The 60,948-nt window shown below is 49.1% G+C and overlaps 1 protein-coding gene across 1 annotated transcript; it reads right to left on the bottom strand.

Annotated features, from left to right (window-relative positions):
* Positions 1-678: 678 nt before the first annotated feature.
* Positions 679-46,913, bottom strand: APCDD1L (APC down-regulated 1 like). The gene is made up of 4 exons (XM_033095004.1): positions 46,639-46,913; positions 11,025-11,163; positions 7,492-8,044; positions 679-2,858 (listed from the first exon to the last, which is right to left on the bottom strand). The coding sequence occupies exons 1-4, from the start codon at positions 46,685-46,687 to the stop codon at positions 2,088-2,090; spliced, it is 1,512 nt and encodes a 503-aa protein (XP_032950895.1). The 5' UTR covers positions 46,688-46,913; the 3' UTR covers positions 679-2,087.
* Between the last annotated feature and the right edge of the window lie 14,035 nt (positions 46,914-60,948).

Below are 60,948 nucleotides of genomic sequence, written 5' to 3'. Positions count from 1 at the left end.
ATAAAACACACAAAATGGAGTGGTGGGATGGATAGAAGGACAAGGGAAAAAGAAACTGCTTTTTTGGTATGCTTGATGGATGGTGGGTGTCACCTGAGGAGGTGACATGTGGTCTGAGACTTGAATGAAAAGAGCCAAGCTTCTCCGGCTCTGGGGGAAGAGATGTTAGGCAGAGGGGATGGCAGTGCAAAGGCCCTGAGGCCGGAAACAGCTTGCTGTGATTGAGAAACAGAATGCGGGACATGGGGAGGTCTGGCTGGACTTTACAGACAAAGGTGGACAAGGAGCTGGGATTTTATTCTGAGGCCCCTGTAGAGTTCTGAGTAGGGCAGGACCGTAGCATGAACTGAAGGTGCAGAACAGAGAGACATTTGTTTACCTCCACGGGTTTTATTCTTTCACACATTCTCTGGAAGACACTTCACTTCCTTTCTTTAGAACCATAATCCCCTCAGATGACTTGAATAACCAGCAAGAACATTTTTCAGGCTGTTTAATTTTATTCAAAGATTCAAATTTGATGGTAAATGATGGCATGGTTGCCTCAAGCCTCTGACATGAGACTTGCTCAGTCCTGGACACATTATGGCCACCCCCTGTCATCCCCACCAGGAGCCCCACCCCCACCCCCACCCCCATGCAATCTGAGACCATAAATAATTATTTCTTGTACTTTGGTAAATATGCCAGGAACACTCGTAGCTTCTCTGAGACCTATAGACAATATTAACTTGGTGGATTGGTGGGTATTTTTTTTTGTTTTTTTTGAGAAGAATGGGTAGATAAGTTAGAGCAATTTCAGCGGGCTGATTGAACCCCACACAATCTGACGGAGAACAAGGGCTTCCTTCTGAAAGCGTCATTAGCCTCACAGACAATTGTTGTTCAAGATCTGTGATGAGAGCCAGAGATAGGACTCAGGCGGGGATGGAGGGGCTCTGTCCACACACAGTCCCAGAAACCCTTGAGCCCACCAGGATGCCGGCTAATTTTGCAATGTGCAGATGAGGCCCTGGGAACACAGGCAGGGACCCTGGAGAGGCACAGCCTGTCCCCACCTTGGTGACCGCGTCTTCTGAGCCTAGGCGGACATCAGCACATCAGCATCGTGGCGAGAAGGCTGCCTCCTCCTCCAGATGTCGCCAGGTAGCCCAGTGACCCCGACCTCTCTCCCTCAGGTGGTCCCAAACACACTCTCGAAGGTTTTTCTCCCTCCTTGTCAGTCAAACACAGGGAATCTTGAAAACAGAGGACGCCTGTACAGGGCGAATTACAGAGCACGTTGGTGTTACTGCTATCATTAGTATTAATTACTTTCCAAAGGCTGGAAATACCGCTTTCCTCTGAAGATCTGCCCCCAGCAGCCAGCCCAGCGCGTAGTGTTTGGTGGGGGCAAGGGAAGCCACGCTTCTCGGCTCAGGTGGAGCCGCTGGGTGAGCGCGGGCCAGGAGGGCTCGATTCATGCACGCAGTGTGGACAGCTTGAGGCCTGACTCACGGAAGCACAGGCAGATGCCAGCAGTCAGAGCTCAAGAAAGCCGACTCGCCCCTGAGGAGACAAGCCCTCTGCCAGAGAGCTGAGAACTGAAAGCCCCGAGCGACATCTTTAATTCATGGCTCCGCTTTGAGTGTACAAGTTCCCCAATTCGAATTAATGATCTTTGAACACAACCCGCAGGCGGGCAGACCGGTGGCAGCGTCCCCAGGCAGACCCTCATCCCCGTCGCACAAAACCCCAAAGGTACAGAGAGGGAAGGGGTGCCGGCGAGCAGGGCGACCAGGTGTTGTCTACACCCCAGTGCCGGTCCCCAAACTGCCCACGAAAATTGGGAGCGAGCGTGTGAAACTCAAAGCAGTTGACATTGCCACGGCGCCCAGGCCGTGCTCAGGACTCGGTTGCCGGCCGCGGTGTAGACCGTTGAGGCACCAGGACTCAGGCTGAGCTGACAGTGGCAGGGCAGCCGTCTGTGACAGAGGAGAGGGAAAGGGCTGGCCTTCCTCACGGACAAGTGGGGGAGTCTGTGCTGGGAGGGAGTCCCTGGGGTCAGACGGTGTCCCGAGGAGCTGTCTGGAAGTGGAAGAGCAATTTCATAGCCACTCAAGGAAGGCCAGCCTGAGAACTAGGAGCAGAAGGGGGAGAAGGGCCCCTCGAGGACACCGTGCCCCACCACCGAGGGGCTCCTGCAGCAGAGGCCGGTGCTGTGGCGGCCTGGAGAAGTCCCGGGCCACCCTGTCACAAAGCACCAGGGGGGCTTGGTAGGATGTAGGACGCTTCTCTGGGGTGTCTGGACTTGACCCGTCGGTGGGCCTTTGTCCGATGAAAAGCAGGCTTTGCCCGAGGGGGTCTTGCTCCATCTTGAAAAGCTCGTACTCTATGTGGGGGAGCCTGATACCCAGTGGCAGGCAGCCATTGGTGGCTGTGACATCCCGCTCGGTTCCCAGGGACCAGGGCCCCGGGCCCCCGCAGCTGTTTGGCTCGGAAAAGTTGAGCATGGCCGTGGTGACCTGGTCCATGGGAGTCACGCGGGCCCTTGTGACCTGGAACACCAGCTCGGTGCCGCCGAGGACCTTGGTGGACGGCATGCCCCTGGTGTAGTGGCCGGCTGCGTAGACGGTGAAGGTAGGCTGCCGGCAGGCAGGGTCCGAGAAGTGGTGGTAGTACCCTTCCCAGGAGCGGTTATGCCCATGGAAGGTGAAGAGCCTGGTGAGGAAAAGCACGGCGGGGCGCAGCTCGCACCCGGGACTGACCCACCGGCCGCCCAGGCGCAGGGGCAGGGCTGCCTGACCGGGCAGCACAGGCGGGTGATGCTCGTCCGAGCGGGCAATGAGGCTGCAGGCTGGGCAGGGGTGTGCGTGGTGCTGGCAAAACACAAACAGAAGAGTGGTAACTGTCCCAGGCGGAGAAGTAGGGGTGCAGCCTGGAATGGGGTGTCGTGCGGCTCTGCCCATCTGGCATTCCCTTCACTCCCCGCTTCCGGACCCCATGGCTGCTCTGCTCTTCCTGGACCTCAGCAATCTCCTCCCTCCTCTGGGCCTTTGCACCTGCTGTCCTTCTCCTTGGAACGTCGCCCGATTGGTGACGTTTCCTGACCACCCCACACACATCAGTCCTCAGGCTCTAGCACTCAGAGACATGTCATTGCCTTCTTCCCACCCGTCCCCTGCATTAGACTGTAAGCCCCAGAAAGCCAGGACTGTGGCTGCTGCATCCCCAGGGCCTGGAACGGGGCCCTCTTCACGGCGGGAACAAATCGGCTGAATGATGAAGGAATGAATGGATGAATCAGAAATGAATGGAGGTGCCTTATGTTCTGGGCTTTGAAAGAGTTGTCCTTTCCCACACCCAGCCTGCTTGGTCCTGAAAGTCGGCAACTAAGTTTTATTACATTTCCTTGCCTGTTGTTACACCCTCTGCCCCCTCGTTCTTTTGGGTGCTTCCGAAAGGAAGCAGGAACTGTGCTAAGCTTTTCTCGTGCAGCTGTTACACGTTAGAGCTGAAGGAGCTGAAATTCAGTGGGCCAGGCGGCCTGCCAGGGTTCTCCAGCCTGGGAGTGGTAGAGCCCAGCGGGACCCCTGCCTGTGTGACCCCCTCCCCCATTCTCTGAAGAAAGCCTCGCTCCGCTCAGAGCGGTCTGCAGTCTCCACTAAGGGGCAGAGGGAGGCATTTTATCTTCAGAAATTTCACCGTGGAAGGTGAGCATCATTCCTTCCACTCCCTTTGGTGAGTGAATGTGGCAACAAGGGAGAAGAGACACGAAAGTATCTCGCCCTCGGACCCCCACTGCGTAGTCTGTGCTTAGGAGATGGCTGACATGTTGCTAAGAGATACGGCACAAAGATGTCCCTTCCGGTGTTACTTATAAGAGGGAGAACTGGCCACCCCAGGTGGTCATGTGCAGCCACAGCCCTCAGTGGCCCAGGCTGGGAATTTGTTTCCTCTCTCTTTGGTCTTATTTGTGGTTGTCCTTGCCTTATAAAAGTCACATGAGCTGGGTTGACAGTAAAACATGTCAAAAGGAAACAGATGCTAAACCAAATTGTGTGGGAGTAGTCAGTCTGCATTTTGGAGGGAACAAGCTCAGTAGAGGCCAAAAAGGAACCAGATACAGACATCTTCCTGGTTTTTTGTTTTTTTTTTTTTTTTTTAAGGGAGCTGCTCCCAGAATTTAGTCTACAGCGTCATTCTGAACGGTGAAGGTCTTTGGAGCAGACACTTGTCAGAGCAAGGCTGATGTGGGCACTAGCAACTGACCCCTGCTTTTGCCATTCCAGAAGGAAGTTTAGGGCCGGGGCACATGCAGAACAAGACAGGCCAGGGGGAGGGACATCTTGAGGACCTACCTGGGAAATCAGCTCCTATACTTTTTCTTACAAACAGCAAAAGATTTACAGATTGCTCCTGGATGACTCCCATGCCAAAAAGTGGCGTTTGGGAGTCCTACTTTAGCCACATTGGATGATTGAGAAAAAAATTTTTTTTTCTTTTTCAGATTGCCACATTATAAGCATTTATTATTTATTTCTATGATGAACCTGAACTTGCCTTGATTTCCATAATAGAGAAAAGTATATTATTTTTGGTTTGCGGGATTTTGACCCAGAGGACTCGAAGGCACTTTGAAATACTAGTACATGGCAGCAGAAATATTTGTGATGAGAAGACGCGAGCAGGCTGGGTAGTTAGCTGGCGCGCCCGTAATGGGGATACTGGCTGGTAAGAGACTACTCTAACTTAGCCATTTTAACCCACATCCCGACTGTTGTCACAGTAACGTGTATTGAAGGACATAATGCATGACATCAAAATAATCCCAGGGCTGCCCTTCCCCCCAAAACAGAGATATCTTCTGCAGACAGGATACAGGGAATGTTAGTTGGTGATTTGGGGCAAGTGTTTTTATGCATAGCAGAAACAAAGTGACAACTAGCAAGCTTTTAAGGTGAGAGAAAGGGGGAGAAAACGCATTTCCTTCTCTGATGTTTTTGAAAGGGGTGAAAGAAGGGACCCGTCTCTTATCAAAAATCTTCCAGGCGTCGTTCTGCTCAGGTCCAGAGTTGCGCGTGTTAATAAACAAGGCTTCCAGCTAGCAGAACTCACGCTTGTGTGGCAGCCAAATTCTTACTGGTTTAAGCCTGTTATATAAAGTTATTTCTCAAACATCACAAAACAGTTTCTAATTAACCCCCAGAGGTGACACCAGGCTTAGATGATTTTGGTCGAGTGCTGGCTGGCTGATTGATTAGGATTCTCTATCCACGCAATGAATTTGGGGATCCAATTCGTTTTAAATTAACTTCCAAAAATGTTCATGTTTACCATCTGGTTTGGGTCGTGGGCAAGGCTTGGGCCCCGAGAGCATAAAGTAATGACTAATTCGTTACTTGGGGGTTTAGCTGCAGCGTTTCCTTCTTTGAAATTCTCTTCCTTTTTTTTCCGGGGAGGGGACTTCTAATGTAATGTCGGTACATCTGGCACCGCTCATCTGTGCACACACTCCAGTGTGTTCTGCTTCTCAATCACACTGCACGTGACATTGGCCCCACTGGCTGGTCAGGCAGCAGGAGTCCAAGGCTCAGAGCCTGGGGGAGACATGAACACGTCATCCTCGGTGCCTCGGGGTCCGTCCTCTCTGCGTTCAGAATCATGTTCCCTTCTAATGAGGTGGTGGGCTCTGGTAATCACCCCTCTGGCAACCTGGTAATGCTTCTCCTCTCGAAGGAGGAGCAGCGTCAGCCCAATCCAGAACATTGACTGCCCAAAAAAGAATACTTTTGAGGTCGCGGCAAGAGCTCAGGTTGGTTTGCTAATTATGAGAGTTCCTTGTTGTGTGGCTTCTCTGCTCCCCAGATCCCGTGTTGCGAGGAGGGTGGGCGCCTCCCCAGTCCCCCGCCTTAGGGTGATTTGACGAGCGGCTGCTCCCACGGGTGGCAAGTTGCCCCATCTGGTTTAGTTAGTTCCTTGAGTGTCTAGTACACAGTAGGCACTTCAAACATGCTGATGCTCAAAGAGCACTTGATAGGGACTCCTGAACTCATCATCCTTCCGTTCGTCCAATCATCTCACTTTCGAAGAATATTCCTTGGGTGCCAAGTACAGACATTCTTTACCTGAAGTGCCAACCTTGACTCCTTTTTACCAACCCCCTAACGTTTCTTCTCATTGTGAATGTAGACAACGAATCCCTGTAGCTCTCGGAACTCTGACTTTGTTGCCTCTCTCATATGAACAGGGTGGCAGATACTGGAAACTTTCTTTATGCTCATCACTACTTTGAAATTAAGGGAGAAAAACGAAGTCAAATCATAGTATTCCTATGGCACAAATTCATGCTTTCAGACTTAAGTAACTAATAGCATTGGTTTCTGTTGAAATCCGATGTATTTTATTTTACGCTTTTACAAACATGTTTCTGAAGGGGGGTTCCTTTGCCATCACCAGCCACACAGGAGAGGTCGCAAGGCTCCGCCCGTGCTGGTCAGGCTCTGTGCTGGGTGCCCAGAGCACGTCCTGGTACAAAGGATGTTCAGTTTCTTTCTGCCCGTGTGCTCGTCGGGCAAGGAGGGGCTACTGGATCTGCCCCACAGACAGACAGTTGTGATGGCTTCATTTAAAATCTACGTTAATTGGGTGGAGTGAAATTCCCTTTGGAGTCCAGGGGGCGCATCCCAAAAAAAGGACAGCTCCCTTTAGACTGCAGTTTCCTCCACAGACCACCTGGGAGCCTATCAGAAATGCACAATTCCAGGCCCCACCACAGACCCGTGGAACCCGACTCTACATTCTAACCAGATGCCCAGGTGATGGCATCTTGAGAACAGTCAGAATCTGAGCAGCACTACTCTACCTGCTATGAATACGAAGGGGCACGCCCAGTGCTTCGGGCTCCAGGCCAACAATGAGGAGTGTGCCTCATGTGGAACTTTGAAGGGGGCCTTCCAAGGGCTGTGTGGCCTCCCAGCAGGGCCCTGGAGGAAGACTGCCCTCTCCCTGGTTCACTCACCAACATTTATCGGCCCCGACCAAGTGCCAGCCCCTGCGTTAGGTGTGGGTACACAGAGGGGCAGGGCACTGTTCTGGTAGAGGGCCTAGTTCTAGAGGCAGAAGAAAGCAATAAACAAGTGAAGAAACAAGATAGCTCAGGGTGTGCTGAGTGTGGATTGGGGAGGACATTGGAGCTGAGGACTGAGGGAGGGGCAAACTGCCCAGGTCCACGTGCCCAGAAGGGACAGAAAGGGACCTCGAACAGGATGTCAGGAGGATCAGACCTGGGTAGGCTGAACAATGGCTCCTTCTGGAAAAAGCCAGCCTTTTAAAGACCCAAGAAAAGATGGCTCAAGCAGAAGGAACAGCATGTGCAAATGTCCTGTGGCCAGCAGACCAGAGTGGGGGAGCAGAGAGGGCCCTAGGCGGGGAGCAGATCACGTAGGGCCTGCTGGGCCAGGGCTCAGAGTTCATCCCCCTCCCACACCTCCCCCAGGGCCCCACACTCACCAGGGCGCTCTGCAGCGGGCGCTGGTAGCCAGTGGGCCGGTAGTGCCGCCTCTCTGCCCGGTCGGTGTGGATGTCTCCCAGGTACAGCTCCTCCACCAGCCAGGGCCCGGTGGGGGGCTGCGGCTGCAGGTGGCTCTGCACACGGACGAGGCTGAGCTCGTGCATGGTGAAACCCAGGGCCGCCGTGCAATCCCGCTCAGCCCGGGTGCTCAGCAGCTCATACAGCGCCCCGGGCAGCCAGGCCCGGGCTGGGGGCAGTCGCTGGGCGCAGTCCCGGCCGGTCTGGGTCCGACTGAGGCGCCCGGCAACATCGAGCAGGGCTCGGCGACTGTGGAAGACGATGCCAACCTTGTGCAGGTGGTAGTCGGCCTCGGTGGCACCCCGGGTGACCCAGGAAGCCCGGCGCAGGCGGACCTTGCCCTTGATGAGCAGGGAGTGGGCGGGCTCCCGGCAGAGGGGGTCCCTGTAGTAGAACTGGTAGGCTCGGAACAGGCGGTTGGGGAAGAAGGTGTAGGAGCGGATGAGGAACTCTGGGCCTGGGCGCACCTCGCAGCTGTCGGTGGGAGACACAGTGCACGGAGCAGTGACAACCTGCACGTGAGCCCCTCTCCTCTGGGCTGGGCTCCCGTTCCCACAGCCCCCACGGCAGGCCTCAGCTAAGGGCTGGGCCCCCGCAGCCTGTTCCCCAACTGATTGCAGTTAGCTCCACTTTGGGGGCTAGGGGCCTCCAAGCAGAGCCATGGGGCCTCCGCAAGAGCCTTCTCGTTCCCTTCCTTTCAATCCTAGTTGCCTTCTTCAGCCGACACCCTCCCCTGTGGTCCCTGTGGAACTTTTGGGTCCCTGTGGGTCCATGGAATTGCACAGGCTTTGCAGCCAGAGGACCTGGGTTCCATCCCCTTTGTGTCCCTCACTAGGAATATGAGCCTGGATTGAGTGCCCAGCTCTTTCCTCTGTGACATGGAGATGGCAGACCCGCAGTTGGGTTTCCAGGATGCGTCCAGCACAGAGGTGGTGCCTGGAAGGTGCTTAGGAAACAGGCTCCCCTCCACCACTTGGGGACCCCTATGCCGTGAGCTCCAGAGGCAGGGTCCTGCCCATTCTCTCCCTGTTGGAGTGCCTGCACCTGGCCCAGAGCCCAGGACACTGGACCCTCCCTGGGTCCTGGCTGAGTGAACCGTGGGTGACCATAGATGATGGGCGCTCAGATTCTGTGTCCCCTGTGCGAGGCTGACTTCCCTGACCAAGTTCACTCACATCTGTGACAGGCTTGCAGCTCTAAACTAGGGGTCAGCAGACTCTATCTGGAAAGCGTCAGATCATAAATATTTTTGCTTTTGTGGGCCGGGTGGTCTCTGTTGCAACAACTCAAGGGTGGTTGTAGAGCTAAAGCACCCAGAGGCCATATGCAAATAAGTGGACACGGTTGTGTGCCAATAAAACTTTATTTACAAAAACAGGCATGTGCTGGCCCTGGCCCCCAGGCCCTATTCTGCTGGTGATGAAAAAGAGCACAGAGTGGGCTTGGGCTCTAAGAGAAGCTGAATGACTCCTAGAGCCACTGTCACACCTGGGCTGAGGCAGGTGAGCTTCCGGGACTCTCCCACAGAGGGCTCAGATGGGGTGCACGATGGGTGAATTCCGGGGGAAAGACCAGGCAGATACCCCCTATGCAGTGTCACTGGCCAGATGCCACCTGTACTGTTATTTTCTCCAGATTTTTCATACCAGGGCTGCTGGAGCAGGGGAAGCTCACTCTTACCCAGCACGAAAACAGCCTCCTTTCTTTTCTTGCAATCTTTCCGGTTATGTTAAGGAGAAAGTGTCCATTGGAGCGGATGCATCTTTAATACCAACTTCCCTTTGTTCCCAGACAGAACAGACTCCGAGCCTTAGGCAGGCAACGAATCTAGTGAGAATTTAATTACGTTTTGTTTTCATTGACTTTCTTTTTACGGTTACCTCCCATTTATGGCAAGTGGCTCTGCTTTCCATATCCAGGGAGACATTACGCTTCTTTTAAAAATAATTATAGTATACTGTAAATGTGAGCAGTTTACTGTATAGCAAGTAGACCTCAACAAAGCTGTAGGAATAAATGAGTATGTTCAAGTCAACAAAAGCAAGTTGGTTTAAAGAAAAATCATAAGGAAATACCAGTACAGGGGGTGGTTAAAAGCGGAGTGGGGAGAGTCACACGCCGAGCAGGGCCTCAGCCCTCTCTCTCCTCATGCCAGTCTCTGACAAGGCTGGGGAGGGGGACCTTTACCTAAGGGGCCACAGCAAGTTGCACTGGACATTCCTAGACTCTGGATCCTTCTCTGCACTACTCTCAGGAAGCAGAAAAGCCTGTCTGGAAAGTACAGAGGGGAACTTTCTAGGAAGAAGGTTCTAGAAGCATCTAGAAGCAACTATTCCAGATGCAGTTGTCTTGGAGCAGGAGCAGCCTGCAGCCAGTTCCCACCCTTCCCGAGCCCCAGTTCTGTCTGTCTCAAAGTGACCCTGGCCAGTGGTGCCTGGATCCCACCTGGACCGTGGGGTCGGGTCAGGGGAGAGCCTGGGGATGCTTCCAAAGGGGTTTGCAGAGCTCAAGTCCCCTCCCTCCACCCAGAGCGCTAGCAGATGTTTGGCATCTGGTTTCTCCCTGACCTCAGAAGGTGCATGGAGGACATGGAGAGTCCAGCCAGTCCCTGACCCCAGATGGGACTAGCCTGAAGGGAGTGGCGGGGGAGCAAGTTATGTACCCGCTGTGGAGGAGCTACTGCCTCTTTCCTCCCACTTCTGCCCCCGGAGGGAGGACACAGCTGGCTGCTGTAGAGTTTGTGCCCCACGAATGAGGGCAGAGCACAAAGCGCATTGCCCCAGAGCAGCAACAGGGCCTGAAGTGTCCGATGAGACTGTGAGGTTAGAAAAAGATTTAGATGGGCAAGCAGGACATCTGGGCACTCTCTGGCCCCCCCACTTCCTGTGTTAGGACCTTTGCACCAGCTGGTTCTTCTGTCTGACCCTTCCCCTGGCTCTCTGGATAGCTAACTCCTCTTCTTTCAGCTCTCAACTGAATGCCACCACCTCCGAGAGGCCTTCCCTGACCACTCTCAAAAAAACCCTCCCGGGCCACTCACTATCACATCTTCGGTTTTATTTCCTTCATTGCAAAGCTTAGCAGCATCTCAAGTTTGTGTTACTTATTTCTGTGTTCACGTGTTTAGAGCTTGTCCCCACTGCAACACCCTGTACTAATTCGTAGTAGGTACTCAATAAGTATTTGAAGAGAAGGTGATCAATGTGTTGAACAAATGAGTTTCATCTAGTTGCTGCTTATGGCTGGGGCATGATGCCCAATATAGGGCTGGCCTCCCAGGCTGGCTCTGTAGTGGGAGGGGGAGAGGCAAGCAAAGCCACGTGTGTGGCAGGTTGCAGGCCTCCGGGACAATTGGATGAATTGTGCCCATTTCACAGATATGGACATTGAGGCTCAGAGAGGGTGAAGTCTCCCAGCTCAGAGGCCTGAGGTCAAGGTCACCCTGGGGTCTTACCCAGTGGAGATCCAGGGTCCCTCGAGGCGTGGAGGCAGCAGTGCAGTGACAGGCACTCTGTTGGGCAGGGGCTGCTGGCAGTGAGGTTCCCAGCGCAGGCGGCCACCCCCTGCTGTCCCAAGTACCTCTGCAGTGCGGGCTGCAAAGCAGACAGACCCAGATGAGCGATCCCAGCACAGCCCAGGGACTCCACCTGCCCCTCCAGCCTCCCACCGCAACTTCCACCTTGGCCCCTCCCCCTCAGGCCGCTCCAGCCCCTGACACAGCGGTGGGGCACCACATTGGGGTGCCTAGACTCAGCCTCCTGATTCATCTGCATGTGCCCATGTAGCGGCCATGGAATCCAAGCCTCCCATAGGGAGACCGTCCCAATTCTGAAAGTAATGGGGCCAAGCCCGACTCCGGCACCCAGACTCTCCTCAGACTTGCCTGTGGTAGCTGAGGGGCCTGCACGCCTGGCAAGGGGCACTCTAGACTCAGAGTGAGGAGCTGGGGGTAGTGGGACTGCCACCCCCTCCACCGAGGAACCCAGGTTCCGCTTGACCCAGTCTGCCACATAGAGCAGACCTGCCCGTGCCCCTCAAGGCCACTTGCTTCATGGTCCCTCTTTGGTGCCAGGCCCGTGTGTTGTCCATCTCCACTTTCGTGGGACCCAGGCCAGTGCCATGCACATAGTGGGTGCTCAATAAGTGTGTGGTGGGTCCTAGGGCTGAGGCACGAGGCCCACAGTAGGGCCGCGGAGGAATCCCAGGTCTCAGGAAGGACGGCTGCGAGCAGCAGGGGCGGGGCCCCAAGTGACCCCCACATCTGCTCATCTCGTGGAGACAAGCCAGGCCCGGCCATGGGACTGTTCACAGTCTCTTCTAGGAGCTGCTCAGAGGTGAGAGCACCAGGGCCTTGAGCCGCTAAAGAGCAGCAGTTCCGCCAGAAACCGTCATCTCCACTCTGAGGCCAGGACCTGACACAACACAGATGGCGGGGTGTTGTGGAAAGCTTGGTGGTGAGCAGCGTCCAAATATTACAGCACCGGGCTGTGCTCATGGGCGGCCGGCCCCGACGGCTGGCCCAGCTCCTGCCACGAGGCTTTCCAACAGCACTTCATCCCACCGAGCCTGTGGCCAAAGTGGGTCAGGGGCGCCGGCCTGGCTGGGGTGTCGGCCAGCCAGGGGGTGGGGGGGTGGGGAGAGGGGGAAAGGGGGAGGGAGGCGGGGCAGGCCCTGCTGGTCCAGGAGGCCCTGCTGGTCCAGGAGGCCCCGGAGGCTGGTGGGCCGAGTGGAGAACGTAATGTATGACATGTCCTGCACGTTCACATCTCCCCGGCGGGTTCTGGAAAGGCCGCAGGGCCAAGGTCCGGGGAGACCTGGGCTCCCCACACTGCCCCTTTGCAGGGCACGTGGCCCTCCTGGCGGGCTCTCAGGAAAATGAAGTAGAGTGCATTCCTCACTTCCCTGGAGGTCTGGGGGTCCCTGTTGTTTTCCTGGTTTCCCTTATCCTGATTTATTGGTTTTAATAAGCCAAATAGAAATGAAAACAAAGAGCCAACGAGCCAGGGCTTGGTGTCCCCACACGGCTCCCGGAGGGCTCAGGGCCACTGTGCAGAGGAAAGACATACCAAGGGGAGTCTTGAAAGAGAGAAGCCAGTCGTGGTTCCATATTAGCTCGGGCACCTCGAATTTCATGGGGACCAGAGCCAGGACGTGGTGGGTGGGCGGGCATCAAAGTTGGGCCAAATGCCCATCATAGCCTGGTCAGGAATCCTGAGCCAGACGCACACACATCAGCGTCCCCAGCTCACACCTTCCTGTGCTCCTGCAGTCAGTTCCCACTGGAGCACTGGGGCCCCTGGATTCAACTCTGCACCTTAATGTGACCGTGTCAGCGAAGCCTGTCCGAGAGTCTTGATTTGGAGAATGATGGAAGCAAAGGGACAAAAGGATCCGGAAGGGTCAGCATTGTTTGCCTGGGAGGAAAATGAGGCTTGTGTCTCAGAGCAGAATAGTGAATGGGCCCTGAAAATTACATTGGCATTGTTTCCACAAAGCTGGGTTTCTTGAGGAAATGTTTTTTGTTCACAAGAAAACAAGCCTTTTCCCCCTTGTAATCTCTCTGACAGCACCGGGAAGAGATGGCCGCGACGTTATATTTTGTCATGAATCCTCAGACAGTATGTTTCCCCTGAGTGTGTTTTAGTTTGTCTTGTTTTTCCGTGAGAGATTAGGATTTAATTAAGTCAGGAGACTACGAGATATGGTGAAATCTCACTGTATTCAGAACATGCACACACAGAATAAAAAATGCAACTGGAGACCTTCTTTGTGAAAATGCTGGAGCGAGCCTCACGTCGCCTCTCAACGGTTCACGAATCGTCAGCCTCAAGGTTGCAGAAATTAAATCAACCAACTATAAAGGAATACATGAAATTTCCTCAGCTGCAGCTTTTTGCAGGGAGTCTTTAGATTTTCTTGTCTTCTCTTTTTCTCCTTTTTATTTTCGCTCCCCTAGAAAAAGTCTTAACTAAAGAAGCAGCAGCTGAAAGCAGATGGTGCTGGGGCCGGGATGCACAACTTTTCACGGGGACCTGATAGACTGAGTGAAGCGCATGGGCCAAATTGATTTTTATCAACCATGGAGTTTTAATTAACAGTGATGTCCACTTACCGCCATCCATTATTTACTGTTTACCCACTAATTAAAAATTATGCTGCTTTTGCACTCATAAGAGCAGGGACATTTGAAATTAGATAGCATCGTTCAAATTACCTGCAGAATTAAATCCCGAGTGCCCAATTGCTCAGACCAGGCGCCTGGGGTTTAAAATGTGAAACTCTGCAGCCTGATGTGTTACTGTGCCAGGATGCCAGGAACGGGCTATGTGGTGTGGAACCTGCCTGGGGCGGTAAGGGGAAGGGGCACTTGCTAAGCCTCTACTGAGTGAAGGCACTTGGCTGAGATTGTCTCTGATCACCTGCTCTGTCTGCATCATCATGGCGGGGGAGGGGGTCCTCCCAGCAACCCCGGGGAGGTGGCTGGTCAGCACAGCGACGTGTGCTTCCACATACCCGCCATTCCCACGGAACGACAGGTGTAATCCGCACAACCACCCCCGACGGAGGTTCTGCCAATGCCCCCATTTTGCAGATGAGGAAACTGAGGTTCAGAGAGGGTAGAGGGCCTTGGCCGGTGCTGTGCATCCAATTAAAAAAATAAATTTTGGTGAAATACACCTAACATAAAATTCACCCATTTTACCATTTTAAAGTATACAAGTAACACTCAGTGGCATTTAGGACACTCACCAGGTGGTGTATTCACCACCACCGTCTTGTTCCAGAAAATTTCCATCACCCCAAAAAGAAACGCCACAGTCAGCAGTTGCTCACCTTCCCTCTCTCTCTCAGACCCTAGCAACAACTAATCTGCTTTCTGTCTGTATGGATTTACCTCTTCTGGACACTTCCTAGAAATGGAAGCTGTGTGCCTTTTCTGATCTGCTCTTCACAACACTTCTGTCAGGTGGATGTGGTTCTTCTCATTTCACAGATGAAAGATGGAGGCTTAGAGAGGTTTCACACCCAGGTCCACAGTCCGTGTTTTCTTCAAAGATCATGAGAAGAAGCGCAGGTAGGTGTGACTCTGATGGCAGGAAGACACAGAAGGCGTGGGTTGCAGAGCAGAGGAGAGACATGGCAGGTCTTTGGATACTTTTCTTTTGGGGGCAAAAAGCAAAAGGAAAGCACTTTTTCCCCCTCTCCTAATTGGCTTATTCTGAGGTTCCGGGAGGCATGCCAGGTGATTTTAGGTGCAGCAGTGAGTGTTTCTGATCCCAATGGTGACTCACTGATTTTAGAGGGTGTTAAAACGCAGCCACAGCTACAGAAGTGGCAAACTTGTACTCTCGCAGCCCATTTGTTGAGGACAGACTGAGTTTTCAGAGGGAGTCGGTCTGAACTTGATTTTGAAATATGAAGTTACACTTTAAGTAAATAATATTTAGCAAGTAACCGTGTGAGTGGCTCGTGGGTGTGGTCAGTGGCCGGAGGGCACACTCACAGCGAAGAGAGACTGGCAGGACGGGCATTCATCACCCACCTCAAGGCTGCATGGCCGGGGCTGTGATGTCACCACACGCCGGGGGACTGAAAACAACAGAAGTTTCTTCTCTCACAGTCTGGAGAGACCAGAAGTCTGAAATCACAGGGTGGGCCGGACCGGGCTCTGTCCGGAGGCTCTGGGGGAGGCTCCTTCCTGCCTCTCGCAGCTTCTGGGGGCCCCGGCCGTCCCTTGGCTTGTGGCTGCGTCATCCCAATCTCTGCCTGTTCCTCTTCTCTTGGAGAGGCTGGCATTAATCAAATATGTCCGCCACAGATTATAATTTCAAAGCATCCTAAATGTCTCAGAGGAAACACACACACACACACACACACACACACACACACACACACACACACACACACGATGGTCAAAAACTTCCTGTGGTTTCCCAAGGTGCTGGGAGTAGCAGCCATGCTTTTCCTTATGGTCTACGAGGCCCTTCCAGATCGGTGGTCTGCCTGTCTTTCCAGCATCATCCATCAGATCCCGCCATCCTTCTTTCTCTACGCTGTGTTCCCAGCGATGGACAGGCCAGGTCTTTCCTGCCTCGAGGCTGGTGCACATGCTGTTCTTCCCTCCACTTTGTGCTCGGCTGTCCCTCTGTGTCCCGGTCTTAGCAGACATGGCATTTCCTGACAGACTGGTATGGCATGCTGCCCTCTGCTCACCTCCATCCCTTCTCTCCTGTGTGTCACACATCACACCTGGCAGTCACTCACCTGCTTTCGGTTTTTGATTTACTTTCACTTTTTGACTTTTCAATGTGAAATACTTTCAGAGTTACAAACGTGCTGCAGAAGCAGTGGGATGGGTTCTCCTATAGCTTTCATCCAGTTTCCCCAAAGGCTACCATCTTGCATAGACGTGGTTCAATGATCAAAGCCAGGAAATGAACATGGACACGGTGCTATTAACCAATCCACACACTTCGGGCAAGTTTCACCAGTTGCCCCAGTGGTGTCTCCTTTCTGGTCTAGGATCCATCGCCCATTGGTCTCCTATACTCCGACATACTCCTTTGGTCTTTGTCTTTCGTGACCTTGACACTTTGAAGAGTACTGCCCCATTGTTTTGGAGTGCGTGCCTGAATTTGGCATTCTCTGAGGGTTCTTCGCGATTAAAGTCACTTTGTGAAGTTTGGGAAGAATGCCGTAGACGCGATGTGCCCCTCAGCGTGTCAGCTCAGGAGGCACGTGATGTCAATGTGTCCCAGTACTGGTGACATTCTCACTGGCTTAAGGGAGGTTCTGCTCTGTGTCTCCACTGTAAACGAACACTTTTCTCTTTATGACTAATAATTATCTTATGGGGAGACGCTTAGAGACAATGCAGGCAGCTTGTTTTTCATTATACACCCCGCCCCCAACACTAATTTTAGCATCTGTTGATGAGCATTGATGATTCTTGCCTACAAAAATTGTTACTGTCACGTTTTCCAAATGTCCATTCTTTAGCTCCATCATTCTTTCTGAATTTATCAGTTGGAATCGTGCTGTAAGGAAGCTCTGTCCCTTCTTCCCATTCATCTCTATTCAATCATTATTTGCATTAGTATAAACTCATAAGTGTTTATTTTACTTTATAGGTTACAATCCATTGATACCATTATTTATTTTGTTGCTCAAAGTGGACCTTGGGGACTCCTTCAGCTTGTGTCCTTCTCTGTACATGTGCTTGTCTTTTTTTTTTTTTTTTTTTTTTTTTTGAGCACTTTCTCATGTTCTGGTGCCAGAAGATCTTCCAGGCTCATTTTATACTTTCTCTGCCCCAGCCCTGGAATCAGCCATTTCTCCAAGGAGTCCTGGTTCCTTTCATTGGAGAACGGTGGTTAGAAGCCAAGATCTGAATGCTAGGTGTGCTCATTGCTGCTGACGTGTCACTCTGGGCTCTTCAACTTTCTCCTCTTCTTTTCTTTCTTTCTTTCTTTCTTTCTTTCTTTCTTTCTTTCTCTCTCTCTCTCTCTCTCTCTCTCTCTCTCTCTCTCTCTCTCTCTCTCTTCTTTGTCCCTCTCTCTTCCTTCCTTCCTTCCTTCCAACATGTGTCCTTCCTTCCTTCTCTTTCCTTCTCTTCCTTCCCTCCCTTATCCTTCTCCTTCTTCCCTTCCTTTCATCCCTCCTCTCCCCTCCCTTCCTCTCTCCTTCTTCCCTTCTTTCCCCCCACTTTCCCCATTAGTCTGAGAGCTCCACGAGGACAGGTTCCGATCTCTCTTGCTCACTGCCAGTTCCATAGCAGCTGGCACAGTGCCTGATGGAAGCTCAATGAATGTGTTGTGTTAAGACACGGACAACTTAGAACAATGCCTTCACGTAGTGAGTGCTCAGTAAATGCTTGTTGTAATTCCCTCTTTCAGTTGAATGAATGAGTGAATGAATGACTTGTGCTTTACAAGACCAAGCACAGGAATTCCTTGCGGACATTCCTCCCACCCCTCGGGATTTCCCCTCCTGAAAATCGGCTGGTGGTTTCCACTGTGTGTGTGGTTTGAAATGGAAGGGGAGAAAGAGAAGGTTTGCAGCTGTTGGGATCACCAAGAATCTGGCTGACGGTGAAAGGGTGGTCAGTAAGGGAGTTCCTAGCAGGCTGAGGCCCAAGCTGATCCAAGCAGGTAGAGAGGAAAGAGATGTAGCTGAAGGGAGATTGAAGTGTGAGCCTCAAATCCTGCTGAGAGTTTCGGGCATGAAAGAGTTTAGGTCCAGAATAAGAGACTGATGCCCGCTGCTTTGATTTAAAGCCTCTGCTCCCTTGGAACCTGCCCCAGCCAAACCAGAATGCTGGTGTGGTCTTATGCCCCCAGGAAGGCTCCACGCAGCTCCGCGGCACTGTTCGGTGGGGACAACATGTGTCACAAACATAAGCCATGTATGTGAGTTTGCACTTTCTAGTAGCCACATTCGAAAAGCTAAAAAGTAACAGGTGAAATGAATTTTAATGATATTTTATCCAGCCCCCAATATTATATTTCAACATGTAATAAATAAGAAAAGCATGAATGAGATACTTTATATATTTTTTTCCATACAAGCCTTTGAAACCCGGTGTGTATTTACACCTAGAGCCCAAGTCAATTTAGGGCGGCCACATGTCAGGGGCCCAGGGACCACATGGGGCTGGTGGCCGCCATCCTGGGCAGCACAGCTGTGGCTCAAGGATGGAGTGTGTGTGTCACATTTTGCAGTATCAGAGCTTTTCAAGCTGGTTTCTGAAGACCACCGGCAGGTTTTTTTCTGGGAGAGAAGGGGCGACCCAGGGAGTGGCATTCTAGTCTCCCACCCCCAGCTTCAGCCTAGGCAGCCCCCACCCTTTACTCTGGTTTCTTTACTGGGAATCTAATTAAGATCGGCTTTGGGAAAAGTGTTCTCTTGCTTAAAAAAAAAAAAAGTCTGAAACCCTCTGGTTTATTTCAAAATCCTACGTTGAGGTAATTTACCTAGAATATTTGGACTTGGATGCCTACACACATTTTAAATAAAAATCCCCACCCCAAAAATAACCTCTGGTGATTAGAGGCAGCCGCCTTGTACAAACTGAGCTGTGTGGACACACTGGCTCCTTCGCCAACAAGCTTCAGAAACCGGCTGTAGAAATGGCAGCCATCACCACGCGGCTTCCGCTGAAGGTGGGCTTCTCAGTAAGTCACTGCACACGAGGCACTGAGGGTTCCCATCTCCACTCTCCTGAGAAGGTTACAGTGTGGCGTGCGCTGAAGTTACACACATCACGGAACGACGAGGACTGACTTTGAATGTCAGGGAGCCTGACCTTCCCCTCCGGTGTGGATGGCGACTCTTCACCGTCCACGTGTCCTTCATGTGGCCACCATTGCATCTCAGCGTCCAGCTGATCCCAGGGTCTTCTTCGCATTCAAGGCCCGGGGTGGGGGTGGGGTGGGGGAACGGGTCTTGCATTCTCGGGAAACTCGGAAATGGTGTGCTCCAGATAAAGGACACTCCAATCCCGGTCTCCAAAGCATCTCAGGACTTTGAAACGTGCCCTCCTTTGCGTGGTGAACTCGTAGAGTTGAAAGCTGCACTCTAGAGGGGCTGCCTGCCTGGAAGAACCGTGATTCTGAGCCGTGAGAAGCAGCAGGACAACAGATACAGACGTTGGCGGCTCGAAAGGCGAGTGAAGCGACATGGTTTGGTGTGTCACGGCTCCCCCGGTTCTCCAGGACAAGTCCCAGGCCGGGCTGGACTAAGGGGTTGCTTGTTGCCACTTGGAGAAGGTGATTGTTTTACATTTGTATTTCCAAAATGGGAAACATGCAGACGTCTCCCATGGGGAGCCGTGCTGAGCATTTCCTGCTAAAGGAAGAGAAAACATCCAGCTCACGGAATGGGGGGCTTGGGACACAATCTGGCCCACCAGGCCTGGCTCATCAGCCAGTTCTTTTTGTTTGTTTGTTTAGGAATGTTCCAGCACAAGAACTGTTCAATCACAACTCTCCCTTGGCCCCATGGTAATGCTAACAGTGCCTTGCTTTGGCTGGGGCTTCCCCCCAGATGAGAGCCGGGAAATTCCAGCCAAAGCCCAGCTGTGTTCCCATAGCCAAGACATCAGGGTGATCGATGGGAGACTTTCCCTTTTCACCCAGATGTTCTGAAGTCCTGGAGACAAGGCCTCATTAGCTCGACTTTAGCGCCTGTGTTCCCACATCTGCACATTGGCTCTTCCATATTAAAAATTTCTACCAAATTTGGTCAATGCTCTCCCCTGATACCACATCCTGTCCACATGCTTTGAGGAGTGGGGCGCGGGGAGTCAGGGCCTGGATGGACAGAGCGTGGGCGCTCCCGCTCCTTCTTAACACGCCTGGGTCTCCCGGAGGTGCAGTTACAAGGCAGTGTTTGCTGAGCAGGACATGTGTCTTGAAGTCTCCCATTGGATTGAATCCTATCCGCTCTCTTGGCAGAAGACTGAAGCTTTCATTGTTCTATAGAACAGGAATTTGGCAAGATAATCACAAGGTTTTGACACCCTCAATAAGAAAGAAGACGTTTGTGTAATCGCGGTCATGACTCCCGGAAAAGGTTTCAGGAGAAGGGATCCCCAGAGTAACTCCTCGCGGGCCCTTGGGAGCTGACTCTTCACCAGGTCTTGCCCGGAAGGGCCAAGAACCTTCTCGTCTCAAAGAAATATTTAGGTTCCGAGGAGAGAAGGATGGAGGCTGGTGGTCACCGTTGAGCGTCTTTGGATCCGAGAATTGCCCAGAGATGTGGGGGCTCACGGAGAACAGCGTTGGGGGACGTGACCACTTACGGGGCTGTTCTTGGGAGTTTCCACAAGGGGGCCCTCTTGAGCTTTGGTTGGGGCGGTTGGGCACCCGGGTGAAACCCGGCACCGCCTCCTCCAGCCCCAGCCTCTAGCCCAGGGCCTCCAGGCTCCCTCAGTCCACTCTGACTTTGGTGAAGAGAGAGCGCATGGAAGGCCGGTTCCGGAGCCCACGATCTCTTCCACGTGGGAGAGTTTCCTTTCCACTAGCACAGAGAACGTGTTTGGGGACTGACGGGCGAGGGTAATGGGGTCACCTAGCCCGGGCTTCTTTTAACGAAGTTTGCAACACACAACAAAAACTCCAATTGGAGCCACAAGAAGGGGCATCTGGGCAGCTTCAGAAACAACGAGACAAAACGTCTTGGCTCCTCGGACCTGTCCCCAAAGACGCATATAGGGGGGCCTTTGGGTCAGCCACTACAGGAAACATGGAGATTTTAAATGCAAGAAAATTATTGTCATTTAACAAATCAATTTTTCTTACATTGTGTTGAGATTAAGTTCGTGGTCTCTCTCATACATTCAAAATAAGGAATTTCCCTAGAGTGCAATTTTGTGGGGAAACCTACATCATGTTTCGAAAAAACCCATTTTGTTAGGAGTTACCAGATTTTATTTTAAGAGAAATGGTAATATTTAATTATGGCATTATGCTGCCGTCTAGAAAATTAATGTGCTTTCAGAGTTTCAGGAGAGAGGCCGCCGTAAGTCCGAACCCTATTTTTGAATTACCATACAAATAGAATCCCAAAGACGCAAATATTGGCTTAAGTGTTGCAGGCAAGGTACAGGAAAATGCGTTGGCTTCCTAAATGTGAAACCAACAGGCCTGTGATTCTAGGCGTCCCTGGCCACCCTGGACCCTGCAGTCTGGTCCCAGGGACACGGCCGGGGGGGCAGCCGCAAGGCAGACTGGACAACCACAGCATCCCGGTTGACATCCCAATAATAAGCCGCCAAGTCCGGAAAGCTGTAGAGACTGCAAAGCCCCTGTTGCCTTGCCTGCTGGGTCCTCCTAACAAGCCTGTGGAGAAGGTGTTGGTATCGTCCCCATATTACAGACGAGGAAACAGCCTCAGCGAAGGGGAATCTGAGCGTGTCCAGCTCCAGTCACACACATCCGTAGGTGGAAAGGCCCCAACCCCAAACCCGATCTGTGACCTGTAAACTTCAGACTCCTTCCACTTGCGCACACAACCCTGGGCTTTGCTGGACATTCACAGAGCACCTACTGTGTGCCTGGCCTTGGGGTGGTGGCGACTCCTCTACCAGGGTTCGGGGGCAGACGTTCCAAGCCAGGGCAATAGAACCTTGGAGAAGTTCTGCCTGGTGCCAGTCCAGTTTGCTGGAGGGACAGGCAAGGTGGGGGCCTCGCCGCCTGTGTGTTTCTTGAGTGTCTTGCCGGACGAGGAGCTGCTTGACAGGTGGAGAGTGTAATGGGTACTCAGCAGCAGGGAGGTGTGAAACAGCGACAGGGCTAAGGGAGGCATAATGAGGCCCTGGCTGAGGGCTTGTCATGGAAGAGCTGGAGAGGCAGGGAACAGCGGCAGCCACACAGGTCTGGAGTGTTCTTCAAGCACAGGGAGCCATGCGGGGGCGGGGGTGAGAGCAGGTGGGCATGTTGGAAGGCAGTGCTTTCCAAAGGGCACTGCAATGGGTGGCACTGCCGTGATCCCAGGGCCACATGAAGACAGTTGAGTTTACATTTAGTTAGTTACATATCTATTCTGACTCCATTCAATAATGGACGCGTCAAGCCTGGGACTCTGTTAGCTAGCCCGAGGCTAATGCATACAGGGATTGCTTAGTTTTACATAAGTGACAATGAGTTCGTTGATTTGGACAGAAACATTGACCCAAGGACAGTGGCAATCAGATGTAGCCAAATGGTCGTGGTGGCATGTGGTGACAGGTAGTTGGGGACCCCAAGGCTCTAAGGCTCTGTTGGCTTGTGTTTAGGATGGTCTAGTGGGGGTGGGGAGGCGGCTGGGGGAAAAAGGGGCTCGGGCCACCTGTGGGAGACCACCCCAAAGCCCAGGCTGGAGTGAGCCCGGGGCAGAGATGGGAAAATCAGCCTGTCAGTGCTGAGATGGGGGTGAAGGCAGAGAGGAGGGTGGTGTGGATGTGGAGTGCGTGTTCTCAGCCCGGACGCGGAGGGCATGGTGGGACCGCTCCTGAGATGAGGAACTGGGAGCAGTTCCATTTTGGGGCGAGCTGTTTGAGGAGCTAATGTGGCAACCAGGAGGAGCCAGCGTGAGGACTGGCTGGGCCCACACATCTGTTTAGGATGCACAGATGGGGTGAGGACAGAGGGTGGAAGTCAGCTAGGGAGAACCCCACGGAAACCAGCCTCGGGGAAAGGCCAGGGCAGAGGCCGGGGGGCGGGGGGCGGGGCACTCAGAAGGGAGCAGAGTGCTGGGAGCAGGTCGGTCAGAAGTAAGTTTGCAGATAAAATATAGATGCCCACTTAAGTTTGATGTCCAGATACACAGTGAAAAACTTTTTAGCAGCAGTGTGTCACAATATTGCATGGATAAGTGTAGGGGTTTGGAGAAGGGAGACAAAACCAGAGGAAGAGAGAGACTGTGTTTTATGGCTTAATTATTATTTTTTTGTATAAGTTCTTTTATGCCATACACAGAGGGGAAAGAAAATGAATCAGTAAATACAGAAAAGCATGAAGGTAGATATAAAAGCTTACCCACAATTGCGTCCCCCAGAGTGAATTGCCACTAACGTGCATGTACACGTTACGCTTTAGATCCTAGAGTCTGGGATGCCGAGGGGAAGGAGCATCCATTCCCCTGTGAATGTCAATCCACAACACCGCCTGGCCCAGGGCGGGCACACACTACATTTTTTGTTGAATTAATGTATAGATTCTTCTGGACTGTTTTTTCTTTTTACATACACATACATGCATTTACCACCACCACCCCCCCTTTTTTTTTTTTTTTACAAACCTGGGGTCATCCTAAGCATATTATTTGAAATCTATGTTTTTAACTTAACAATACCTTTTGGAAATCTTTGAGGAAGGTTGGCTTTCAGGAACTGGAGGGACTAACGTATATTCCCAGTTTCCAAGGGAGGGACAAGAGGAAATAATCAAGTGGCACACGAAGGACATGCGGTAACCAGGGGGGCAGGTGCCCGAATCAAGAAAAGACCAATAAAAACAGGCTAAACTCTTCAAACAAAAGCAATACGTGGCTTGCGGTGGAATTTTCAAGATGCATTAGAAAGGTATAAAATGAAAAGCGAAAGTTGCTTTCTACCCTGAAACCCTGGTTGCTCCCTCCAAAGTGAATCATTTTACCAGTTTCCTGTGCATCCTCCCAGAAAATAGTTTCATGCAGATCTCTGCATATAAATGCATATGTTTTTTATTTGGCTATTAAAATTTTTTTATGAATGCAATCTTTCTCTACACATCGTTCTGCATTTTGCTTTTTACACTTAAATTATCAGAGATAGCTTTCCATCTTAGACTTATCTCTCCGTGCAAAAGACAAAATAGTATTCCACATAGATGAATATAGATGAATCTTCTGGTTTCATCTATAGATGAATCTTGATTTAGTTAAAATCCTCTGTAGATGGTCATTTTTCCCCCCTGTTATATCAAACAACAATATGTTGGGCATCCTTTTAATGTATCTTGGTGTAAATTTTGTGTGTGTCCTTTGAAGAAATTCTTAACAAAGACATATATACATTTGACATGTTGACAGATTTGACCAAATTGTCCTCCAAAACTGCTGTTTCAATTTATCCTCCATCAGTGGTGTATGAGAGTACCAGTGTCCTTACACCTTTGGCCACACTGGATATCATCAAATTTTTCACTTTTTGCAAATCTAACATATGAACAATGGAAGAGAAATAACAAGTTAATGAAAGTTAGTGGCTAGTCACATATTTCTGTGCCTATAAATAAACCAGGGGCACAGTTAATAAGCAGATTCTCCACTGACTTGGATTCATACCCTTCTGATTATTTTCACTGCCACCACTCTGGCTCATTTCTCACCTGAAAGAATGACAGTGGCCCCTCACTGCCTCCCCAGCATCCACTCTGCCCCCTGTATTAATTCTCTATGGAACAGTAAGCGTGATCTTTGAAAAATGTAAATCAACATCCTGGTTCTGCAGTATGGCTCTCTGAATATTCTGAGGGACACCCTCACTGCACACAATTAGATTTGATGTAAAGTATATTTTTTTTTCAGGAAGTAGGGAAGCTTCTGAGTTCCCTGCCCCAAAAGTGAGAGGAAGTGGGACCTGTAGATACCCTCCTGAGGGCAAATGTCAATGTCAGCATTGCCTGTGGTAAGAAGCTGATGGAGAACCAAGGGATAGGATGGTCCCAGGTTGCTGGTCAACCTTGAATCCTGGTAGAAGCAAATATGAATGCTCTCTTTACAAAAGCATGATCATTTTATGGTTCCAAGATTTTCCAAACATGAGTTCCCAATTAAAGATCACCAAATACACAAGTAAACAACCCACTATAGAGTAAGAGTTAGCAGAAAGAAAAAATTTACATTCCAAGAGCATCAGATATTGCAATTACTATCACAGAATAAATAAAAGTATGTATGAAATGTTTAATGAAATAAAATATGGAATTTTAAAACATGAAACAACAAACATGAGCCTATAAAAATGACTAAGCATATTTGAAAAAGAATCAAATAGGACTTAAAGTTATTGATATAAAAATTGTTGATATTAAAACTTACTGGCTGGATCACAGGGCAGATTAGATACAGTTGAAAAGGGGATTAATGAACTGGAAAATAGGTGTAAAGAAATCACCCAGAATTCAGAACAGAAAGAGAGGGGGCTGAAAACTAAAAACAAGAGGTTAAGAGACATAGGAACCATAATGATAAAGTCTCCCAGAAGAAGAGAAAAGAAAGAGTAGAGGAGAAGCAATAGGTGAAGAAAAAATGTCTGATAATTTTCTAGAAGTGATAAAAGACACCAAATCACTGGTGCCAGGAAGGGCAGTGAGTCCAAGCAGGGTTAATAAAAATCAATCAACACTTGAACTTGCATAACACCAAAGATAAAAATAAGAGAAAAGAGCTGTCACCTAGATTTTTGTGCCGAGTCAAATAACCTTCAAGAACAAAGATAAAACAAAGACATTTTCAGATAAACAATACTGAGAGTGTTTAACACTAGATTAAGTGACTTTCTACACAAAGGACTTTATGAAGAAGGAAGGTCTGATTTTTAAGAAGTTATAATGAGCAAAGAATTTGAAAATGGTGTAAATCAAAAAAAGAATAAAATGATAATCTCTAACTTTGTGGGGTAAACAAAAAGAAAGAATTAAAGTACTGGAAAACAGTAGCATGTAATTTGGGAGAGGAATAATTAGATTAGTATTCTAAACTCTTCATTATCAGGAAAAGCATTAAGATATGAAGATGTTATAATTTCAGATCTAGCCACTAAAATAATAGAGGTATTGTATAACTTCTAAACCAGAAGAGAGGGGATAAAAGTAATAGGAATAAACACAACCCAACTAATCCCTTAAATATATATATATATACATATAAAAAAAAGAAAAGGAGGAAAAAGCATAAAAAGCACAATTGTAGAAAATGAAGGATGATTAAAACAAATGTGATTTACTTGCCAGTTATAACAGACATTGTCAAATTGAATTTTTAAAACTCCTGCTATATGTTATTTACATATTTGAAGCATAAGGACACAGAAAATTTGAAAGTAAAGGGATTGAAAAACATTTAACAAATAATAAAGAAAAGGAAACTAATATCAGATAAAACAGGATACACTGTTTAAAGCATTATTAAGGATAGAGGTCACTCTATAAAAGATCTAATCTGTCAGGAATAAGTGACCATAAAATAGCATCAAAATATACAAAGCAAAAATTGTTATAGATATAGGGAGATAATTGACAAATCCATTATCATAATGAGAGATTTTAGCACAACTCTTTCAATTACTTACAGGTCAAGCAGACAAAATATCAGTAATGATGCAGAAGATTTTAAAACACAATAAGCCAATGTAATTCATTTCATATATGTGTGTGCACACATGCATGTATGTGCACATGTGCATACGCGGTCTGACAATTAAGTTCGCGAACTTGTTGCAACGGTGTTGCTAATCTTTTTTTGATATCAGAGGGATTATCCATGATGAATTTGTGCCAACTGGACAAACAGTTAACCAAATTTACTATTTGGAAGTGCTGCAAAGGCTGCGTGAAAAAGTTAGACGACCTGAACTTTTCGCCAACAATTCATGGCTCTTGCATCACGACAATGCACCAGCTCACACGGCACTGTGTGTGAGGGAGTTTTTAGCCAGTAAACAAATAACTGTATTTGAACACCCTCCCTATTCACCTGATCTGGCCCCCAATGACTTCTTTCTTTACCGGAAGATAAAGGAAATATTGAAAGGAAGACATTTTGATGACATTCAGGATACCAAGGGTAGTACGATGACAGCTCTGATGGCCATTCTAACAAAAGAGTTCCAAAATTGCTTTGAAGGGTGGACTGGGCACTGGCGTCAGTGTATAGCTTCCCAAGGGGGGTACTTGGAAGGTGACCGTAGTGATATTCAGCATTGAGGTGTGTAGCATTTTTTCTAGGATGACTTCGGGAATTTAATTGTCTAGCCTTGGAAGTATGTGTGTTATGTAAATATATCTACACAGACAAATATATACATTACATGTATTATATATTGCATATATTATATATTACATATATGTTGCATATATTATGTGTGTATATGTGTATATATAATAGATATATAATATAATATATATGTGTGTGTGTGTATATATACATATATATACACACACATATATATATAATACTGTGCCCAGTAATTAGAGAATTCACATTCTTTCCAAGCACACACGCAGCGTATACAAAAGCCAACCCTATACTTGGCCATCATATAAGTATCAACAAATTCAAAGAATTGGTATCATCCAGGCCACATTTTTTTACCACAATGAAACTAAATTACAAGTCATAAATAAAAACATTAAAAAAAATTCTATGCATTTGGAAATTGAAAAAACTTCTAAAACACTCAAGCATCAATGAAGAAATCAAAGTTTAAAAACTATAGAACTTAGAGCTAAGCAAAAAGTGAAAATACATTTATTAATCGATGTGCTTGAATCTTCTACAACAGATTCTTCTTGCATTTTTTGTGTTGTGTAGTTTCTTTGCCTCTTCATTGGACAAAGACTTTGTATTTTCATTTTCTAAGGCAGAAGTACAAAGCCCATTTATTCTTTCTTTTGCCTTTGTTGACTGAAGATAATTTCAGTGACTGACAATTAGAGAAGGTTTTTTCTCCGGCTCCACAACTTATTGTTATACTGTCACATATTCTGGAGGTTGTTATCAAATTTTGGAAAACCTCTGTCACCTTTCTCTCACATATGAGTTGTGAGATGTCAGGTATCGTCCCAGGGACTCGCTCTGCCTCTGTATATTTGATGCCCTGTCTCTCCTCTACCCACACGGTTTTGGTGACTGGTGCCAGAGGACAAATTCAAATGTACTTTCATGTCATGACAGTGGGTAGGTAGGTAGTTCCGTGAGAGGCGAGAGCGTTCCTGGGAGCCAGTCCCACAACAGCTCAGGGAGCGGTAACATAACTACACATGGAAGTGGCTGCAAAACACACAAACATATCTTCCGACTTAAGCTGGATACCTCAAATGCCTGTGGTCACTTCACCACTGACAGCAAGAAGCAATGTGATGGACGGAAGTCAGAGTGGAAAGAGCCAGAGAAAGAGTGGAGGAGACTGTCCTCTGACTGACTAATGGTAGAATATGTTACCATTACGAATATTTTCGATGTCTACAAAAATTGATGTCCATATGAGCACATTGTTAGGGACCCTGCCCGCCTCCAGCTTTTGAGAGGACCCTCATGAAAGAGAGACCCAAAAGCTTTTCTTTCTTTTTTTTTTTTTTTTAAAGTTTATTGGGGTGACAATTGTTAGTAAAATTACACAGATGTCAGGTGTACAATTCTGTATCACATCATCTATAAATCCCATTGTGTGTTCATCACCCAGAGTCAATTCTCCTTTCATCACCATATATTTGATCCCCTTTACCCTCATCCCAAAAGCTTTTCGAGGACAGTGTAAGGGAGGAAAATTAAAGACGGCATGAGAAAGGAAAAGTTACAGGACAATCTCACGTATGGACATGGTTGCAAAGGCCCTAAATAAAATATTAGTGAGTGGAGTACAGTAGTTTATAAACAAGATCATGCAGTGTGTCCATGTTGGGTCTATCCCAATAATGCAAGAGTGTTTAATATTAAAAAAATCTATAAACGTCATCCATTCACAGATTAAAACAGAAAAACATACAATCAACTCATAGATGCAGGAAAAGCAGTTGATAAAATTCCGTACACATTCACCATTTTAAATAATTTGTATCAAAAGAGAAATAGTTTGAAATATCGTTATGCTGAATAAGGGCATTACCGAAACCCCTACATTAAATAATAATGCTTCCTGGTGAAAAACCGAACTTTTGAGATCAAGAACAAGGTGGCATCCACCATCACAAAATGAACGCCGATTATTTCCAACATTTACTGAAGGTCCTAACAGTAAGATAAGAAAAAGAAATAAAAGGAATAAGAATTAGAAAAGACATAAAGTTGTAACTATTTGTAGATGATATGATTATCGATGTACGAAACTCCAAATCTACAGAACATTTATTAGAAACAATGAGTGTTTAGCAAGATGGCTGGATAAAAGAAATCACTGGACAAAAATGAATTACATTCTGGAACAGCAACAGATGGAGGGGGGAGATACCATTTACGATAGTGGTAAAAAGTATAAGGTACCTGGGAAGAAATCTAATAAAAGTAAGCAAGACATATTTGGAGAAAATTATCAAAATGTATTGAAAGCCATTAAAGAAGGTATACGTAAATGAAGTGATATACCGTGGACAGGAAGGATCAAGAGATGGCAGTTCTCTAAAAACTGATCCACAGGCAATGTATTCCAGTCAAAATCCCAGCAGGTTATTTCATTTTATTTTTTTTAGGATCTTGACAAGATGGTTATACAATTTATATGTAAGAGCAAAGATGTCAGAATTGAAGAAAAAATAAGGTGTGGGGGGTGGGCTGTATCAGAGATCAAGATTTATTGAGAACTAGAGTGATTGTAAGATTGTGTATTCTGTGAAGAGCTAAATAATTGACCAAAGGAATGAATAGGAGCTCAGATACTGACTCCTCGAATGTATAAGCTTGATGTGCGTCAGACCTGATGATCAGTTGGGAAGAGATGGCTGTTTAATAAATAGGGCCAGGACCGTTGGCTATCCATGTAGAAAAGGAAAAGAAATTGGACCCCTTCCTCACACCATACCCCCAAATCAATTTTCAATTGATAAAAGACTTCAATGTAAACGGCAAAATGCTAAAGCGTTTAGAAGAAAATGTAGAATATCTTTATGATCTCAAGATAGCGGGAAAAAAAAAAAGGGAAACAAAATGCAAAAAGTGTTAGCATGGGAAGACAGGCTGATAAATATGGCTACATTAAAACGAGGAACTTCCGTGACTCAAAAGACACCATAAGGAGAATGAAAAGGAAAGCCACAAACCAGAAGACACCCACAGCCCGTGTAGCCAGTAAGGATTAATACACAGAGTGTGTAAAGTCCTACAAATCTTAAGGAAAAGACCAACAAAGCAGTAGAAAACTGGGCACAGGACGCAAGCCAGAATTTCCGAGAAGACAGACAGAATGGTAAACGACGCTATGTAGAGATATTCAAACCCATGAGTAGTCACGGCCATGCAAATTAAAGCCCAATGAGGTAACATTTTTATACTCATTAGATTATCAAAAACTATGAATTCCCAAAATAGCAAATATAGGGGAAGGTTAGTGGGAACCCTGTTGGTGGGAGCATAAATTGGGGTAACCACTTCGTAGAACATTTCTTGTAAATTAACTTTATGAAAGTTTACAACATGAGACCAGTGGCTTACGAACATTTTCTGTGACTCACAGAAATGCACTTTGACATCAACATCTGATATGCACACCTGCATGTGAATGCCCACACTCCTGCATACACATGCGTATAATGGAAACAGAAGTTTCTGGAAGTAATCTTGGCTCTCACTATGAGATATACACTCTGCAGCAGTCTCTTCTTGTTCACTGTCTGGGCTTCACAAACATGATCTCCTGACCCACGAATAGATCACGGCTCTGATTTTGTAACTCTCACACACGTGTACCCGGTGACAGTTACAAGGATGTTGGTAACAGCCTTGCTTATAATAGCAGAGCTGGAAACAGATGGAATGATCACAGACTGAAGAACAGAAAAAGAACCTGCCGCATCTTCACGTATTGGAATATTACACAGCAGTGAAAATTGACGAACTGCAGCCACACCCAACAGCCTGCACACACCTTAGAAACACAGCACGGAGCGACCCGAGTCAGTTCAGGAGAAAAGCTAAGAGTATGCAACAACTTGTATATAGTTCAAGAGTAAGCACAGCTAAAACATACACCCAGGGCACACATACTCTGGAACAAAGCAAGGACAGGATCAACACAACAATATGGGTGGGTGGATGAAGACGCTGCCAGTGTTCTAGTTCTTATGTGTGAGGGATGGGTTCACAGGTGTCCATTTTACATTATGTTTCAAAGTACACATAGTTTTGTAGTTATCAAATGTGATGTAACAAAAGTGTACATTTGACCAAATCACTCCTGTTTAGAACCCTTCCCGCTTCAAAGTCCGACAAAATCCAGTCTTTGCCTGTGAGTCCTCTCTTACCATTTTCTCCAGCACTCTGCATACCACACACACTGACGTGCTGTCAGTTCTTGTATCATACCCGGTACTGTGGACCGAATGGGTGTCTCCCCCAAATCCACAGGTCCAAGCCCTACTCCCCAGTGTGATGGCATTTGGAGGGGGTGTCTTTAGGCGATATTAGGGTTAGATGAGGTCATGCGGGTGGGGCCCCCTGATGGGATTAGTGTCCTTATAAGAGGAAGAGACTTGAGCCCTCTCTCTCGGCAATGTGAGGACCCAGCAGGAAGGAAAACCAAGAAGCAGGCCCTCACCAGACCTAGAATTTGGTTGCACCTTGATCTCGGGCCTCCCAAGCTCCAAAACTGTTTCTTGTTGAAGCCGCCCAGTCTGTGATATTTTGTTATGGCTGAAATGACTGACACCCAGGTTGTACTCACCCCAGGGCCTTTGCACTTGCAGTTCCCTGTTCTAGGGCCTTCTGGCTCATTCTCCTTCTTCTGCTCAAGTGTCACCTCTTCAGTGAGAACTTCCCCATGACCCTGTCTCAAGCTGGGCCTCCAGTGCCCCCTAGAGCCTGCTGTCCCCCTCCACTGCCTCCCTAGGGAGCAATGGGGCTTCTGGTCCTACTCCTCCCCCTTCCCCCACCCCCAGCACTGACTACAGTTAGTATAGATCAGGGCACTCATTCATCACGTGCTTCTTCCCCTGACTGTGAGCGTGGGGAGGGCTGGGACAGCTCTGTCTCACTCAGCTTGTCTCTGCCAAGCTGGATGCCGTACCTGCCAGGATCACACAAGAATCCTTGGCCACCAGGACCAGCTACATGATTTGCAGGGCCCAGTACAAATTGAAAAAGCAGAGCCCTTGTTTGGAAACTATTTAGAATTTCAAGATGGTGGCAGCAGAGCACTAAACTTAGGGCAGGGTTCTTCTGAGGGTGGCCCCGTGTGATTGCCTAGGCCACGCACCCACAAAGCCTGCTCCCCTGTAGATACATCTGTGAAAGAACTGAGATCTTATCAGGACATCACCGGGCCGGGGAGGGACATTGTGTCACCTAACCATGAACATGCGCTAACTTCCTTGCTGGGGGCTTGCTTCTCCCCTGTACACACTAGGTCTCACCCTCCCTTGTACCCGAGGCCCCTAGAAGGCAGGGACCACGACCATGGTGCCCTGTGGCTGGAGCCCAGGCTGGACCAGACGAATCTGGGTTGGATTCCAGGTGTGCGACGTGGAGTGAGATGCTGGTGCTGTTCCCCATGAGCCTCAGTTTCTTCATCTGTACAATGGGGGAAGGGGTAGCACAAGTGAAGTGCTTCTCGTGTGGTGCCTGCCATGTAGGAGAAGCCCAATCTGCGTTTGTGTGTGATTTCTGTCGCAACACGGAACAAGGACTGTGTGGGCTCCTAGCCAGAGGTCCCAACCCACTCCTACATCCTCAGCTGCTGACGGGACCCTCAGCAGCGCAGGAGTGTCACCTCCCTGCACTGGGCCGGGACCCCCAGCAATGAGGTTACTCACTGCCTGTGTCACCAGGGGTCCCTGGCGCCCCACCCCAACCTCTGTTTCTTCACCCTCAGCCTGGAGCTGACATGGCCACATCACGTTCCCAGTGCTGGCAGTGAGGCCAAGTGACAGAGGGTGGCACGAGGCCTGGCACGCTGTGGACGGCAGCGATGCCTGCTCTTGCTGACTGCCTTTATGAGCAGATGTGGCAAGGGGCATTTCTATTCAGTCCCGCGTCCCCCAAGGTTAATGAGTGCAGGTTGGTTTTCTGAATCCTGAAAAGAAAAGTGTTTGCAGTCATCGCTTTATTTAGCACTGAACTGTGCCCAGCCCTGGGTCAGACATGGGGAGACACGGAGTGGAACAGGACACGTCACGGTGCCAGAGGGGTTCCCAGCCCTGCCCGGGAGCTGGACCCCAGATAACTCGTCACTGGGTGGTGTCTAGAGAGGCGTGTGCCCCAGGGTGGGGCATGCCCCAGTTTACCACCCACAGAGCAGGCCCCTCAGCACCAGGCGGGAACAGGACAAAGAAACATTTCCGCTGAGACAGGCTGGCCATAGGGGGAGGGGGGCGTCCGCGGGGCTGCCCAGCTGGGCCCAGAGGGATCCCTTTGAACAGGTTGTAGGCTCTTAGGGGGGTACAGGAGGCCTGCCACGCAGTGCCAAGGTCTCAGCAGTGCCTTTTCGAGGGCGGAACATGGGAAATGCGCCAGGCAGTCTGGAAGGGGCCAGTGGCAGTGAGATGGCATGCTAATAATCCCTCTGAAATCGCTTTGTCCCTCCCCTGCCACCCCGTGCAACCGGCTGATCCAGGGCTGGTGGTGGGGGGCAGGTGGGAGCTCGGCTTGAGTGGAGGCTGGAGGGGGCAGGAGAGGAGCAAGAGGGCCGCACCCGTGGATGGTCACATCCACCGCTCGGTGCCCCACTTGGGTCCACCAGACAGCCTACTTCACAGAGGTGGAAACTGAGCCACTCGTATCTTACTCTGGGAGATTCCTGGGGTGGCCACAACAAGGCCCCGCAGGCTGGGGAGACTTAAGCAACAGAAATGGATTGTCTCACATGGGCGCCTGGGAGCCCCAGATCCAGGGGCTGGCAGGGCTGCTTCCTTCTGGGGCTTCTCTCCTTGGCTTGTGCACATGGCCGTCTTCTTCCTATCTTCACATCAGCTTCCCTCTGAGGAGTCTGAGTCCATGTTTCCCCTTTTGATGAGGACACCAGTCCTCCTGGATGAGGACCCACCTAAACGACCTCATTTTAACTCCATCCCTTAAGTAAGGACGCGAGTTGCAAATAAGGTAACCTTTCGAAGTACCGGGGGTTACGACTTCAACCTACAGACTTTTGGGGGGACGGCACAATGCAACACCTAACACCCCAGCTGACCCTGCTGGTGGGACGCAGGATCCTCTGCAGCTTCTAATAACATATTCTATTATGAAAGGATGCAGTGCAGAGAAGCAAATCCCCTGTAGCGCCCTCCCCAACCCCCCTCTCCCCTTCTCAGCAGCAACGGTTATTATTAGTTTGTGTATCTTTCCAGACCTCTTTCTACGAAGGAATATACATAAATATGTGTTGTGGGTGGAGGGAGGCTGTTTTTAAAATAAAATTTAAAATCCTGTTACGGTGAAAAACCTGGCTAATGAAAATTATGTTTCAAAATAGACTGAGGCGTTCTTTGTGCTAAATATGGTGTTCTTTGTCTCATTTGCAGTGGAAAAGTCCCTTGTTTCCAAAAAAAAAAAAAATTATTAAGAGGCCTTACAATACAAACCACATTTTCCAATTCAATAGCGTACAAGGTCAGCCAAGCAAAGACAATGTCGACTAGCTTCAGAAGTGTCTTGCTCAATAATGAAATTTGTTCAGAGGGGCGGCATTGTAATCAGAGCCTGGTATAAGCCCGTTGTGGTGCTGCTGAAATTTTAGCTCCGAAATGAACCCCTTCAGTAATTGGGAACCTATTAAAGGATGCTTAAGTGCAATTTCAGATGTCACATTTCCTGATTAACAAGGATATCATTTCTCGAAGGGAAAAATTTTAAAAAAAAAGAGGATTCTGTGTATATCCTTGGATTTCCTGCATTGGCCCTTGTGCCAGAGGAAAAGGCCACGTACCACTGGTCTAGGTGAAAGCTGATAAGGACTCATTGGACCAGGAAGAGGGTCTTCCGGGGCCAACAGGGCTGGAGAAGGAGTTTTAGGAGAATCGATCTTTGCTGGCCACCCACGTTCCAGCTGGACCCAGAGACCAGCCGGACCCATGCATCCCGTCCCTCATACTCTGGTCTCCACCTGAATGTCAGCCTCCCTGATGGCAGGTCCTAAGCTAGAGCTGTTTGCAGAACATGCCTCTTCCTCCTTTGGGCCAAAGCCCCTGTGTGGGGACAGAGTCCCCCAGAGCAGTTTCCAGGCTCTCGGCCTCACGTGGAAAGGTGCTGGCTCGGGTAGTAGATGGCCGTCAGCTGTGACTAGTTGGCCAGCAGCTGTTACTGGTTAGCCATTAGCCCCTGATATAACTGCCGTGGCTATGCGGGGGTGAGTTGGTTGGCAGAGAAGTGAACGGCAGGTTGCAGATCGTGTGGCTCCTGCTTCCTGTGTCTCCAACCCAGCCGCCAGCGAGACTATAGTGGTATGACTCCCCTATCTATGGCTCCGTGGGTGTTCCTTTTTGGCCTCACGGTGTCCTGTGTTCGTGTGCGAGGAGCGGGACCAGAATCCCTGCATGACACCCTGCTTTGGAGGCTGCCCCCCCGCAGGCTGCGGTCACCCCCGCTGGAGGCCATCCGCAGCCACCGGCCACTGCTCTTGCCCCTGGGCACCACTCTCACGTCTCTAACCCCTTCCTGGGAGTCTCGTCTCCAACACGTGTCCATCTGGGTGGCTGGTCCCCCACTTGGGCTTCAGAGCCCTCAAAGTCCTCATTTCCTCTACCTGCTCGACTAATTAGGACACAATGTGGGGAGTGGCCCACCCTCCTGGAGTGTCCACCACCTGCATTAGGATTTTGTGGCTGCTGTTCACACAGCTGTGCAGCCACCTCTGAGGTCTGTGCAGGAGGGGCCGTGACTTTAGTTGCAGACAGTAGCCTTCTATGAGTAATAACATAACTACAAACATCTCTGCTCTCAGATATCTTAAGCCCAACCCAGCCATGCACAATTCTTGATTTCCTCTACCTCCAACCCAGTCCCTTCATATGGGTTACAGCTAGCCCGTAAGGCCAGGTAGAAAGTTAGAAAGCAAGTTAGAAAAAGGCAACTCTGTGGGTGGGCACAGCCCCCACGGGGGCCCTTGGCTGGAGTTGTGGCGCAGACAGCACCTCCTGTCACGGCAGTTCAGCCGTCACAGTGCTCGTCCCCCTCCCCAAGTCCCATCATCCCCCTAATACCAGGTATCTGGGAGTCATCTCTTTACCCCCTGTTGTGGGCTGAATTGTGTCCCCCCAAAAGGTACATTCAAGTCCTAAACTTCCTGGTACCTGTGAAGCTGATCTTGGACGTAGGACGAGCTGGCTTGCTCACCCCTCTGACCTGTGCCAGCCATTCTGATGCGCCTTCAATTTCTTCAACCAGCCCAAGTGACTTCTGTGTTAGGGCCGCACTCCCATGTCACCGCCTTGGAGAGGAGCCCCTTCCAAGGGCACCTCACCTGGCAGCCCCCCCCAGCCCCTTCTTTTCTTCATTTCATAGTGTTTTCGTCATCGGTCATTTTCTCATTTGTTTGTTTTCCTGCTTAGTCTTGGTGCTCCCACTTCTCCTCACCCCGCTAGAGGGCAAGCCCCACCAGGCCCACTGTATTCACGGTTGTGTCCTCAGGGTATAGAAGACTGCCTGGCACACGGCAGGCGCCCACTGAATGCCCGCCGAAGCACGGAATACGCGAATGAAGAAACATTCCTGCCTGAGTGGAAGTTACCTAAAAACATCGTAAGTACGCGCTTATTCACTTAAGCTTTTCCTAAACTAGAATTGGGAGTAGAGAGAGAAAGAAGTTTGTCTTTGTACTTAAATTAAGCAGGATAAAAAAAGAAAAGAACTTCCTGAGCAAATTATGTAAACAGGGACTATGTTTCACCCTCTTAATAATGGCCCCCAGAGGCTCTGGCCTCAAACACCCCGAGAAGCTCTCTGGCAATGAATATGCAAATTCCAAGTGATTCTCTGTCCTCATTGAAGCGCTTATAGGATTCTGGAGAACCAGGGTCCTAACCTCTCTTCCCCAGCACCTGTCAGCAGCAATAATGAATGCCCTGGCTGGAAATGGACTTAGCTCTTCACATGTAACCTGGAACTCTGACTTCCCAGAAGTCGGGCTGCCCCTAGCCACCGTCACTGACAGAAACACATATGTCTCTGAATTGCCCCATGCAGGCATGTACAGTCCCTGAAAGATTGGGGGGGGGCTTTACCAGGAAAAGGCAGCTAGTCGCTCAATCACGAGGCTCTTACCTCCTCTAAGATTTCAGTGGTAGCTGTAAATGGAATCTCTGCAAAAGGCCAGTGAAAATGCAAAAGCATTGTAAGGCCATAGAAGAAAAAATAAGTCCAAACATCGACCGTTATGAAAGCCCAGGTGCTCTCGCTCACTGGCAAGTTGGTTTTCATTTCAGTAACTGTGGGTTGCTGTTAAGGAAATTGTAGCCCATCAGAATTTGGTTAAAGCTTATGGGCCAAACGGTAGACTTAAGTTTCAAACTATCTAGAAACCACACCCAACCACCAAAAACACATGTTAAAACAACTCTAATTGTATATTTCAAAGAACAAGTAATTTTGTTTTGCTGTGGTCAGTGGTAATTCCAAGCTCAATACATTCATGTCTTGCTCCCTGTTTTTACGCATATTTTTGGGAAAGAGTGGGGTTGGGTGTGAGCTATTGCTTTTCTTCCTTTTTTCTGCATAATTTAATATTGAGGCTTGTGGAGGGCAGCTCAGATTTTGTAATACACATTGAGCTTTGGGGTTAGCTAACAGTGGGGACCAAAGCTTGTACGCTATTCAGCTAACTACTCAGAAAGCAGGGTCTCAAAAACGGACGTTGCAGGCATGTTGGTTAGGTGCTTTGGTTGCAAGCAACAGAAACCACGTCGGACTCATGGAAGCTAAAAAGGGATTCCGTGAAAGGGCAAGGGTGCTCACTGAACTAAGGGATGCTCTGAGAATCCAGTTTGTGGGAACTACTCTGCAGTTTTTCCAGGCCACCCCGCCCCCCCTCCGTGGGCATGATGCATTTTAGCTTTTGGTGATTGCACGAGATTCCAGATCCTGGAGCAAGCATCCTATTTGCTCAGCTTGAGACTTAAGCCCCAAGGTGGAGGAGAGGACCCTTGATTGACAAGTCCTCCAGGAGTAGTCAGGGGGGGGGAATTTTGCTGCTAGCCGGGGAAGGAGACATGGAACCTAGGCAGGCAAACCGGCACTTGTCTACTGCAGCTTTGCTTCAAGCAGAAGAGGGGGCCAGGGAATCTTCAGGGCACAGGCTCCACTGCTAATGGGACCAACAAGTAGCACAATAGATGTCGCTGGCATTGGTAAAGGACCCCACCTTCCCTGGATCCTCTCTCTGGTGGGCAGTGAGTCCCCTGGCCCTTGGGCTGACCATGCAGAGAGACAGTTAGTGCCTCAGGGCCACCAGGGAAGCATGAGTTCTGGGCTTACTGGTTTCAGTATCTCGCATGTTCCGGATGACTCCTGAGCAGCCGGGAGCCCATCAGGCTGCGGTCTTGCCAGTGCTCTGCCCCTTTCCAAGCATCCTAGCCCCGTGGCCTCCATTTCCTCAGGTGTCAAACGGTGATAACAGCAGTACCCCAACACAAGGCAGTTGTGAAGAAATAATGTAATGCCCCTATGTGCCTAACAAGAGCAGGTTCTCAGTGGACATAAGCTGTTGATGATACGGATCCACTCATAGCTGTGGTCTGGCCTCAGTCACCCTATCCGGACTCCAGTTCCCCATTCTGAAGCCCCGTCCACTTGACTGGAGACAGGGCACCTTTGGCATCTCCCTCTTCTTGCAGCAGGGAGGGCACAGGATGCTGTCTAAATGTCTGGATGGTATGGTGGGGACCCTGCTGTCCCCCAGGTCAATACCCAGGAACACTAGCCTGCCTAAGAGCTTCTCTGCTGCCCAGGACCTCTGGTGTCATCTGGGGTGATCCCTCTTCTGACACCAGGACCGAAACCCGTAGCCAGGTCAGGTTTCACAAGCCCCAGCCTCATTCACTTCTGTAACCAGCCTCTCCTGCTGAGGCTCTAGCAAACCTTGGGGGTTGCAAGTCTGGGAGACTGCAAACCCAATCCCTTCCCTTGGGACCCCCAGCCCCAGATGGAAGTGATCCAATAGGAAATACAGAAGAAAACATATAAAGATAAAGAGAGAAATCACCGATAATCCCACCTCCCAGAGATAACCACTCATTTCTTATGTTTTCTTCTAGTTTTTTCATTTTAAATAAGAATGCCCCCCAATGAAAACATAATTGAGATCAAAGACACATATACTGTGTTTCTAACATTATGTCAAAAATATCATCTCATATCATTCAACATTTTTTTTGATACATAATTTTTTGTGGGTGTAATTCCTTCAAAATTTATTTAAATCATTGCCTAATGTTGGGTATTTAAGTTTTGGCCTCCTGGCCTCCCTGCCTCCACGGGTCCCCGGATATGGCTTGGCCCTGTCCCGTCACCTCCCAACTGTAGGCTGATCAAATGACTTCTTGAATCTCCACTTCCCAGAAACACCCACCAAAGCGGGCCCTTTCGGTATGTCACCAGGCGGAGGCAACCCAAACCCCCTCATGCCTTTGGAAGCAGAAACTTGGGCTTCCAACTCCTTTCTCTTCCTCTGTGCCCCCATTCTCCTGTCTAGCCACCATTTCTGACCCTTCCTCCTCAGCTGTGCTCCCAATGTCCCAGAATGCTTTGCAGCCTCCCTTAAGAAGCAGCGTAGCTTGGTCCTGAGTTGAAACCCGCAGGGCAGTGTCCTGTCACCTTAATAACGACGTGAGTGACATCTACAAAGCACCTGCTCTGTGTTTGGCACTGAGCTAAGCTTTTCACATGGGCAATCTCACCTAGTCCTCACAGCAAGCCTGCGGAATAGACATTATTTGGCAAAGGAGGAAACTGAGGCACAGAGGAATTCAGTAATTAGAAGTCAGTGGAGCAGCTGGAATTTGAATGTGGGAAATTGAATTCCAGAGCCCAGCCCACGCTGCAGCCTTTGCAGATGGACACTTCCTTCTTCAGCAGCTCTCAGATTCGCATTTAATTGGGGATTTAAAATGCTGTTCTCATTAGCATGCTTGTGGTCTCTGCTCTGTGATCTTCTGCTCTAGGTCTCCTTCCGTAAACTGTCAGCCCACATGCCTCAGCGTGTGCGTATGTCCTGGTGCCCAGACTTTGCTCTAAACCCTGGTCCTTTCAAACAGGCAGCAGGCCAAGGGGCCCTTGCCTGAACTTTGAGCTGAAGTTTCGCACGGCCAGTTGAGGCAGGAAGCTCTGTGGCCCACAAATCGCAGCCCCTGGGCTACATGGTCTTGAGTGCAGGCTGCTGCTTCTGTCTTCTGTGAAATGAGGCTGTTCTTAGGGAGCTTAGAAGAATCTAGTGAGGTCACGTGTGTAACACGCTTAGCAAGTGCTTGAGCTGTGTCTCTGTCTCCAAGGAAAGTCTCTCTCTCTCTCACCCCCTCCTACACGGGGTCACTTATGGTGAGACGACCTAGCCATCTAGTCTCCCCTCTGGGGAAAAAGGCCCCTGGCTTGTGTCTCACTGCACATGCTTCTATGGAGGAAAGGTGAGCGGCAAAGAACAGTACATCATCTTTCAGGAAGGCTGGGTGAACAAGCAGCAAACTAGGAAAAACTGCCACATAGACGGGAGACAGCTACTTTTCTCTATATGAAGAGCACTGACAAATCAATAGGAGAAAAGATGTGTTTAAAAACAAGTCCAATAGAACAATGTGCAAAGGGAAAGACCAGACAGCTCATAGGAAAACCAATACAAGGGGTCCCCCAAAACACCAATAGACATTCCTCTTTGCTCACAATTAAAGGAATGCTAGTCTCAACAACCAAGCATCACGACTGGCAAGATTTTTAAAGCAGGATCATGGTAAGGATGGGGCGAGGATGAAGGAAGCCAGTGCTCTCGTAGGCTATCTGTGGGGAGTCGACTGGTGTGCCCCCACTGGAAGAAAGGCTAGTGAAAGAATTTAACACTCACATTTTGCCACAGCAATTCCACTATGAGGAATTTACACCCTAATTTACAGGTGAAGGGGAGCCTGGGGGCAGGGAACAGTGTTCTAAGCCAAAGGAACAGCATGTGTGTGTCTGGAGGCTGTGGTGGAAAGGAGGGAGGCTTGATGAGCAGGCCGAGAGATTTCAGTGTGACTGGGTCATGGTGCTGGTGGCTGGTGGCCACTGTCTTCTCTGAGGAGGAACAGCGTGTGTCTGTGGGGATGAGGGTCTGGCTGGGACAAGTCCCATAGGTCGTGAGTGACTCTCGATGGTGGATTTTCTTCCAGTCTACATCTTGACAGATGCATTTTAAATCTCAAAAATGCCCCCTGAAAGTGGTTGATAGCCCTGCTTTGATTCGGGTGTTGATGGTGGGGAGACAAAATCAGGAAAAAGGAGCCTGAGCTGTGGTGACCTCGCGAAGGGGGCTGGGGAGGGGCCGTGCATCCGCCCTGCTCCTCCCCCCAGGGTGCGGGAAGATGGGGATCATAGCAGGACCTGCTCAAGTGCTGTGCAGGTGCCATGCTGAGCCCAGCCTGTTGGACATCATGGATGCCACTAGGCACTGAATTTGGGGGGCGGCTAAAATGATAGTTGAAAGGACGTGTCTTGGCACTCGGAGTTGGTGCAGCTCCTACTGAGAATCAGAGATATTCAGGCAACTCCCTAGCAGTGCTACCCATCACATCATCCAGTTGATTCTTGGATGCCTCCAGTGATGGGGGATTCACTACTTGTGCCCTGCTGAATACCCTTCAGGGGGCCCTCCATTCCCTTGACACAAAGTCACACTCCTTCCTCAGGCCACTGTGACCTTCCTGATTGTGCTCCTGCCACCCTCTGACCTTGTCCCCCTTTGTGCTCCCCTTTCTCTCGCCGCCCCACTGGCTTTCTCTCTGGCCTCTGAACACATCACTGTTTTCTTTCGCATGCAGGCCTTGGCACATGCTACTCCCTCTCCCCGGATATTCCTCCTCTTTTTCCTTTTCCAAGTGACAGCTTGCATGTCGCCTTTTTAGGGAGGCCTTCCTTAACCTCCCAGCCCATGCTCATGCCTCTGGACCTACTCCATGTCACACTCGTTACGCTTGTCCTTCGTCGCTCATTTAATTGTCCTATTTGACCTTGACGTCCATGAGGGCAGGGAGCTGTCTTATTCATTCCTCTGTCTTCAAGATCTTATTGTGGTAAGTGGCACATACATCACAAGGCACCCAATACACGTTCGGTGAGTTGAAACTCAGTTGAGTCCCCCTCTCTGCTAGACAATTCTTCCTTTTCCCAAGCTCCTTTGGCCCCTGTCGTGAGTGCCGTCATCATTCTCATTTCATAGATAAGGAAACCGATGATGCCAGCAGCCACAGCAGGGCCCAGGGAGGATGACAGGAGACTGTGTACGAGACGTAGCTTGGCTCACGACATAGGAACAACGATTAATTTAGTCACTGCTGTTGTATCATGACAATAGTCATAGTGCTCTTGAGGGCACACAGAACACCAGAGGGAGAAGGAAAGGCAGCACCCGCCCGAAGGAGACACACGTCACATGGCTTGCCCAAACTCAAGCTGAGTGGGGGGCTGGCTGAGAGCAGGGCACTGCCTCTTTCTTCTCCAGGCCTGGAGAGTTTAGTTCAAGGTCTGGGACTTTGCAGTAACAGCACGGAGGGTTCACTGAGCTCTTGATGTCACATACTGACTACGCGGCATCTCATTTAACCCGTTAGCACCCCTTGAGGCCAGAGCTATCACCATTCCCAGTTCATTGATGGGGACATAGGCTGAACGGGTCCAGGGCACAGAATGGGAAGGTGACAAAGCTAGGGTGGGACCCAGGTCTGTCCAGTTCCTAAGATGTTGCTCTCCAGCTCTCTGTAGTCCAGAAAACATGTGTTAGATACAGCCACGCCCAGCCGACCTCGGGGCGCACAGAGGGCGCTCCCGGCTGTCTCAGCGCGCACTGGACCGCTGGTGCCCCTTCAGCTGGAAGGTCTGACATTCCCCGGGACATAGTGTTTCCTCCCACTTCTGTTGTGCACTTCGCTTCTGAGGTCTCAGACAGTTTCCAGCATCAAGGTCTTTTGGAAACTCTCTGAATATCCAAGGAAGACTGGAAGCTGGCTTTGCACAAAGCTTCCTGAAACCAATGCTGGTTTAAGGAGCGACCACACCAACCTCCTGGCCACAACTCATGGCCTCCCCCTGCACCGACCTCAAAATTTAGTTTCTTCCCTAGCGTCCCCCTAGCTAAGCTTAGTTGCCCTCAAGTTCAAATTGATTTCAGTGGCCTCCCTTCCTTTGCATTAGGCCATCGATCTTCATTTTCCAGACTGATTTTGGTGGTGAAGCACCATATCTTGGAAGTTTTATCAGAGGCTCATTCTGGCTTAAAAGCTTTCGTTAACATAGTTAACTTCCCATACGTCGCACAAATATTTCTTCATGAGTAGCTTCTAACTGGTTCGCCATCCAGATGGTTTTGAAATCAAGAAAGCTGCTGTATTTGCCTTGAGCTGGTAATTTCAAATTTGGAGATTACAGCCTCAGTCAGAAGATAAGTGAAACAGCTGGCCACGATGAGCCCTCTGCGAGGAGTGTCCGTGAAGCAGCCGAGATTTCTGTTGGTAATTTCCTTTGTTTTAAATAACTAATGCAATTACCGATTTCTATTCACATTTGATTTTCGGACCAGTGTACTTAATTTTCTCCCCAGTTTTTAGTCTCAGTTTCGAAGCGGAGCCCCACATCAACAACTCATTTATTATGAAGTAGCCTGTGATTTCGTTCTGGTTAATCTCAATGATAACTTGCCATCGCAAAGTATATGGTTAGAGATAAAAGCAGGACTGAAATAAGACCCCCAAAAATGAGGGGGAAAAAGGAGCTGTGGTTTCTCATTTCCCCCCTCAAGCATAACTTGTTGAGTAAGGAGATTTTTAAAAGCCAGAAATTGCTGTGGAGCGAACCAGAGCTGGGAGCTGGAGAACCGGCCCAGGACACATCTGGCATTCCAGGGATCTGAGGACGGTTGGCTGCTGTGGTGACTAACCACGCTCAGCCACAGCCCAGCTCTGTCATCCAACAAGAGGACGTACGCAGAGACACGAGGGAGGGAGAGCAAGTAGGGAAAATCAACGTCCAAATTAGAAACTACCTAAGCTGCTTTGTTTTTGTTGAGGCCCCACTGTGCCTTTGCTTTCCTGATTGCTCAGAGCAAGAATAACAAAATCCATCCGACCCTGTGACTTTGACAGATTCATCAGAAAAGCTACCACTTGAGTTTGATGTATCCACACCAGTGGTTCTGAACCAGGGGCAGTGTTGCTCCCAGGGCACATTTGGCACATTTGTCCAGAGACCTTTCTGGTTGTCATAACCGAGGAGGTGTTGACCTTGACATGTAGTAGATAGAAGGCCAGGGATGCTGTAAACATTATACAGTGCACAGACACCCGCACAACAGAGAAAGATCGGGAAAACAAAGTCAGTGGTGCTGAGGTTGAGAAAGCCTGGTGTGTGTGTGTACGCACACGTGTATTCAGTGTGAATTCACGTGGTGGGGCCATTAGTGTGCCCTTCACAAAGTTTCTGGAAACTAGAGACATGAAGTTCAGGCAGGCCTCAGCTCAGGTACCTAAATTATGTAAGTTTCTGAGGATTAACTGGGACCTGTTTCCTTTCACTAAAAGCTAAAGGATCTTGTTGCCTAGTGGTGCAGCCAGTGGTGAAAAGGACTTTCGAAAAAAGTGTCCAGTGGAAAATGGTCCCTGGCCTAGGACAGCGAATGGCAAAGGCAGCGGGAACAGGTCACCATCCTCTCTAGCATCTATGTCTGACTCGGGGGCCAGCTGGTGGGCTCCCCCACGTGCCTCAGGCCCATGTCATGCTCCTGGCTTCTCTCCTGTGAAATCGGTCTGACTTGCCGTGGCGAAAGGTCGCCAAGGAGCAAAGCAGCAGGAGCAATCTGCGATGTAAACGTCCAGTGATTTTATTGGCATGACGAGAAGCCCAGGGTCTGCCAAGGACAATAGTCCTGCACTGTGACCAAGACTGCAGGTCTCTGGGGTAATCTGTCCTACTGCTCTGGACTGCTCCATTGCCATGGGATGAAACAGCTTGGGGAGGACGTGGAGGAGAGCAGAAAGATGCACCACTCCTCCCTCTCCCCTTCCCACCTCAGGTCCTAAAGGGCGGCTGGACGTTCTCCTCTCAGCCATCCCCTTAGCGCCCCCTTCCACTCCTACTTTCCATGCCCTTCCCACCCAACCAACAGGGCTGTGTTGGCCCATGTTTGCATTGATGGAGGACTCCTCTGCCATGGGTAGCCATGTGACCTCTCACCGCCAGTCCTGTGGTGAATGTACCCTTTTGATGGACGTATCTGCAACTCTTCAAACTGCTAACCCCTCCCTTGACCTTCCCTCAGACCCCTTTCTTCTCTTCTCCAAATACCGCGTTTACCAATTTGGGGTTCGGAAGAAGACTGTGATTGAGGTGCTCCGGGAGGCAGCCCTGACTCTGCTCTTTGCCTGTAAATGGGGTAGAGAATGCCCGGTGAGAGCTGCACAGCACGTCTTACTGTAGACCTGATGGCCCTGGCACTTGGCTGCCGTTGGCCGTATACTTCTTTGGTGCCAGGCAGCATGCTAAGCGCTCCCTCTGAACACCTTCTTGTGCTCCTCACAATAATTCTAGACAGACGTGAGGGGTTTGTGAGCCCATTTGACAGATGAGAAAGTAGAGGCTAAGAGCTGATGGCTGTGTCTGCCTAAGGCCACACAGGTTGATACGAAGCTAACCTGGGCTTCTGAGCAAGGTGGTCTGACACTAGGGCAAGAATTCTTAACCTTCCACAATGTGAGGGCGCTTGGGGTGAGTCTGGGGCTGGGCACACCTCCACGATGGTGGTGGTTATTGTCATTTTTGCCAGTGGTGGCACACTGTGATCAGTTGGCATTTGTAGAGTTTTGCGCATTCCCACCCCCTAAGAAGAGCCAATGGGACAGCAGTTAGTCCTGGAAAAGGCACTGTCTCCTCTACCAGAGGGTCCTGGCGTCCCTGGGCCAGCCCCCAACCCCCCTAACCCTCATCCCCCACCCTCCTGTCAGGCTTGCTGGGCAGCAGCCTGGGCTCAGCGTCACTGCATCCTCCCCTAAATTCTGCCTCAGCTCTGCTGCAGGACCCAAGGCCGGAGCACCCACAGGTGCAGGATTCGGTGGGTAAGGCCAGACCCTGCAGCCCTGGTCTGAGTGACCTGGGGCTTGTACCTTGCCATGGAGGTCTCAGTGGGCCTGGGATCCTCCTGATGTTGGAGGTCCCTGTCCTCCTGGAGCCCCTCTCCAGGGGCTACTCTCAGTGCCTGGAGGTCAGGCCCCAGGCACACGCAGAGCAGAGGGGTGCGCACTTGGCGCGGTGACGCGGGTCCCTCGCGCAAGGCCCAGGAAGGGCCTGGAGGTGCGGCAGGTGCCGGCCAGGTGAGGCTGGAGAAGGGCGCTCAGGACGCAGCATCACCGACCCGGTGCACAGGCCCGTGCAGCAGTGCCCAAGGACCCTCGGGGGACGTCAGATGGCGAGCTCCCTCCTTCCGACCTCAGGCATAGAGCCGGTGGGGGAACGGTGTCACCTACCTCCCAAAAGTACCAGGACGCAAGCGTAGGGGAGCATGGCTGCGGGCATCCCGTCGGGGCTAGCAGGACGGCCCTGGGACGCCTCCACGGTGCGTGGAGGGGAGGAGCAGGCGCCGGGCTCTCAGGCAGCCCCAGACTCTGGCGGCCGGCTGGGGTCCTGCGTAGAAGTTGCCAGGGTCCTGCGCCCCCCTTGGCGGTCACACGCGCTCACCCTCCCGGCTGTTGATAGTTGTAAGTTGAGCTGCGCACTCATAGGTTCAACTTGCCAGAAGAGGTGGAGACGCCCCCGGCGTTGCGCGCGCGCTAGCGCAGTGCGCCCAGCCCTCTGGCGCAGCTCCTTCTGCCATTCAGACCCCCCAGCTGACCCCCCTCCGTACCCTGCCCCTCGCCTCCCCCAAAGTCTTCGCAGCGAGCGATGAGGCCTCGCTCAATTCTTGTCCTGGTCAAGCCAGAGCGGTGCGCTCCTCTCGCCAAAGTGCACCCCTAACCAGGCTGGTACCTGGAACGACAAGGGGGACGGTTGGGAGTGGGGAAGCTCTTCTATGCCTCGCTGGGTCCCCGCACCCCGGAAGTTTCTATTCGGGCCTTCCAGATACTCTTGGAAAAGTCGAGAAACGTGGAGCCCTGGGAACGCTGTGAAAGTGACCAACTTGGGGCGCCCAGCAGCCAGCAGCTGCTCTCTGTAATTAGCTCCTCTGGGCTCCAAAGAGCATCTAGGCAAACAGTGTGGAGCCGACCAGGGCGGGCTCCCCCCACCCTCCCTCCCCAACTCCTCCTCCTGCCACCACCCCCCAATTTCCATCTGAATGAGTCAGTTTAGGGTGGCAGTTCAGAGGCGAGGCAGCTGGGGGGAGGAGGAGGGGCGGGGACAGACTGGATGCCCCCAAACTGGTCACCCCCTGCCCCCGTCCCAGGCCCTGGGCCTCCCCAGGCAGCACCCCCAGTGTCAGGCGAGGCTTGCGGAAAGGTGGTGCACATCTGAAAGGAGGATCTTCACAGGTTACTGGATGTATGAATGAAGGAGGGAAAGAAAGAACCACTGGGATTGTTCCTACCTGCGTGGATCTTCTGGATAACTGAAGTAAAGCTGTGGGGCGGAGATGGGGGCTGAAGGTGTGTAGATCTCCATGTCTGTTTTCATTGTGTTGCCAGTAATAGAGAGAGAGAGAGAGAGGGAGAGAAGATAGAATACAGAGAGAAGAGATGGAAAGAAAAAGAAAAAAGGAAAGAGAAAGTAAAAAGCGGGAGGAGGAGAGAAAGAGAGGAAAGGAAAGAGAAAGGGGGAGAGGAAAGAGAGGTGAAGATTGTCTCTTTGGGAAGGGCTTGGAGACTTGGGGACAGATCTATGCCCAGAACACAAAAGAGGAAGTGAAAGGGAGAGAGAAAAAGAGAATGAGAAAGAGGGAGGAAGAGAGAGAATAAGAGAAGAGAGAGACGGAGATTGTCCCCTTGGGGAAGGCTTGGGGACTTGGGGACAGGTCTGTGTCTAGGGTGCATATCCAAGCCACCGGCCTGTCCTCTGATGTGATTATAGACCCATTTGTCCATGTCTGTGAACTGCTCACCTCTGGGGTTCAGGAGACAGAACCCCACCTTTTGATTCCTTACCAGAAGCTGGGTGAGGCTCCCATGGGCTACAAGAGACCTTCAAATGACTTCCACCCCCAGCCGGGGCTCCCAGAGCTGTCCTTGCTGCTCCTCTTCTCCAGAGGAGACAGGAAAACAGAAATTGCAGGATGAGGCCACAGCGTGATCTCACACAAATGGCGATGTGAGAGAAGCTATCAATTCCCTTCCTGAAAATGACATTTTTTCTGGTCTCTGTGGATTGCTGAGAACAGCATGAGATGTGAGGTGGCCTCGCTGAAACTGAGATGGGGACCAGCTCCTCCGGCAGACGGTGGCCCCATGCCACCTATTATGTTCTTCGGAAAGGGGTAACTTTTATGGGCAGGAGGAGAGTTGTGTGGGTGATTGTTTATAATTGCGTAACTGTGATTATTCGTGGCAATTATACCAAATTCACAATTACAGATAGTTGTAAACACCGCATGCGGTTCTGTCCACGACTGAGGCTGTACTGTCGGGACTTCTATGCTGAATGTGGACGTCCTGAAGTCCCAGGCCACTGGCCAGGGTTTGGGTATTAAGGGTCTGGTGTGTGTGTGGTGCTGCGTTGCTGCCCCAGGTACGGTCATCATTCGGTGCTTTTGGAACTTGTACTGCTCTTGGAAGTAGGAACATCCCCACAAAGTCCGGTGCTCATGGATTGATTGCTATATTGAGTTACTAAGAAGAGGAATGGCTGATAATTATTGAGGATGTGTTGTGGGCCAGATAATTGACATGCATATACTTTATAGGCGAACAACCTGATGAGAAGTAGTCCCATTTTACAGAACTGGGAAATTGTGCTCAGAGAGGTTTGGCCACTGGCCCAAGGCCACACAGCGTGGCCCAACTCCTTACTTCTAACTACAATGTTCTGCATCTCCATGGGGTGCCAGGTCTCACCTTGCTGTCCGCTCCGTTCTGAATCTGGAGATCTGAATGAGAAAGTCCATTCTATAATAACAGCCTTTCTTTGGAGAGGTTTAGGAGTGACAGGGAAGCACTCTTGCAAAGTGCTACCTAAGCCTCAGCTAAAACCTGCAGTTGAGACTGAGAGGGTACAGGTGGGACCTACCCCACCGGTCCTCACACTAGCGGAAAGTGGGAGAAGCTGGCGAGGGTATTCAGGCCGCCTGGGGCAGCTCTTCCTTCTATAGGTGAGAGAATGGAAGTGCATGGCAGATACTCTACCTGTTCCGAGGCAATGCAGATTTTACTTCAAAAGAATACAAAAAAGCGAAGAAAATGAGCAAGTCATGTGTGAACAAGACTCTCCTCTAGTTACTTTTGTTTAAAATCAAACAAAAGAGAAAGAAGGAACCGAAGCTAAAACTTATTTATTGGCTTCAAATGTGTATTTGTTTTTAAAGAAAAAACGTTACGTTATCCAGACCTTGCATTTTGCTAGAGACAGGGCGGTATGCGCTCTGTGCCTGACCCCCTTACGTACAGAACATTTGAAATGGTAGTGATTCTGAGGTTGTTCGGAGGAGAAGCATTCTTTCTTGAGTCCTGACTCTGCTGGCCATGACTCATGTTCATGGGCCCTGTTGTATCTTGGCCTCCAGAGCTGGGCTTTTCTGGGTTGTTAACCACAGGGCCCTTCCCAGGTGGTCAGAGCAGCAGGGGAGCGGGCACAGAGTCTGCTTTCCTAGGGCCGTGCACAGCCAGGGTGAGGGAGGTGGCCAGGAGCCAGACGACATCCGTGATGGGAGGGGGCGGCCAGCCTTCCGCGCTCTGCGTTCATGTCCCACCCCACCTCTCCCCCGCAGTCAAAGTCCGGGGGAGGGTGATGCAGAGAAGAGCCCCTCCCTCCCCTCCCCACCAGACACCCACCTCCTCGTCCTCGTCCCTGTTAAAAACACCATGGGAGGGTAAGATCGCCCCACCAACTCTTGCTATAAAATGCTCTGTTTCCTCTGCTAGTTATCAGGGGTGTCTGATCAAAGAAATGGTCCCCAGGCCTGGTTACCTAATAACCAAATAAACATCCAGGCTGGCTTCCCTGGTTGCGAATGGTGGGTGAGGTCACTGTGGATGAAGTCGGGGACAGGCCAGAGTGGGCTGGGCCACTGGGACCATTCCTGCCTGCAGCGCGTCGTGTTACAGATGGGGAAACTGAGGCAGGGGACCCGTGTTCCTGCCTCCCTGCCACTCATCCGTCCCCTCTGGTAATTGTCCCCTTTGTACCAGTGCATCCCTGTACTTAGCACCTTCTTTGTGTGTCCTGGGCTCACTGCATATTTGCTGAATGAACGAGTGAATGAACAAACTACACAGCACGAGAGCGCTGGCTCCACCTCAGAAGACTTGACCTCGAGTCTTAACGCTGCCACTTAGCAACTCACCAGAGCCGGGGCTAATTCAGGGCACCCAGGGCTGCTCACGCTCAGGCTCAGGCAGGTGCACGGTGGGTACCTGAAAGTGAGCACCCCTTCCCTTTTGATCTCTGGATGCCCCATTTGCTCACCCTAGTCCTGGCCCTGCAACTCACTCTGGGTCTCAGTTTCTCTCTCTGTAAAATGGGGATGATGCCTGTGGTACTATGTAGGGTTAAGAAGACAGAAGTGGGCATCGGGTGCAGAATCCGGTCTTCTCCGGCCCTGAGACTCTCTGGAGAGAAGTGAAAGGTCACACAGCTGATGTATGATGGAGTCTGGATGAGAACCTGCGGCTTGACAGTCTGGATCCTCAGCCTGACTCTAAACTGCCTGCATCCTGAATGGCTTCTCATCTACCTGCCCCTGGGGGAGGCAGGTTGGGAAAATGCCCTGGGCTGCCAAGAGCTGCCCCCACCAGGCCTCACAACCGTCTCAGTCTTCTTGTTCCAACAGGCTGTTATGGGGTGGGACGCAGGGCATTGGAGGGCTTAACCCAGCACCTGGCACATAGGTGTTTGAAGAACATGTTTTGCGTGGATGATGGGTGAATGAGTGAGTAGATGGGTGGATGAGTGGATGGTGGATGGATGGATGGGTGATAGATCGATGGATGATGGATGGATGATGGATGGATGGGTGATAGATGGATGGATGATGGATGGATGGTGGATGGATGGATAGATGAGTGAATAAGTAGATGAATAGGTGGAATGACTAGCATTGCAGTTGTCACAATTGTTCCGGGTAGTGCCCAAGCTAAATGGCTTTGTCTCACATTAATTTATTAGTAATAATTGATTAATGTATTAACTCACCCTTGGATTGCCAGTCCCCAACTGTGGAGATATCTCATTGTCCCTGCACTCAAGGACTCTCCACAAAGGTGGGGGTCATGGATTCCCTGTGAGAAGCCATGGAGCCCAGCATGGGAGTTGGGTGCTTAAACTCTCCGCTGAGTGAAGAACAAACACTTGTTATGTCCCCAGCCTCCTTTGCCTGGGGAGGTTTGGGGTTGGTTTTCTTTTTAAATCTCCGGGTCCTCAGCCCAGCCCAGCCTCTCTAAGCGATGCCAGGGCTGCTCATGGTTGGCTGTGGAAGGAGCGGAGGAGCAATGCTATCTTGGTACCAGTAGCTCCGTCTATACACCACCCAGACAGTCAGTGATCTCTGTTCACAAATTGATGGACAGTTTGGAGCTATTTAGACACACCAGGGTTCACAGGCAGACTGCAGAAAGCATGGATGGTTCAGTCCATGTCACTTGACAAGCAAGACAATTCACTGTGTTGATGCAGGCGTTGTGGAGAGGCTGCCCGACCCAGGGGAGAAGAAAGGCTTTGGGCATCGGACATGGTCATGTCTTCGTGCCGTCACTCCTGAGGTATGTCACTTCGGGCCACTTCTCTGAGCCTTTTTGCTCATCTAAAAAGCAAGACTCCTGAGAGGCTTGAGGGAGGATCCTGGGAGGTGATGCAAATAAAGCTCGCAGTGTGGGGCCTGGGGTGGTGTGTCCTTGGTGAGATGGCGGCCATTGCCATTTTCGCGGATGAGTCCTCAGAACACAGAGACGCGTGACTCCTGTGTGCCCAAGACCCCGTATTGAGCTCAGTATTGCAGGGTGTTGGAACCGGGAGGATTTCAGGAGTTCATCTAGTTCACTCACTTTCAAACGGGTCTTTGGGGGCCTCCTCAGGGGAAGGAGACGGGGAAGAACATTTGCAGTCCAGAGTAAGATGAGCAACGGGGCAAGGTGACCCCTGACGCCCCTTCCTGAATACGGGGAAACCGAAGCTCGGGGAGGGGAGGAGAGATTGCCAACACGGTGGTTGGGGGTCACTAGAGTTGGAATTCCTGACTCCTCTTTGTTCCCCTCCATGTCTCTCTGCCTGGGCCGAAGGGCTGGCTGGTCCAGGTCCTATCTTCTTACCTGGGAGTGTTTGCAAAAGAGCTGCTCAGAGCAGCATGTCATCTTTCCATAGCCATTGGCCCCTTCCCCAACCGCCAGCTGGGTGGCAGGAAAGGGCAAGGCTATCGTGATGATTCCTGCCTTGTGGAGCTTTCATTGGAGGAGGAAAAGAAAAAAAGAAAAGTTGGGGGACATGCATGGCTTCAGACTGTTGTTTGTTTTTTTTAAACAAAAAGGGTTATGGTTATCCCCCCATTATAAAAATCAGTATATGCTCGTAACATAGCATTTAAAAAGCACACAGTTTATGATTTCCCTCCCATTATAAAATAAACAGTGCTCCTGGTATACTGTTTGGAAAACACAAAGGAGGAAGAATAAAAATGAAAGTCACGCCAAGTGCTACCTCCCTAGGACAAGCCCCGCTGACATTGGGATGTACTTTTTCTCCACTTGTATGTATTGTTTCCAATCTGGGGCCAAATTTAATAATGTGAATGTAAATAATTGAATAATGTAAATCATTTACAAATTTAATAACGTAAATAAATCAGTAATCCCCCAAGTTTGTCTTTTGGGCTAATTTACCAGCCTTTTGGAAATTGTCAGGAACAAGGCCATGGGGGCAGGGGAGACCGGAAAACAGAAAGCAAAGTCATAGTCTTTCTTTGGCCCAAATATCCTGCAAGTTGGATTTGCCTTCCGTGTTATTTGGTTTGAGCCTTTTGCCGTGTTAGGCAGCTGATTGTAAACTTTCCTCTGCTTCCAATTGCAGTCTGGAAGCAGCAAATTGATTTTAAATAGAAATAGTTTAACGGTGGTGTTGTTTGGGGGTTTAAAAATCCATTCAAAGGTGCCCCCTCCATCAGCTGCCACGTGGGGTTATATGGGCTGGTTCATTACGTCCATAGAAGAGGTTTGGTCCATTGTCCAGGGAACAGACGAGCTACATTCAAGATGAACAAACAGAAATCTGGGGGCAGGGCGAGCTCCTAAGTGCTTACGGCACAACCCAAGCTGAAGACTTGACTTGTTTTTTCTTTCCCTTCTTCTTTTTTCAGTTGACAATTAACATTCAGGGTTTAGTCTGCACCCTCCCTCTTGAAATGGAATTTTTATCTCTTGATTCATGCTACAAGATAAAATCCCTGTTTATCCACTTGCATGAATAATTGATAAGCTCCTTCCAACTTGCCAGAAGCAACTTAGCAGTCTCGCCTCGCGGCCTGGAACCCCTGGCAATTTCCGGAGCGTCCGCAGGAGACCTTGACACAGTTTCTGCTTGGAGTCCACCGACTTTCTGTCTCACGGGTGGGGGTTTATCTCTTGATCCATATTCGGGAGTTACAGATTAGGCACCCAGGCTTTCGGCATTGGGGATGCGGGGGTGGGGAGGGGCACACGTCAGGGTCCACTTAGGGTTTCTGAAATCTCATCCATGACAGGTGTGGATTCTGTTGGGAGCCTCCCGGGCTGGCGGTTTCAGAGTTCATGGCGTTAATTAACTCTAATCTGTTCCCTGATAGTCTGTTCCCTTTAAATCAGACCCAAGATGGGCAGCCTTTCTCTTTCCTACATATTTAAAGGGCTTAATGAGATAACAAGGGGAACCTGTGTTTTGGCTCTCTGGCCATGTTTATATGATAAAAGCAGTGGGGTGTTATTTATGTGCTTAGCTGGGGTTTATCCTTTTTAAACAGGTCTGGACAGCTAGCTGTTATACTTGGCTCATGCTAGCTTAAAAAAGGAATTTATAGACTGTACTGCAGAATGTCCCCATTCTTCCAGGCCGAGGTAAATGTGACTTGGGGCCGCGGTGATGGTGCAAAGTGCCCCTCAGAAGAAGGGTTAACAGATATTGCAAACACTTGGGCTTGATGAGGCTGAGGTTTGCTTGTGCGTGTGTGGCTGGCAGGGTACATGTGCTGAAACCTGTTGAGAGGAGCAGGCTTCCAAGTCTCCTGGGAACTGTGCAGCCATCTCTTGGAATGGGGGGGAGGGGGGCAGAGCTTTGATTTCAGCCGCTCACATTTATCAAGCGCAGGCAGCCATGCAGGTTCCTCTTTCATGTGTGAATTGGAGAGAAAATGAATTGGAGGCCCTTTTTTTCCTTTTCTTTTCCCCCCCTGGCCTGTTTCTCCAAAGCTCCAGGAAATTAAGAAATATGCCATTACTTTCAACAAGCAAGTTAAACTACAACCAGATAGCCCACCAGAGGCCTGGGATGTGAGCGAGACTGTTCCCAGTGACCAGCCCTCCTTACAGACGCAGCTGGAGGTGGAGGACCACGAGCCAGTGAATGAGAAGGAGCCTCTGGTGACAGAGATGGGTGAGCCACCTGTTCTTCCTGTGCCTTTTCTCACACCACAGTTTTTGGACATTTGTGGCCTGCTGGCTACAGCGAGAGGGGGCCAGCAAGGGTTTCTGGGGCGACATGGCCTGGTCGTGGAGGGGAAGCTGGTGGGCAACTAGGTGCTGAGATTGGCCCGCTGCAGGCCCCTGGGACCAGCGGGCCCTTTCTTGGAAGCTGGTCCCCAAGGTGGCACTGGGTGACCCGCTCCAGCATCCCACCTAAATCCACAGGTTCCTGCTTTGTGCAGGGCTTCGTGGTTTATTGAGAAGTAGAGTGTGTGGTGGGGCTCAGCTCTCTGTAGGCTACAAAAAATGTCCGGGGCCGGGGAGGGGAACATAGGGAACAGCGACCCCTGCAGGGAGCTCTCCTTAGTGCGGGCAAGTTGGGGATGGCAGGGCCATAGGCCTCTGCTGCTGGAGGCAGCACCCCATCCCAAGGGTGAGACACTGGCTTGTTGGACCACACTCATCGGTCTCCGATGGCTTTTCTGAGTAAATGGGAAGATGGGTGTAGAGCCACAGGCCTGGAGCTTGGCCCAAAGTACCGCTGGATAATGCTGGCTTTCATTGACAATGGCAATGGCAATGATGACAAGGAGGGGGAGGCAGGATATTACCGTGTTTCCCCGAAAATAAGACCTCGCTGGACCATCAGCTCTAATGCGTCTTTTGGAGGAACAATTAATATAAGACCTGGTCTTACATTACGTTATATAAGACCGGGTCTTGGGTCTTATGTTAATTTTTGCTCCAAAAGATGCATTAGAGCTGATGATCTGGCTAGGTCTTATTTTCAGGGAAACCCAGTAGGAGTCTGGAGTCCCAGCCAAACCACGGACCACCGGTGTGACCTCTGCAAGACCCTGTCTCCCTCTGGACTCAGATTGTTCATCCAAAAACTATCCCCTGTGTATCAGAGGGAGGTGACAAGTGCAAAGCATGGTCTTTTATCTTAAGAGACTGACTGATACCCTACCAGCCTTCTGTCTCCTGGGGTGCAGGCTTCTTCCCTCTCTTTTTTCTAATTCCAACATAAAATACATTCCTATTATGGAAAACTGCAAGAAGCAGAAAAGCAGACCCAGGAAGACCAGCGGTGTGGACTCATTCAGCAGACACTTGTCGGGAGGGGTGGGAAGGGCCCATGGTGGGAATGGAGTGAAGGTTTGGGCTTTTCTCGGAGCCAGATGAGAGCTGGGGGGTCCTGAGCATCACAGCCAGGTGGCTGTTGTGCTGGGAGAAGCTGGTCCTTGGAGTCTCTGAAGGTTTCTGACTCCAAAAACCCCCAGAGAAAGTGCAGATTTCCTGACGAAGAGCGAAGGCCAGGACTCTGCCAGGCAGTGCTGTGTTCTCGCCTTGTGGGTAGCAGGATGTCCAGGCCTAGAGAAAGGGGCTGCGAAGTGTCCACGCTCCAGGTGGGGGTCAGGGCAGCTCAGTGAGGAGGCCGTCTTACCCTTTCTCCATTTAATTCTCTTGGTAACTTTGTTGGAAATAATTGACCCTACAGTGTCGGTTTATTTCTGGACTTTCTATGCAGTTCCATGGATCCATACTTGTACCCGTGGTCCAATAGCACACTGGCTTGCCTACTTTAGCTTCATAGTAAGTCTGGAAATCAGGGAGTGTGATTCTATTCTTTAAAATGTATTATTTTATTCTAACTGTATTCTTTTTGTTTTGGTTGTCTTTTGCATTTTTATATACATATTAGAATCGAGTTGTTGATTTCTACCCAAAATCCTGCTCAGGTTTTGATTGGAACTGGGTTGACTGTATAGACAGGTTTTAGAAGAGTTGACATCGTAATGTTGTCTTCCTGTCCTTCAGCGTGGTGTCTCTCTCCATTTATTTAGGTCTTTGATTTCCTTCATCACTGTTTTTGGTTTTCAGCATGTAGAGTTTGTATGTCTTTTGTAAGATTCATACCTAAGTACATATGGGTTTGGGGCTATTGTAAATGGGACCTTAGAATGTTTCCATTTCCAGTTGCTCATTGCTAGTACATAGAAATACAATTAATTTTTATATGCAGCCTTTGTGTCCTGTGATCTTATTAAGTGTACTTGTAGTTCTAGTAGCTTTTTTTAAGAGATTCTTTGGAATGTTTTTATGTAGATAATCATGTAATCTATGAATAGCCAGTTTTGTTTCTTCCTTTCCAATGTGGATGCCTTCCCCACCCCCTCCCCTTGCCTTACTGCACCAGTACAAACTGGATAAGAGTGATGAGGGCCGATATCCTTGCCTTGTTCTTGATCTCAGGGGTAAAATATTCAGTCCTTCACCAGTATGTCGGAGGTGTTTGTAGATGCCCTTTATCAGGTTAGGTGCCCATTAGTCCCTGTGTTCTGAGAGTTTTTGTCATAGATGTGTGTTTATCAAATGCTTTTCCTGCATCTTGTGAAGATCATTTGATTTTTCTGTAGTCTGCTGAGATGGTGAATTACATTGGTGGATGTTTGGATGTTGAACTAGCCTTGCATTCCTGGGATAAACCCCACTTGTCTGTGATGAATTTTATCCTTTTTATATATATTGTTAGGTTTGATTTGCTTGTACTGTGTTAAGGGTTTTATCTATATTCATGAAGGTTATTGATCTGTAATTTTCTTTTGTTGCAATGTCTTTGTCTAATTTTGGTATCAGGGTAATGCTGGGCTCACAAAATGGGTTGGGAAGTGTTCCTTCCTCTTTTGTATTCCAGAAGAATATGTACAAAATTGGTATTATTTCTTCAGTATTTGTTAGAATTCACCATTAAAGCCATCTGGGCCTGGAGGTTTTTGTTTTGTTTTATTTGAAGGTTTTAACTATACATTTAATTTCTTTACTAGATAAAGGATTATTCAGGTTATTTTTTTATTGAGTGACTTTTGGCAGTTTGTGTCTTTCAAGGAATTTCTATTTCATCTAAGGTGTCGAATTTGGGGGCATAGAGTTGATTGTAATATTCCCTTATTTTTATCTTTGCAATGTAATGTCCAATCTTTCATTCCTGATATTGATACTTTGTGTTACTCTCTTTTTCTATCGGTTAACTTAGTTACAGGGTATTGGCTTTATTTTTTTTTTCAGAGAAGCAGCTTTGCGTTTCACTTATTTTCTCTATTATTTTTCTGTTCTCAATTCCAGTATTTTCTATTCTTATCTTTATTATTTCCACCCTTCTATTTATGATTCTATTTTATCTTCATTATTGGCTTACTATTTACACATATCTTTTAAAAATTTTAGTGGTTACCCTAGGTTTTACAATATGAATTTTTAATTTAAAATTCTAACTTCAAATAATATGATATTGCTTTATGTCTAGTCTAGGAAAGTTACAAGAGTATGCTAATGATTCTTCCCTCCAATGCTTTGTGTCATTGGTGTCTATATTTTATTTTTGCATATATGCTATAAGCATGCAATTGCTTGCTACTACTTTTTTGAAAGTCAGTTATCCTTTAAGCAGGAATTGGGAAACATTTTTTGGTAAAGAATCAGATAAAAAACACTTTAGGTTTTGCAGGCCATATGGTTTTTGTCACAACGTCTTGACTCTACCATTCTAGTGTGAGAGCAGCCATAAACAATAAATAAATGAGTTTTATACATGTAATACAACTTTATTTACAAAAATAGGCAGCAGGCTGTATGTGGCCCACAGGTGGGATAAATTTGGATTGATAGTTGGTTTTCTTTTTATCACTCTAAAGCTGTCATTTCCATTGCTTTTGGCTTGCCTAGGTAGGGTCTGATGAGAAGTCTGATGTAATTCTTATTTTTGTTCCTCTGTATGTGAGGCGTTTTTTTTTACCCTTCTGCCTATCTTTGCTTTTCTCCTTGCCATTAGTTTTCAGCAGTTTGTTATATGATATGTTTGTTTCTGTTTCATTTACCCTGGTTGGCGTTCTGTGAGTTTCTCGGATCTGTGGTTTGATCTCTGGTGTTAGTTTTGGGAAATATTTTTTGTATAATTTCAGTTATTTTAATTATTTATTTTTAAGTATTGCCATTGGTTTCAGGGCCCCGTATATGGCTTGTCTTGGTGAATGTTCCTTGTGTACTTGGGTGGAGATTATTATAAATTTCAATTAGGTCATTATTTCTTTAAATATTTTTCTGCCTCATTCATTCTTCTCCTTCTGGGATTCCAGTTACATTTATGTTAGAACATTTGTTATTGTCCTACAACTCTTGGATGCTCTGCTTTTTTTCTTTTTTTTTAAACTCCTTCTCCTCTGTGAGTTTCAGTTTGAGTAATTTCTATTGACCTATCTTCAAATTTGTAATTACCTGTGTTAAGTTGACTAGAGTGTCTGTCAAAATCATTCTTTATCTTTGTTTCTGTGGTTTTTATTTCCAGCATTTTAATTTGATTTTTTCTTATAGTTCCAACTCCTTATTTCCACTAGAGTCTTCAACATACTTACCACAGTTACTTTAAATTCCTGTCTGATAATTCCAACATCTGTATCATACCTGAGTCTGATTCTGTTGATTCTTTTGTCTCTTGACTGTGTGTTGCTTTTTTCTCACTTCTTTGAATGCTTCACGTTTTTTATTGAAAGCCAGACATCTTGTGTAGGACAATAAAGACTGAGGTAAATTGTTTTTATGTCCGGAAATGGAGCATGCCTTGATTTCTGCCTGGCCTTTAGTATGGGGAGTTGAGTCAATCTACTTAGGCGGTCATCGGGGTTTAGTTTTTGTTGTTGCTATAGTTATCCTTAGTACACCACTAGTTTCAAAGCCCTCTTGTGTTAGGTTGTGTTTTGGTGGGGAGCTGGTTTGCTAGAGGGTTTTCTCAATGTCTACTCCACCTCAGCTTCACGTCTTCCTTTGCACTTTGCCAGAGAGAGGGTCTCTCTCCACACTCTTGCCCCTCACCCAACAGTAGATGCTGTTACCTATTGCTCCATGGTGGCTTGCCTGGTAGGGGTGGGGGTGGGGAATGTTCTCTGTTGTTCTGAATATGCCTCAATCTCAGCCAGGTTCTGTGTGACCAGGTTCTGTCCAACCTCCAGATACAGGTCTGGGCTCATGATGTCTTACTGCCCATGTCATCCTACCCCAGGAATAGAGGTGGGTTTTGTAGTTGTTGTTGCTTCATTGTTTTCCACCAGTGTCCTAAGGGTACCAGGCTTTATTGCCTTTCCTCTAGAAGTTTTAGGGAGATAGAACAGAAAGACCCTGGTGGCTGCTGTTCCCTCCTCCAGTCCTACCCTGGGAGGGGGCTTTCTCAGAATCTCACCCCACCTTTTCTTATCTTGCTGTGAGCACCAGTTCAGCCTTGGAAACAGACCTGTGTATAAAATGAATTCCTCTTGTGTCTGTGGCTCCCAGAAGTCCTATATTATCTCACTAGCCCACATTCAACCTTTAGCAATTTGTTAAGCATTTCAGCTTATTTTTTATTCTACCACTGTCCAGTGGCTCCTTCCCCAGGTAAGCAAGTGCTCCAGTCCTGTCTCTCCTTGGAGGCGCCTATCTTTCCTTAGATTTCAGATTAGTTGGTTGCCCAGCAACCTCAGTGCTCTGCTGGATTAAAGAAAAGTTGCAAAATTTCAAATGTCTGGCTTCGTTTTTGGTTTTAGTACTAAGGATGGGAGTGATGCTCTTTCCAGCTTTCTACCTCTGAAGCTGTCTGATTTCTTTTAAAAATAATTTTTTTCAGTAAAAATGTTTCCTTTAAATAATAAGTCAATAATGTGACACAAAGAATAGACAGGTGGTAGGTGAAATGGCAAAAATGGGGAAATGAGAGGTGAAGGTGTGATCTAGGGAAACACTGGGTTAGGGACAAGAGCTTTAGAAGCAGCATTTCATCTCATGCCCTCCACGTGACCTTGGGAAAGGGACGGGACCGCGTTGAGTCTTAGTTTTCATTTTCCCTGTTGTATAATGGGGATCAAAGGTGATCTACTGCAGAGGATTGAAAGAGCTAGTATATAGAAAGCAGTTGGCATGGGGCTTGGCTCATTTTATGTGCTCAATAAATGGTGGTTATTAATTTTCATCAATCTGAAGGCCATCTTCATAGTATGGTCGCACATAGTTCCAGAGGTACACAGA

Source organism: Rhinolophus ferrumequinum, chromosome 23, assembly GCF_004115265.2.
Source record: "Rhinolophus ferrumequinum isolate MPI-CBG mRhiFer1 chromosome 23, mRhiFer1_v1.p, whole genome shotgun sequence".
In the NCBI taxonomy this organism is placed as follows: domain Eukaryota; kingdom Metazoa; phylum Chordata; class Mammalia; order Chiroptera; family Rhinolophidae; genus Rhinolophus; species Rhinolophus ferrumequinum.
Note: the sequence above shows the minus strand (reverse complement) of the source record. Positions and strands in the feature narration are given on the sequence as shown.

Excerpts from the sequence above, each read along its gene's own strand:
- APCDD1L (XM_033095004.1), bottom strand. The coding sequence starts at position 46,687 with ATGCCCGCAGCCATGCTCCCCTACGCTTGCGTCCTGGTACTTTTGGGA. Across the intron at positions 11,164-46,638 it reads CGTCCTGGTACTTTTGGGAG|CCCGCACTGCAGAGGTACTT; the intron begins GTAGGTGACACC and ends TCTGCTTTGCAG. Across the intron at positions 8,045-11,024 it reads GGACCCTGGATCTCCACTGG|CTGCGAGGTGCGCCCAGGCC; the intron begins GTAAGACCCCAG and ends TCCCACCGACAG.